Raw genomic sequence first — 72,089 nt, forward strand, 5'->3', positions numbered from 1 at the left:
TTGACCCTAATAAGAGCCCTGGGATTGATGGTTTCTCCTCTGGCTTTTTCAAAGCAGCTTGGCCTATTATTGAGGATGATTTCTGTAAAGCCATTGAGGATTTCTTTAGAACTGGGTTTATGCCAAAACAGGCCAATGTTACCTTAGTAACTATTATCCCTAAGAAGCAAACCCCTCAAACTGTCAAAGATTTCAGACCCATATCTTGTTGCTCTACCATTTACAAAACTGTTAGCAAGATTCTCACCAACAGGCTTAAAATAATAATGCCCCAATTGGTTGGACCTGAGCAGGCTGCTTTTGTAAGTGGCAGGAGTTTGTTTGAAAATGTCATGCTCACCCAAAATTTATTGAAAGGATACACTAGGAAATATCTAACCCCTCGGTGTATGCTGAAAATTGATGTTAGCAAGGCTTTTGACACCCTGCAATGGGAGTTTATTCAACAAATGCTTGAGGGTTTCAAATTTCCACCTATGTTCATAAAATGGATCATGGGGTGTGTCACTGGCTCATGGTTTACCCTGAAAATTAATGGATCTCATCATGGTTTTTTCAAGGGCAAGAGTGGAGTTAGGCAAGGAGACCCATTGTCTCCTTTCCTTTTTGTACTCAGTATGGAAGTCCTCTCCAGAAAACTCAGGAACATGTGCAATCTTCCGGGGGTCTCTTATCACCCAAAATGTTCTAGATTGAAGTTGACTCATCTAGTCTTTGCTGATGACCTAATGATTTTTACTCGAGGGGATTTGCCTTCTGTCCAACAGGCAGCTAGCATCTTAGACCTATTCTCCACCTGGTCAGGCCTCAAAGCTAATATGGACAAGACTGAGGCTTATTTTGGAGGTGTGACTAGCTCTGTCAAGCAACTTGTTTGTTCCACTGTTGGTCTCACTGAGGGGGGCTTCCCTTTCCGTTATTTAGGGATCCCAATTCACTCATCTAGGCTTACTCAGGATATGTATGATGGCTTGATTCTGAAAGTTCAAAGCATTGCTACAAAATTATCCACTAAGCATCTCTCTTATGCTGGAAGACTCCAAGTGCTGAATTCTGTTGTTTTTGGATTAACCAATTTCTGGTGTACCAGTCTGCTGATGCCCAGGCATATCTGTAAAAAAATTAATAGCATCAGTAAAAGTATTTTCTGGGGCCATGCTCTCACTGATAGGAAACATGTCTTCAAGAGTCAAGGCAAGTATCTCGCACCCTTGGGAGGAGGGTGGATTTAACATCAAGAGTTTCCAAGATTGGAATACTGCTGCTCTCCTCCAATGGTTATGGAAAATTGATCAAAATAAAGGAGCCATCTGGACAAAGTGGATTGAACAATATGTCACTAACTCCACATCCATTTGGGAAGTTGCTATCCAAGAGAAACATTCTGAGAGCATAAGAGGTGTCCTTCAGATTCGAGACAGATGCATTCAGACTATGGGAGGGCTCCAATCCTTTAAACTTTTGATCCGTAGCTTCACTAATAAACATAATTTTTCCATCAGGAAAGCTTATGACTGCATCAGGACTTGTGGTTCTCCTCTGCCAGTTTATAAAGCTATTCGTCATGGAACCATGGTTTCCAGGCACAGGATCCTCCTTATGCTCGCTGTGCAAGACAGATTAGCTACTGTGGCTAAGCTTATGACTAGAGGATTCTCTATGGCAAATAGATGCAGCTTATGCAAGCAGGCTACTGAAACTGCTGCACATCTCTTTTTTAGTTGCAGCTATACTGGTGAACTGCTCAACTGTGTAAAACAATGGACTAAAATTTCCTCCAGTAGCACTGAACTCTCCACCTTGCTTCTTTGGTATGCTCACAGCTTCAACAAGACTGATTGGAGAGGCAGATGGGTCAGCTGCAGTCTAGGTTGTCTGGTTTATGTCATTTGGCAGGAAAGGAATCTCAGAATTTTTGAGGGGAAGGAGAGAACTACCCAAGTTAATTTCAAGGAAATACAATTCATAGTTAGTACTTTGCTCCTCCATTCAGTCACAGATCGTGTATATTTGGATGTGATTGAGGCTCTCCATACATAGGCTTTCTTTTGTATAGATACTTTAGAGGATTTTTGACTTACATTGTATAGTGGATATTCTTTGTAAGAAACTCATGTAATCCTTTTGATTGGAATATATGAGCAATACCTTTCTTGCAAAAAAAAAAAAAAAAAAAAAAAAAAAAAATAATAATAATAATAATAATAATAATAATAATGCCGCTGGCCCTGCTTTTGATGATCCCGCGCAGGTGTTTACTGTGACTACAGGTTCTGATATATTAGGTCACCCTAGTGAAATTGCTGCCCCCAAACTTATGAAGAAATTGGCAGATATTTATTTCACGACGTTCTTCTTGCCGGCCCCGCTTTTGATGATGCCGCGGTGTTTACGTGACTACGGGTTCGATATATTAGGTCACCCTAGTGAAATTGTCCCCAAACTTATGAAGAAATTGGCGTATATTTATTTCACGACGGTTCTTTCTTCGCCTCGTAGTCATTTTCTCTTTGACACCAAGCCGCTTGCTTTATGGCGATCTCGGCGGGGCTCTCACTCCTCCGATTGGTTACGTGCGGTTCCTATCTCGGGTTGGGGCGGACTATGAACGGAGGACTTACCGTAGTGTCTTTGGGTATCGTCACAGGTGTTCCGTTATTCACGGTATCTAGGCCCCGTCCCGCTTGCTCTCGGGTTTTTTCTTTGGGATGTTTTTGGGGACCACGTTGTTTCTTGTCTCGGTACTATGGGCGTTAAACATCGGCATAACCTTGTCCGGGACACTCTTTTCGACATTTGCTATAGATCCGGTATTCTTTGCGGGGAGGAGGTTGATATCGGTTTGGTTGATGGGCATGGTGGCTCTCTTCGTCCTGCGGATTTATTGCTTTATTCTTGGGACATGGGTCGTGATGTGTGCGTCGACCTGACATGTTCTTCACCTTTGACTCAAACTGGGTTGGCAGATTTTGTGCCGGGCCGGGTTGTCGCCGATCTTTGCTCAAAAAGTGTGCTAAGTATGGGGATTTGTGCGCGGTGGCGGGTTATGGTTTCCTACCTTTCTCTTTCTCTTCACTTGGGAGCTGGGTTCGGATCTTTGTTCCCTTGCTCAAGCGGATCCAGAAATTCTCGGTATCTCAGGATGCGGGGGCTCGGGTAGCCGCTTACATTTTTACTAGACTTAGCTTTGCTATTGCTAAGGGTGTGGGGGCCCAGATTGTTTCTCGGCTCCCCACCAATTTCATGTAAACTTTTATTTTTATTTTTTTATTTTAATGAAAGCTGCGCGCATCCCTTTATAATAATAATAATAATAATAAATAATAATAATAATAATAATAATAATAATAGATTAGTGGGGAATAGCCGAATAGAGGCACTTTATTTGTCGTTAAAATGTGGGTCTTTGCAAAAGATACAAAAAAAAAATTAATCATGAATAACTCTTATTCTCCTCTATCATCAACCTAGTAAATTAATGGGATTTAAACATTTAATAGATTTTTTTTTTGAATGTATATAGTGAACGGATGACGTTGCTCATTATTCTGATGATTCATGATTTATGCTAACTCGTAAATTCAGTAATGATTTGCATTCTAAATTCATCATACTCAAACTAAATAGTCTAATTATATGTATATAGACATAGTTTGTTTATATAGAAATCAATGATTAATACTTATACATGGGTTATGTATTATGTAACTTCAAGATATTGGTGCTCCGGAGATTGAGAAGTTTCTTAACCGCCAATTTACCAAATGCGGTCAAGTTTTTCTCCTTCAATAGGTAAAAGAAAAATAGTCTAACAAAGTGAATGAAGTAAGACTAATATAGTAATTGAATACATTGAATACGTGTCTCTCCATTTCAAATTTATTTATCATTTGATGGTTTTTTTTTGTAAGATTTATCCGTCAATGTTGTTTCGATACTATTACTACAACTAAAAGGCCAAGAATAACGAATAGGCTAAAAACCTTAGCATAATTATTGGAACAAAAATAGATAGGTTAATATCAATTAAAATGATCGACGACATAAAAATACATCCTCAATATGGTGATTACTCAATTCAGGAGCTTCAGATTTGATCATCAATATGAACACATCCTCCAACATCAAATATTAACTGATATTGAACTAATATCTGAAATAAAAATATTGATAATTCTTAAATTGTGTTATGTACTCACTGATTGTCATGTATTAATAATTAAAATAGAAAAATCTCCCAAAAAAAAATTCCAAGAAAAAAATGAGAAACATCATGCCACCTCTTAAAAAATCCACCTACTTGTCGATTGTCATTTGCACTTATTGATCTCCAAGTATGTCATGTTGCTGAAAAATTCAATGAATTGTACAAATTAGTATTATGCCAAAATCAATTGTACACGAAATGCAAAATTCCATAAGATATACCGAGTATATGTAAAATATTGTGAAATGAGTTTTGTATTAATAATTAAAATATAAAAATCTCCCAAAAAAAAAGAAATTTCAAGAAAAAAAAAAGAGAAACATCATGCTACCTCTTAAAAAATCCACAAATCTCCCAAAAAAAAAGAAATTTCAAGAAAAAAAAATGAGAAACATCATGCTACCTCTTAAAAAATCCACATACTTGTCGATTGTCATTTGCACATATTGATCTCCAAGTATGTTATGCTCCTGAAAATTCAATCAATTGTACAAATTAGTATTATGCCAAAATTATTGTACATGAAATACAAAATTGCATAAGATATACCGAGTATATTTAAAATATTATCAAATAAGTTGGACCAATATAGTAAAATCTTATAGGATTAATTGATAGGAATACTCTGAACTATGAGTATGCTGCTCAAAATACTCCAAACTTTATTTTAACTACCAATATAACGAACTAATGCCCTTTTTCGCTTTGAATAGAATAGGTTGTTTCGTTAACTTATTGTAGCAGGTCATTCTTTTTTTGTACCCATTTTTTTTTCATTTATGAATCTTCATCTTCTTCCTTATGAGTCTTCATCTTCTTTCTTTACCCCTTATTTCCTCCTTCTCCATTCTTCATCTTCTTCCTTTACAAATTATATCTCTGTCTTCCTTTTTTTTTTTTTTTTTTGATAAAGAGTAAGTATTATATATATCTAAAATGGAAAATCGAACAATATACAATTTAATGTTGCCAGAATGAACCAACAATTTTAAAGTTAAATCACACATCAAACAAAAACCCCTTAAATCTCTCTCAGTAATCCATCTTTGGGCAATCTCTTGATTATTTTTGGGGTAATAGTCGATAATATCTTTAGGAAATCTCTTTGATTATAATCGATGAGTAGTTCAAACCCAGCATCACCTGGATCAGCTGATCCTTCTGCTACCCGCAGAAATTCCAAGCGTCCCAAATGTATTTCCCTTTTTTTCTTTTAATTTTACTTTTAATTTTTGCTCTTTCTATGCTATTATTTGTGTTATTCAGTTGTACGGAGTACTTGTTTTGAGATTTACCATCAATGATTTCGTTACTGCTTGATTGTCGTTGTTTGTGAACTGAATAATTATTGGCCTCCGACGATCTTCAATTTATTGTGACTTTGACGGTGTGTGTTGAATTGAGATGTAGTATGTTCATGATGAGATGCTATTTTGTTGTGGCGAGGTTGACTTGAAGTGGTACGGGGTGGAGAGAGGTCGTGGTGCGCGGGTTTGGATACCATTGATGAATCGGTTTTCGGTGAGAAGGATGATTGGCGGTTCTGACAATATGGGTTGGGTTAGGGTGGTAGAAAGTGGTGCAAGGCGGATTTAAATCAATAATGGAGTTGTGTGTGCTTGAGAAGAGGGTGAGCTTTAATGGTTTAGGTGAACACAGAAAGAAGAAGAGAAAGAGAAAGGGGGTTAGAGGAGTGTTAGAAATTTTTTCACCTACAAAGCAGGTAGCCGGTCACATATTATAATAAAAGCGAAGGAGAGCATTAGTTGGTTATATTGGTAGTTAAAATAGAGTTTGGAGTATTTTGAGCAGACCGCCCATAGTTCAGAGTATTCCTATCAATTAATCCAATCTTATATTGGAAAAGGGAACATGAGAAGAACGAATGAGTTGTAGGCTGGTAAAAAATTATAATAAAAATGCATGTCTATTATCTTGCTCATGGAATAGACATTAATCTTCTACAATTATAATAAAAGTTTATTGTCTTCTTTAATTTTTTTTAATATTATAATTATAAGAATAAATATTAGGGGACATAAAAGAAAATAATTATGATATGATGAGACTTGTAATATGGCTTCTTGAAATCATATGGTTATATCACATGTCATTTAAAAATATACTCAATGTTAACCTTTTTATACTATTATTATTATATAAATTTTAAATAAATAGATAAATGTATACTTTAATTTTATGAGTTGTATTAATATGAATAAATTTAACTGATTCACTAACATATATGTTCTCTTCCAAAAATTCCAATTAAAATGTGAAATATAAATGTAAATTATGAAACTTTTATGTGAATTTTGGTAAGTTACATCTTTTTTTGGTTTTTTTAGCTCATCAAATTTTTAATATATACATTTGATTTAAGAATATTAATGATGTCTTTTGATTTTCTTTATTTGTATGTTATACAATATGTAATGACATTTTTGTATGGACTTTTAGTAATCATTCATTTAAAAAAAAATCAAATAATCAATAATCTAATATTAATTAATAAATAATTAAATAATCAATAAAAATTAATAGAAATTAATGGGGTATAAAATATTAAATATTAATGCCATGTGAAATTAAATTAAATGGTATAAATAACTTTTTAACTATATAGTATAGATAGATGTCTACGTGGAGAACAATGGGGCAGACGTGTGTCAATTTTAACCAAGGTGACAATGTGAATGTCTATGTGGCTTTTCCACATCCCATGTGGCATTGTCTAGTTGGCCTTTTTAGGATGCCTTTTAATAATATTTATAGATGTAATCTTTTAACACTTAAATATTACAATTAATAATATAATATACACTGCACTTTTGAGTAGTATACTACCATTCTATCAAAATATAATGGGTCCCATAATTACTAGTTAGTTAAAATTATAACTTCTTGTAACTTTAAATAACTAATTACTTCTACCTCAAAACTTATATAATACCTCAACTAATTTAGTAATTTAACACTTAATTACTAAATTAAATCTTATTTAATCACATTACAATAAGACGCAAAATTGCACTCCCATAATTAAGGAATTAATTAACCTGTATCGCATACAATTAATTAAATATCTATTTGGGCCTCATCCTATAGGTGTGACCTAAAGGGATCAACTGACCACCACCGTCACACGACAGTAATGTCAAACTCTAGTTAGCCAATCATTACCGATTAATGACGGTCAGTCGACTGTATAAAGAATCATCCCTCACATATTCTTAGTATGAGATTTAATAATGATATTTAAATCATTTGATCGCACTATTGTTGAGGACACATTTCCCAACACAACGTTCGTAAGCACGGTGCAGGGTGGACCTCAAAAGAATAGTGGCAAGCTGTTCATGGTGGACAAACATGCAGCTGAGGAGGATGCGCAAGTCGTCACTGGTACTTTTCTCGTTAATAATACGTCGACCTTTGTTTTATTTGATTCGGGGGCTACACATTCTTTTGTATCTAGGGGACATGCTTTGACAATGGGTTTGGGGGAGTATGAGTCTGTAAAAGATAATGTTGTCATACCATCGGGAGAGTCGGCTTCTTGTGAGAGATTGTATAAAGAAGTGTCTATGGTTATTGGGGAAGTTAAACTTCCGGTTAATTTGTTTGAGTGTTCTATGAGAGGGTTTGAGGTCATCATCGGGATGGACTGGTTGGGTAAGTATAAAGGTAGTATAGATTGCCATCAGAAAAAGGTGACTTTGTGGGGTCCTAATGGAACTAGAGTATCTTATAGGGGGTTTGTGGTCAAGCCAAAATTCAAGGCTATTGCAGTTATAACCTTTAAATCTTACCTGAGGAAGGGGTCCCATGTTTCTTTGTCACATTCGGGATAGTCGATCGGAGGAACCTACAGTAACAGAGATACCGGTTTTTGTATCGCTTTGTATTGCAAAATGCCCCGAATTGGCTACTTTGGTTTGTTTTATCTTAATTGCAGAAATGGACCTGGAAGTAGCGGAATCGTCCCTTATTCGTCCCATTTAGCATGCATTGTAAGGAGACGGAGATCTTAGAGTAGAGGTCGTTAGGGGTGGGCACCGGTCCAAAACCGACCGACCGACCGAACCGTTTGGACCGAACCGAATCGACAAAATTCATGGACCGACCGGACCGATTACAAAAATTCCGGACCGGGACCGGACCGGAAAAATTCCGGTCCAAGACCGGACCGGACCGGTTGGACCGGAATTACCCACTTTTTCAAATTCCGGTCCAAAAATTCCGGTTCATTGGACCGGATCGGACCGGTTGGACCGGAATAAAAATACAATTTTAAGAAAAAAAATGCAAATAACAATAATTCCGGGCATTCCGGTCCAAACCGGTCCGGACCGGACCGGACCGGAAACCGGAATCTTGGAAAATGGTGGACCGGAGACCGGACCGGAATTTTTAATTCCGGTTCCGGTCCACTAGATTCCGGTCCGGACCGGTCCATTTTTCCGGTCCGGACCGGATTATGCCCACCCCTAGAGGTCGTACCTCGGGATGCGTGAAGGGAGGTCAATGGAAGCTGCCAAGACGAGTTGAAGGCTGTTCTCAGTGGAAAGCACTCGATCGAGAGGTTCTGGAAGTCGATCGAGTACTTTGGCAGATATTAGAGTTCGATCGAGTGGTTCTTTGTACTCGATCAAAATGCGCTTTATTGAAAGAGTTCGATCGAGAGCCCTTTCTATTCGATCGAACAGTTTGGCTGGGGAAGACCTCGATCGAGTAGTCTGAAAGTACTCGATCGAGTAGTTTGCTGTGTTACACGGGTTTTAGTAATCCGTGATAGGTTTAATTATGTTAATTTTCACTCCCCTATATAAGGGAGTCGTCATTAGGTTATAAAACATCTCTTAGCTACGCTTTACATACTTCTTAATCTCTGAACTTCTCTTAATCACTTCAGAACTTTTTCTCTTAATTACGGTGGATTGTTCTTTATGCCGGATTCATTTGGATTGTAATCTTTCCTTTCTCTTAATCTTAATCTTAATACTTTGCTTGTTTTTATTTCTTGTTCTCTTATTGTTATTCTTGTTCTTATGCTTATTTATTATTCTCTTGCTATGTCTCTAGTTAGTATGCTTATTGTTATTATTGTTGATTGCCTTAAGAACATGAGTAGCTAATCTCCATATGTTAGGATTAGGGGATCCATGGTAGGGATGAGACGATGTAGTAAATAGACTAGATACTTTACTTGTGAGAATCTGTCACCATAGCAATATAACTGTAACATATTTAGTTGAGTGCGCGCTTCTAAATAACATTAATTTGGTTAACTTTGTTCCTGGATCGGAAGATTGGAATAAACAGACCTGCTATGAACAGTAGACTACCCTAATGAGGACGGAAGTTAAGTTAGTGGAATTCTAGGGTGGATAGCAGACCGGAAGGACCTTTCCCTTGCCCTTCTCATAGTAAATTGTCTAGGCTATTTGCATTGAGTCGATAAACTGCCATGGTGAACCGAAATCCTGACATACCTCTTTTATCTGATCACTTATATCTCAATTTCTCACTTTATTGCTCTTGCTTTATTTCTCTTGACCTTTGATCCTTAGTAGTTTAGAAAACCAATTTAAAACCCCCCATTTGTGACTTAGATAGACGGACTTTCAGATAGATACCTTGCCTCCCTGTGGAGATCGACCCTACTTATCATTAGCTTCTGTTAGTTATATTTAGGTATTTATTTTTGGTACATAACGACCGTATCAAGTTCGTTGATGTTTTTCCAGATGAGATTCCAGGGTTACCACCAAAGAGGGACAACAATTTTAGTGTGGAGTTGAAGCCGAGAATGGGACCTATATCTAAGGCTCCGTACCAGACTATACTGAAAGAATTGGAAGAGTTGAAGAAACAACTGGATGATTTGTTAGAAAAGGGGTACATTCGACCTTGTGTATCACCGTGGAGAGCACCGGTGTTATTTGTAAAGAAGAAGGATGGTAGTATGAGGCTATGCATCGACTACATGGAATTGAACCATGTCACGGTGAAGAACAGGTATCCGTTGCCGTGAATTGATGACTTATTCGATCAGTTAAGTGGAGCTGGGATGTTTTCCAAGATCGATCTGAGGTCGGGGTACCATCAGTTGAGATCCGAGATGAGGATGTTCCTAAGACAGCTTTCAGATCACAGTATGGTCACTATGAGTACGTGGTGATGCCTTTTGGGTTGATTAATGCACCAGTTGCATTCATGGATATGCTGAATCGGATCTTCAGTCCTTTCTTGGACCAATTTGTGGTGGTCTTCATTGACGACTTTCTAGTATATTCCAAGACTAAAGAGGAGCATGCGAAGCATCTACGATTGGTATTGCAGAAACTACGCGATAACCAGTTGTATGCTAAGTTGTCCAAGTGCGAGTTTTGGTTGGAGAGGGTAGCTTTTCTGGGCCATGTGATTTCAAAGGATAGGGTGTCTGTGGATCCTAACAAGATTGCAGCAGTGTCAAATTGGGAAGCACCGAAAAATGTGGCTGAAATTCGGAGTTTCTTAGGCTTGGCTGGTTACTACAGGAGGTTCGTGAAAGACTTTTCTACTATTGCTAGGCCGATGACAGTTTTGATGAGGAAATTAAAGAGAACCGTTTTCGCTGGGATAAGAGTTGTGAAAAAGCGTTCCAAACTTTAAAAGATGGTTTAACTACAACTCCTGTCTTAGTACTACTTGACGGGAGTGAGAACTTTGAGGTTTATACTGACACTTCGAAGAATGGTCTGGGTTGTTTTTTAATACAAAATGAGAAGGTCATTGCTTATGCATCGAGACAACTGAAAACTTATGAGGAGAACTACCCTACTCATGACTTGGAGTTGGGAGCCGTTGTGTTTGCTCTAAAGATTTGGAGACACTACCTCTACGGGACAACTTTTTAGGTGTTCTTAGATCATAAGAGTTTGAAATACATTTTCACTCAAAAGGAGCTGAATATGCGACAGAGGAGATGGATTGAGCTGATAAGGGACTATGATATAGAGATAATCTACCATGAGGGAAAGGCTAATGTTGTAGCTAACGCGTTGAGTAGGAAGAGTGTGCATTCCTTATGCAATGCTTTGTCACTAATGCAGCTAAAAGATGAAGTGACTAAGATGGGTATACATATGATTCGCAAAGGGGACACCATCGGCGATTTGACAGTGGAACCACGGTTTTATGATAACTTGAGACAGACACAATTGCTTGATCCTAAAATTCAAGAATGGAGAGAAAGGATAGGCAACAACAATATTTTGAGATTCTCGCTTCACGAGGATGAGAGTGTTCGGTATGATGGTAGATGGTGAGTTCCTGAGGATGCGGAGATGAGAAGGGCGATCATGATTGAGGCTCATTGCACTCCTTATTCAGTGCATCCGGGTGGTGACAAATTGTACAAAGACTTAAAAAAGACCTTTTGGTGGCCCAGGTATGAAGAAAGATGTCACAGAGTTTTTAGCTAGATATTTGACTTGTCAGAGGGTCAAGGGTGAGCAACGAAGACCGCAAGGTAAGGTTTAGTCAGTTGAGGTACTAGAGTGGAAATGGGAATCTAATAATTTCAATGGATTTCATTGTGGGGCTACCGGGGACTCAGCAGGGCAACAACATGATTTGGGTAATTGTGGATCGACTGACCAAGTCATCTCACTTCATTCCAATGAAAGACACATGGAGCAAGCTACAACTGGCTACTGGTTACCGAAAGCATGTGCACTACTACAGAATTCATCAAGGACATCAGTGGATGGACATCGGATTTTTGAAAAAACAGATGTAATAAGTTTGCACATCGGATTTTTATAAAAGTCTGATGTAATTATATTATATGGACATCGGTTGTTATTTTCAACCCATGTCCATTATAATGGACATCGGATTAAATTACAACCCATGTCCATATAATCCTCAATTTGGGCGCAAAATAAAAACAATTCCCCCGCCCCAAATTATTTTCACTAGCATACTGAGACAAACCCAAACCCTTAGCTTATTACTCGATCATCCCTTTCTTCTCTATACATCCTTCATCCCTTAGCTTCTTCACTTCAAAACCCGATCAAAAACCCAAAATCCTAGCTACTGCTGCTGCTTCATCGTTCATCCCTTCTTCTCTCATCACCGGCGACATCATCCTTCTTCTCTTCACCGCGATATCATCGATCTTCGTTCTCATCACCTCGCGACATCAAACCCTAGCTGCTGCTTCTTCTGCTTCGTTCTTCGCTCTTTATTATTAGGTAATTAATCTTCCCCTATCATTTATATATTTATTCTCGATCATTTTATGGTTTATTTGAATATTTTACTGAAATGGTTTTTGATTTGTTTGTAATTTTGACTGAAGAATGAATTATAGGGTTATAATTTAATTGATAATCTAATTGGGGGTTTATTATTATACATTGCTATTATTGTATTACATGCATTTATATTCCTGGTTTATATATGAATGATACTCGTTGTTAGTTGAATTCTTTGTTTGTTTAAGTGATGAATTTGTGTATAAGCGGATGAGCATTGTATTAATTATTTTGGCACCTTTCTTTGCTTGAATTTTGCCATTTAGTTTTTTAATAATCATTCGAAAAGTTTCAAACTTGACTATTAGATTATCAAACTTATCATTCTAATGTTTAGTTGAATTGGGTCTCTTTTGATGTGGTTGTATGAGCGATTAGTTGGTAGTTACGTGAATGTATGGTCTGTGAAAGAATGTATGTGAATGTATGCTCAAATTGGGGGTTTCTATGGTCTGTGATTAGCATGTGTGAATGTGTAGTGAATGTATGGTCTGTGATTAGCATGTTTGAAAATCTGCTTACTATTTTTGATCAATACTGTTGTAGCATAAAAAGCATGTAAATAAACAAAGTAAGGAGTAAAAGTAAGGTAGAATGTTAATTAAGGAGTAGAGAGTTAAGTAATTAGGTGAAGTGATGAACTCTGAAAATAGTAAGCAGATTTTAACCCTCTTCCCTATTATTGCAGTAAATTTGGAGTATGGATATGGATCGCGAATGGATGTTTGTTGATCGTTTGGATTCAAGATATAGGGAAGGGGTGGAATATTTTGTTAGACATGCTATGAATAATGCAGAGAATGTGGAACAACTTTTCTGTCCATGTGTTAAATGTGGGAATAATGAGTATGTTGATGCGGTAGAATTGGAAAGTCACCTCCTAATTAATGGTATTGACAAGAGTTATACAAGGTGGATCTGGCATGGGGAGGATGTGCTGCCCACTTTGTGTAGTAATTTAGGGGATGATAGCGACTTTGAGGGAGAGGATTTTGATGAAAATGTTGATCGAGTAGACAATCTTATAAATGATTTGAAAAAATCCGCTGTAGACCCAAGTGAAATTGAGATGTTTGATAGGTCATTTTGGTGATGCAATAAAACCCTTGTACCCTGGTTCAACTTTCACACGCCTATAAGCAACTTTAAAATTGTATAGTTTAAAGGCTAAAAATGGATGGAGTGATAAAAGTTTCACAACTTTGCTTGAGTTTTTGGGTCAGATGTTACCGGAAGGCAATGAACTCCCTAGGCGTACGTATGATGCTAAGAAAATTTTGTGTCCAATGGGAGTTGATTATGTAAAAATACATGCATGTCGTAACGATTGCATTTTGTTTCGGAAAGATTATAAAGAATTAGACAAATGTCCAAAGTGTGGGAGTTCACGTTATAAGTTGCCGAAAAAGAATTCCACAAATAGTAAAGGTGTCCCAGTTAAAGTCTTGTGGTATCTTCCCATTATCCCAAGATTTAAAAGAATGTTTGCAAATTTAAAAGAGGCGAGAAACTTAATTTGGCATGCTGGTGGTGATGGTAGAATTTTAGATGACAAAATTCGTCATCCTGCCGATTCAACTCGGTGGAAAAGCATAGATCATTTGTTTCCCGAATTTGGGTCCGATGCTAGAAATTTAAGGCTTGGACTATGTACTGATGGTATGAATCCATTTGGTAATCTAAGTAGTCGATGGAGTACGTGGCTGTTTTTTGCTAACAATTTATAATTTGCCTCCTTGGTTATGCATGAAACGTAAATATCTTATGTTGTCACTACTAATTTCCGGGCCTAAGCAACCTGGAAATGACATAGATGTTTACTTGGAACCATTGATGGATGATTTAAAGTTATTATGGGATGAAGGGGTAGAGTTATATGATGCTTATCGTGGTGAGACTTTTAACCTACGTGCCATGATATTTTGCACCATTAATGACTTCCCGGCATATGGCAACCTATCTGGTTATCTTTGTGAAAGGGGCTAAAGCTTGCCCAATTTGTGAGGAGGATACAATTTCTGATCGTTTAGTTCATGGAGGAAAGAATGTGTACCTTTGTAGCAGAAGGTTGCTCCACCGCTCACACCCTTATAGGAAAAAAATGAAGCCATTTAATGGAAAACAAGAACTTAGAAACCCTCCAAAAATTTTAAGTGGGAAAGAGGTTTATGAGAAAGTGAAAAACATTGAAAATAATTTTGGAAAACCTTATAAGAGAAGTGATGGGACCTTATATAAAAAGAGGTCTATATTTTGGGATTTACCATATTGGAAACATTTGTCCGTGAGACATTGTATTGATGTCATGCACGTGGAGAAAAATGTGTGTGAGAGCCTTATTGGCACACTTCTCAACATCCCTGGTAAAACAAAGGATGGTGTCAAAGCAAGACAAGATATGGCTGCTCAAAATATACGACCAGAACTAGCACCACAAATTAGAGGGTCAAGGACCTATTTACCCCCACTTTGTTATACTTTGTCACGAAATGAAAAAAAAAGTGTGTGTGAATGTTTACATGGGGTGAAGCTTCCGCAACGCTATTCATCGAACATAAGAAATCTTGTGTCTATGAAAGACTTAAAACTGGTGGGTTTGAAATCACATGATTGTCACACTTTAATGCAACAATTACTACCCGTTGCGCTTCGTGGAGTTCTGCCTAATCATGTTCGGGGAGCTATTATTCGACTTTGCTATTTTTTCAATGCAATATTTAGCAAAGTTGTTGACTCAGATACGTTGAATACATTACAACGAGATGTTATTACTACTATGTGTGAACTTGAGATGTTTTTCCCTCCTTCCTTTTTCGATATAATGCAAAGACTTAGTAGTACATTTGGTGAGGGAAATTAAGATTTGTGGACCGTTATTTTTAAGAAATATGTATCCATTTGAGCGATATATGAAGCCTTTAGCCGCCTATGTAAGAAACCAAAACAGGCGAAAGGTTGTATGATTCAGGTTATATTGCGAGAAGAGGCCCTACAGTTTGTCAATGAGTACATGTCCAATGTTGAACCTATTGGGCTTCCGACATCTCGACATGAAGGAAGACTACAGGACAAGGTACTCTTGGGAAAAAGTAGTAATCGCTAATCCGAAAACCCTTGATCGGGCACACTTTTATATTCTCCAACACATGGTGGATGTGCATCCATATTTAGAGAAGCATCAAACCCTTCTAAGTGCTCAAAATCCTTCTAAAGGAGAAAGGTGGTTAGCAATGGAGCATAATCGGTTATTTCGTAAATGGTTCTCTGATGAAGTAGATAACGAGTACATTACTTGAGCGTGAGAAAGTCTCTGATGAGGTAAGGTGGTTAGCACATGGACCTAGTTTTCATGTGTTAACTTATCAAGGTTATGACGTCAATGGGTACTCCTTTTACACTAAGGATCAAGATGATAGAAGTACTATGCAAAATAGTGGAGTAGCTTTGATGGCTATGTCAATGAGTGTTGCTAGTGCTAAAGATACTAGACCTGCTTATGATGCTCAGCCATACTTTGGGGTCATCAAAGAAATTTGGGAGTTAGACTACGTTCAGTTTAGGATACCTGTTTTCCGTTGTATGTGGGTTGAGCATAATAAGGGCGTTCGAGTTGATAGGATGGGTTTCACGTTGGTAGATTTCTCACGTGAAGGATACAAATCAGAGCCGTTCATTATGGCTAATCAGGCAAGACAAATCTTTTATATTAAAGATCCAGAGGATGAGAAGTGGTCGATTGTCCTTCATGGTAAGAAGCAATTTGTGGGTAAAGAAGCAATGGATGAAGTGGATGACGAATTGCCTCCTTTTTCTTCTGGATTGCCGCCTACGACTACTGATGATGTAGATGACTTTTATCTACGAGATGACCATGAAGAAGGGTTATGGGTTGACCTAGAAAAAATCAGTAGCTAGTTTTTGTTTGCAACTTTATGGGTTGACTTTTATGTTAAGACAATTGCTCTCACTCATTTTTCTTTTGTTTGTTATGTTTTTATTTTAAGACAAAGATTTTCATTTTAATGTCTTTCCTATTTTTAGTTGTTTAAGTCACTTACTTATCATTTATCATTAGAGCGTATTTTTTGGAGTAATTTGATTTGGAGAGTCAATTCACCCTAAAAAGCATCCTGCAGAGCACGGGTCGTTATTTTAAGTAATAGTCGTCTCTCAATCTGTACTTATTTTCACCTGTTCCTTACTTTAACATCTGACCTAATGTCTTCCTTATGTTCAATTACTTATGATTTTTATATCTATGAGAGCAATTGCATACATCTAGCTAGGAGGTAATTAAGTTTACCTTGTTTCAGTAAATTAGTTTTCTTCTTTGTACATGTTCGCCGTATTTTGTCCATTTTCTCGATCTGTTTTAATTTATTTTGATGCAGGTCATCATGGCTTCATCAGTACCATGTAGTAGTACAACTCGTCCAAGAAAGATCAAAAGCGTGGTGCTTATGAAGGAGTTGACAGCATTACGTGATCAAGGTAAAAAGCTTAAAGTACCATTTGATTCTGATGGTGAGCCAATTGAGAAGATTGGTGCTAAGTATACGAGTTATGTTGGTCTACTTGGACGCTCGAAAGTGCCAATTACCATTCGTACATGGAAGCATGTGGGAGAGGAGCTTAAGCGGAAGATTTGGGATGAGGTTTTGGTAAGATACTAATTAATTTTCCCGCTTATTATTAATGACAAATTTTGGACATTCGAAATCACATATGATGTTTTGGCATTTGTAGACGCTTTTGACATTCCAAAGACAAAGTACCAAAGAAGTTATCAAAATTGCAAATACCACGTGGACAAACTTTAAGTCAAAATTGACTGCAGTGTATGTTTATCGAAAACCCCCTAAAGGTCGAAAGTTGCCTGTTGAGACTGATCCGGTAAAGAAGTATCCTTACATCAAATCTGAAGTATGGAAGGAGTTTAAAGAGTCTCGACTGTCAGAAGAATTTAAAGTAAGTACTTAGATCCAGATTCGTTTATATTTTAGTATCATGCTGGTAGTAATAAATAAGTTCGTATTCTGCTAATAAGTCGCTCTCTTTTATTTTTGCAGGCTATAAGTAAGGTTGCTGCAGAGAGGCGAGTAAGAACAAGTACCCTCACGAATGTCTCGTGGAGGATATCGAAAAGCCAAGCGAAAATTGGAAGAAAAATTGAAAGCAAAATTGAAGATCAAAGAACAAGAAAAAGAGAAAGGAACGGGGATAGACGACTCAGCAGAAGAAAGTAGTCAAACCCCAACTATCATAAAACGAGGTGACTTATGGATAGAGGGAAGAGTAGGCAATGACGGAGCATGTATAAATTCGTAGACCGAAAAATAGTTGAAGAGCTGGTGAGTACTCCATTTCTGTTTATCACTACTCAAGAAAAATCATATATAATACTCCATGCCATGTGCTACAATTTAATGAAAATAATTGCAAACAAGAAGTGTTGAAGGAAAAGGTCAAGAAAGGAGAATTTGTACCTAGCGGAAAAGTTGATGAATTGACAAAAGCGCTTGGAACTGCTGAGCATTATGGTCGTGTTAGAGGTGTTGGGGGTCGAGTCGGGCATAAGCGAGACTTTGGCGGATGCAAACGAACTCGAGATGAGAGTACTACTGTCATTTCACCGAGTTTTTAGAGAAGCTTACAAAGCGATCACGAACAAGTGAGGTCAGAGGTTTATAAAGACTTTGAAAAAATGATGGGGGAGAAACAGACAAATGGGAATGTTAGTTATTCCGTTCACAATGAGAAAGACGCAGGTGAGGTCGAGATGAATTGCAACATGGGGGAATGTTAGTGATCATATTTCCGATCCATTTGATGCCATACCTGAGAAGGTAATTAAATCTAGCAACAATTGACTATGTTAGTGATCATATATATATTTACGAATTGATAATAAACATTTTACTTATGTTGCTGGTTGCTTGCTTGTCCATCGCTCCGCAGGATTTGAATGTGAGCTAGTCAAAAGATACTAATGACTTCACTAAGGTGGCACTTGGACGAGTATTCAAGACCACAAGTCGCATCGCTTGTCACGGTACAAAAATTGGAGCGAAAACGTTAAGGGTATGCATTTACGTTCTCATGTAAGGTAAGGATGACACACCATTACCTATACCAACCGAGGAATTTGCTATCTTGTTGGTGATGCCCTTGGTTCCTTTGAACTTTGGCCGAAAAATGGAATCACTTTACGCTACGTAAAGGTATGAAAGCCATACGATTAACCGTCTTTTTTAGTTCTTGCCACTCGAAAGCAAGCTCTAATAATTATAGGTGTAATTCTTTTTCCCAAGAATGTCGGAAAACCTGGAATCGAGAGAGGGGAGAAGACAGGGGGAGAGAAGATGGGGGAAAAGACGGGAAAAGATTACGGAAAAGACTCGCAACGACACACCTAAACCCAAAAGACGGAAGACATCTGGAACTTCTAATTCCCAAAAAGTAGAAAGTGGTAAAAGTAAGATAAGTGGTGGTGGATCAGTGACAAGATCAAACAACCAGTTGAAAGCGCTTTTGGACCAAAATTACGATTGTAGACGATTACTGGCAAGGGTAGTTAGTATGATGCGCGATAATCAAGTGACCGATGTTAATTTGATCGAGAATGTCCTAGGATCCAAGAAAAGGTTGCGCCTCGCCAAGGAAGACATAGCTTCATTGTTGAACATGAATAAGATCTCCCTTGGAGTCATTGACACTTTTCTTGGGTATGTATACTACAATTATTGCATCTCATTATTTAGTTTTGCATTGGTTATTCAATCAAAAACATCTACTTGTATTGGTTATTCAAACGCAACATCTACCGCCACCACGTCGAGTAGGTTTGCGAAGCTACTCGTTACGCTCGTTCCTTTAACTTTTAATCTGCTTCCATGGAAAAGGTTGATTATTTACCGTAAATGTTGGTTATACTTATACGTATATTGTTATAGGTACTTGGATAGCATCTCGTGACCAAAGAAATGTACGGGTTCTTATGTCCGAAATTATTTCACAAATAGGCTATGACTCGATAAAGCAAGAACCATACTTTCTAAAAGGATGAAAGACTTGAAAAGGAAATTTTACATCGCTCCATATTACGATGAGTAAGTGTTGATCAACCTTGCCTTTTAAATAAACAAAACTGTCACCATTTATTATTGATTATCATGTAAATAAGTTACAAATTATTTACAAAGTGATCATTGGATGCTCGTTGACTAGCGTTGCTGATCATAATCAAGTGCATTGGTTCGACTCACTAGGAAAGTCGGTCCGTCAAAGTTGAGATCTTTAATTAATGCGTAAGTTCATCTTAATAGTTCATTTATTGATATGCACATAAATAAATGTTCAACTGATTAGAACATTAAAAATGGCAACTATTATTGGCTGACAATCATTTATTTGAAACCATGTTTATATTTAGATCGGTAAGAGTATACGGCTACAATGGTGGGGAAAGAATGCGTTCTCAAGCACCGCAATGGCTGCAACATAATGTAAGTTGTTGCTTATTATGACGACAAATTCAATGTCTGATCATCAATCACTTTTAATTGACAAAGTCATGTTATTGGTTTAATTCTTGTCGAGTTGTTGTTTTAGTGTGCTCGTCAACAAGGTGTTGTAGAATGCGGATACTACGTCATGAGGTACATGCTGGAAATCATCACGCGTTCTAATCCAACAAAAGCTATCAATGAGGTCAGTTTCGACATTATAGCAAAACTCGGTATTTTTTCAAGTAATTATCCTACTTTGACCTGCTGCCTATACGCATTGTGGGCGAACCTCTTTGCGCAATTCAATGAGCTAGCTGCTGCACCCTCTTCCCTTAATTATTAGCTTATATGAAGCTGCCCTTGTGAGGCCATGTCCGACGCCCCATTGTCATTAATATGCATTACAGGTTTTTCAAGACACCACGCCATATTCACAAGAAGAATTAGATGAGGTTCGGGACTTGTGGGCGAACTATTTTCTCAATATCTAGTCGTAGATAGCTAGCTAGCGTAGTAATGTATTAGGTAGTTGCATTTTGAAAAACTGATTACATGATCTGCAAGACCATATGTTATGTTGGCTGGGATTTGTTATGCCCTTTGTTGTTGTTCGTTAGTTGTTGAATTCGGATGACGGAGACGGTTGCGTTGTATGTTGATTGGGATCGGTTTTTATTAATTGAAATCGATCATTTTGGTTGAATGGCAGTTGGCATGTTTTGTATTAATGTTTTGGCATTCAAATTGGTGTAATGCAATATGAATTGGCCTGCTCTTTTCAAATTTTTAAAAAAAAAAAAACAATATAAAGGACAGCGGATTTATAAAAGTTCGATGTAATTCTAGCTTCAAAGGACATGGGCTTTCTATAAAAATCTGATGTACATTACACATATGGACATCGGATTAATGTTAAAATCTGATGTTCATTACTCATATGGACATCGGATATATTTAAAAATCCGATGTGCATATATTAATGGACATCGGTTTAAAGTCCCATGTCCATTACACCCCATATGGACGGGACTGAACTCTACATCGGCCTATAATCCGATGTCCATGTGTCTAGAAGTCCGATGTCCTTCATGATTTCTGTAGTAGTGGTGGTAAGGTTGTATGGGGTACCTAAAGACATAGTGTCAGATAGGGATGCAAGATTCATATCGCGATTTTGGCAAGAATTGCAGGAGTTGATGGCTACTACTTTGAAGATGAGTACAACATTCCATCCCGCGATGGACGGATAAACCGAGCGAATTATAAAGACCTTGGAGGACATGTTGATGGCTTGTGTGATGGAATTTGAATTGGTGGTAGCTGGGAAGATAGGTTGGATTTGATCGAGTTCTCATATAATATCAGCTATCATACTAGTATTGGAATGACACCTTTTGAGGCTTTATATGGACGGATGTTTAGGAGTCTCATTTGTTGGGATGACAGTGCGGAGGCCATGGTTCTAGAACCAGAAATGGTACAGGAGATGGTTGAACAAGTGAAGTTGATTCGGCAAAAGATGAAGGCGACCCAGGAACGACAAAAAGAGTTATGCAGATTTACATCGCCGAGCGGTGGAGTTTCAGGTGGGTGACAAGGTCCTTTTAAAAGTGTCGCCTGTGAAGGGTGTCATGTGATTCGTTAAGAAAGGAAAGTTGAGTCAGAAGTACATTGGACCGTATGAGATTCTAGACCGTGTAGGCGAGGTGGCCTATCGATTGGCCTTACCACCGGCGCTTGATCGGGTGCCACTACTACAAAACTCGCTATGGACATCAGTCGATGGACATCGGATTATCTGGAAAACCGATGTACATAACATGCACATCGGTTGTTTGCAAAAACCCGATGTGCATATAATTATATGTACATCGGTTGCGTTAAAAAACGCATGTCCATTATTTTTTATTTTAAAGGACATGTGATATTTAATAAAACTCATGTCTATATAAAAATCATGGACATGAAACATTACATTTAACCGATGTGCATCTAAAGTAAAAATTATAGGCGGCAAAAATTATAGGCTGCTTATATTCTAAAACACATACATACCCCCACCCCACCCCACCCCCGATAACTCATACTCCGTATGTTATTTCTTAAAAATATACCCACAACTCCTCGTTTCTCTCTCGAACAACACTACAACGCCCATTTTCGCCGCCACCTGCAACACGACTCCGCCACTTGCAAACGACGTCGCCAGCTGCATTACCGACCACGCAAAGTCTTCTCCGGCACGACAGTAAGTCGCCACCATAACCACTGCTATACTAAAGTTCTGGACAATCAATCAGAAGGTATTTTTACGGGCAATCATTTCCTTCATATATTTATTTAATTTTTGCTTAATTTGCTTTAGGGTAAGGTTTTTCTGGGCAATTAATTGTTTTTCTGGGCAATCAATTGTGTTTGTTTCTGAGCAATCAATTTATTTAGGGTTAGGTTTAATTGTCTTGGCATATGCAATCGACTTGTTGTTAATTATGGAGTAGATTATAGTTGTGTTAAGTATTGACATATGCATCCACTTTTAACAATGAAATGAAACACAAGTATTTGCATAGTTCATTCATTCTCTAACTTCTACACTTTCTGCTGGGATTTTGTTGTTGATTAGGGGTATTTGGATCCGATTGACACGATACTATCTTTGTGTAGAACCGTCTTGCACAAAACCACGTGAGTGAGGAGTGAAATTAATGTTCTTTCGATCTAGTATGAAGTAGGATAAATTGGTTAATGTATAGCAAAATTGTTGCAGGGTTATGCTCCAAATTTGTGTAGTTAGTGGGATAGTTAGGGTGCAATTAACATGTTTTATTACTTGAAGGTTGACATTTAGTTATTTTAATGGTTATATAAAAGTCTTAGTTATATGGAAATTCATCAAGCCTTTCTCCCTATTCGTATTAGTTATGCGTGTAGTTCAGTCAAGACGTTATTTAGGTTTGTGTCGATGATAGAAATGTAATTTACTGGAGCACCACTGTTTGTTACTTTAGCAGTTTCAAAGGCATTTTTCTGATGTTTGAGAAGCTATCTTGTATAAAAATAGTTTCAAAGGCATTTTTGTTCTATATTTCGTAGTTGGCTTGTCTTGTGGCTTGTACTGACAAGTATAATTTTGTTAAGCGTTAAGCTTGTTGATCTTTGAGAACCGATAGTTTGTTGATACATTTGTTGGAATATGTTCCAAAATTTACTGCCTAGTGCCAATATTCTCAGAATATACATTTTGTTGGATTATGTTCCAACTTGTTGATCTTTGAGAACTGATTGCTGGACTATTGAGGGCTGTTAATAGGCTGCTGCAATATACTTTCTGAATTTTTGTTTTCCTGCAGCTAATAATCCAGTTCAGAGCATTTTCTTTGTCCATAACTTTCAATATCTTGAATAATACAGGCACTATAGTTACACACATGAAGTGAAGTACTGAATTTTGTATGTTGTATTGATGATTTGGTGTTTGCCATTAATTAATTCATTTGTAAATTTGGTGATTGAATGAAGTTGTTACTTGTTATCTGCCCTGCTCATAAATCTTAATTCAAGTTGGTTAATTGTGTTAGTAAACCATTTACTCATTTGCAGAACTCCCACGCAAAAGACGGGATAGAAGGCGAAGAAGAAATGTCAAAGTCGTATCTTGTAAGTTGTATGTTCATTGCTTTTTCCCAAGTTCTTATACTCCTTAATTACTATTTATCTAGATCTCAGTGAGTACAGTGATCTACAACTAGGAATTAGCATAAAATTTCAGCGGATTAACTGTTATGTGCATTATGGACACTACTTTTCAAGAGGGTAACCTATGTCTTGTCTCCTACAGTTGGTTTGAGGTTTGGCATCTTGAGTTGATTGCAGGTTTGTTTGTGCTAATATCTGTATCCAGATACACCTTACTAAACACCTGGCCAGATTTTGCCGAATCAAGTGAATCAACCAACATGCAGGTACTCCCAATTCTCTCTAGAGAAAAAGGACTATTTTCCCCTACAACATTGTCTCGTTACACCTTAATGGCTCCTAAAAATGATTGTATATTACTATAGCTCGAGTAACAGATGGAATATATGAAGGTACTTCAGTTAAACACGACGTTGTTAATTTCTCTCCTTCTCACATGGTTGTTCTTCCAACTTTCATTTTAATGATCTTCTGAAACTTTTCAGGAATCGCCATCGGAGGAGATGTCTTTCCTGGTTCAACTCTCTCAGATGACGTATTAAGGTTCAACATTATCCCACAGGTAACTAGGTTCCTACTCGCATAATCATTTTTCACCTGTTCTATGGGTAGACTTGAAGCTGTTGAAGCTGCGGAAGGAATTCTAATTACCTTCATAATTTGGACAGGTTAAGGCAGTAAGGCTTATGGAAGGGCTATGACGATTTATTGCTAATGAATATCTATTATGCAAAATTAGTAGTACTAATTGCCGCCATTTGGCCGAGGAGCTATGTTTTATATCGAGTTATGTTACAACTTGGTTTCTATTTTTGTTGATAGGTTAGTTGTCTTAATATATTTGTATCTTTTTGTAATTGACTTTAGATAATCGATTGATTGTATAAACATATTTGTTGGTTATTGAATCATCTTTTGCATTTGTGATCATGTGTAGTAATAATGTATTGGGTAATAATATAGTAATATATATATATATATATATATATATATATATTTTTTTTTTTTTATAAAAATTAATAATTATAAACATCGGATTTTTATAAAAAACCGATGTCTATATTTTACAATAGACATCAGACTATTTAGATATCTGATGCCTATGGCAAAGAATGGACATCAGACTTCCAAAAAGGCTGATGTCTATATGTCATATGGACATCAGATATATAGAGAAATCCGTTGTGCAAATTTTAATGGACATCGATTTAAAATCCGATGTGCATTACTCTATAATGGACATGACCAAACTCTACATCGGGTGTGTATCTGATGTCCATATACAAAAAAGTCCGATGTGCATAACAGGTTTTGTAGTAGTGTGCATAATGTTTTTTATGTTTCTCAACTCCGGAAGTATGTGACTGACCCATCTCACGTACTTGAGGTTGAACATATTGAATTGGATGAACACTCACTTATGTTGAAACACCGAAAGAGATCTTGGATCGAAAAGTGCGCAAGACAAGGAAGGGCGAAACTGTTTTACTTAAGGAGTTGTAGTCTAATCATAACGTTGAAGAGGCTACATGGGCAGCGGAGGAAGCTATAGGAGAGCGCTATCCTCATCTTTTTTATCAGGTATGGTTGGTTACGAGGTCATAACCGGTTTCTTTTAAGGGGGGTTAGGGATAGTTTTGGGATGTTTATAGATGTTTAATAAGTTTCGAGTCAGTTATAGGTTGTTTTTGAGTCGCTTTAGATTGTTTGGTCCTGTAGTTTTGCGTTGTGTCGGACTTGGGTGAACTTGCGTTGGACTTGGTTGAACTTTAGGGACGAAGTTCGTTTTTAAGGAGGGAAAACTGTAATACCACAAGTTTCTGATCATGGGTAACTCGGTCAAGTAGGGCTTACTCGGCCAAGTTGGCTGTCGGGGGTGTTAAGGTTGGGTTCTGGAATGCAGAACTCGATCGAGTATGTTTGTACTCGGTCAAGTTGGGCCTACTCGATCGAGTACGTTCTGTAATCAGTCGAGTTGTCGGTCTGACGGGGTTTTATCTGCGGTTTTGATTATAATAATTGGGGAAGTATATAAAGACGTCTTATCAGTTCTTAATCATTTTCTAATCATTCTTTTAAAACCTAAACAACGTACAACTTCTCTAATCATTCTAATCATTGCTAAAGCCGGATTTAAGGGGGTTTTACATCATTCTTTTGCGTCAATTCATCGGTAAGCATCATACTTTTGTCTTTATGGTTATAGTGTTATTATTGTTAAACCCTAATCAGATTTATTGGGGGTTTAGGATAGATTTTGATTGTATGATATGTGTATAGGTGACAAGTTCATAGAGGAGCCTTTCTGATTTGTCGCTGTGATTGTTTGGATTGCAAATAAGGTAGGGTTTCCTACTCAGTTGGCTGTATAATTTAATTGATTGTTTATGATTGATTATTGGCATATTATTGTTGTTGGAATTGATGGAGATTGGTTGGTTGGTATTGTTGGTTGGATGGTTGTTGTGGAACTATGTCGGGAGATGGTTCCATACACATGTTTACCCCTTGTGACTCCCGTCACAAGGGGGATGTGCACATTAAGGAGTTGGGATCGCTCGTTCCGATGAGAGGGGATTTGGTGGGGAAGGCTGCGGTCCCCCACTGGCGGTGTGGGTTACCTGGCAGAGCTACACGTACACTTTAGTGTGTAGTCAGTGGTTGATGATTGTTGGAGTTGGAGATCGGTTGTTGTTATATTGTTTCCGCTGCGTATATTGATTTGGTTATACAGTTGACTGACCCCTTTTTATGTTTTCAAAACTGTGGTGATCCATTCGGAGATGGTGAGCAGTTGGCTTAGCAGGTGATGATTGTTGATGATTGATGGGATAGCGCGCGGGGCATAAATGGGCGTTGTCATCACCGAGTTGTCATGTTGTTTTAGCCGACATTAGATCACCTTATGACTTTTGTTTCAGTTGTTCTTTTGGAGTTGTTTTTGAGACTTGTAAACTTCATCACATTCTTTTATTTAAGTTTGTTTTTTTATTGTTACTATGATGCGTACTAACTCGGGCAACCGAGATGTTAGCACCCTTATATGCTAAGGTGATCCTTGGTAAGACACTTTGGTATATGGGGGTGTTACAATATAATAATACTCCCTCCTATTCAAAATAACTGTCTCATTTGCCATTTCCGTCTATTCACATAATTGTCCTATTTGCCATATTTGGACATGTTTTTTGACTTTCCTACCCTTGACTCTTTTCTTTATTTACCACTCCAATCACCCCTAAACCATCATATTCAATACTTTTCATTATTTAACTCTTATATTCTTACCCCTATACAATACTTTTCATTATTTTAACTTCATTCCTTAATTTTCGTGCCATTGTCCAAATGGGACAGTTATTCCGAATAGGAGGGAGTATATAGTTTCTTTTTTATACTCATCATCTCTTTATTTTCACGTATAAACATAGAGTTGTTGGATGACGCCAAAATACAAACTAAACGTTTAAAGAAAATGGACTACATATTTCTTTTTAATTTGTCTCATTGAAGACGGGCACTATCCGTCACAAGCTGAAGACGGATAGTGCCCCTCTCACAATATCACAAGTGGAGGGTAAGTGGGGTGCTCCATTTAATTCCCACTTGATTTGACACTTGTATATTGTGGGAGGGACACTATTCGTCTTCAACTTGTGACGAATAGTGTTCGTCTTCAGTGAGAATTTGTGATTTCTTTTAGGAAATGGAGATAATTTTAGCACGATTTATTGTTAGATTACTTATATAGAATATGATCATGGTTAGATTACTTATATATAGAATATAATCCTCCTCAAATAACAACTAAGCATGATGGTACAACAACACAATAATTGACTATACCTTACACTCATAATTGCTTTCACAACATATATATATATTCTTATACTCCCTACTTGACATATTTGAAAGGGAAGTTCCAATCTGGCATTAGACTAATTACACAAAACTAATCCCCCTAGTTACTGCTCAACAACTATCATCACATGTTATAAACACTTAAATACATTTGTCTTAAGCAACTAATCACTATTTAAATTCTTCCTAATATTTTTTTTTTTAATTCCATCTCCATTTATTATTTTTTGTAGTTGCTTGCTTGTTCTCATCTACATTTCCCCCATCAAAGAAAACCCAGAAGATCTGTAGTCAATCACAAAATGGATGAACCAACGTCTCCAGGTAAGGATTTTTAGCCATTTCTTTCGTTAATTCATACTCCCTCTGTCTTAATCATTTGTTTACGTTAAATAAAGGTGAATAGATGATCAGGACGGAGTCACGGAAGGATAGCAATTATATATATCGAGGAATTATTGTTCTGAGTTTATAGCTATTTATCTTGTTATGTTTGACTTTTTGTTGATTAATTTTGTCATGGTATTAAAATGAGAAATAGTTGCCAGATGGTTTAATATTCAAAGAACTACGAAATTTTTAGAAATTTGAATATTGGATAATGTACGTGTTCACGTAGACTGAGATCTCAAAGTATTTACTTACCATCCAAAAAATTTACAACCGATTATTCCAGCGATAGTTTAATTATACTCATAGGTCCTATCAGACTATATGAGTTTTTCTGTGATGCACCCTACTCCCTCCCATTCATCATAATCTTCCCATTTTGTTTTGGCACAATACTTTAGGAAAAGTATTAAAATAGGAGTAAAAGAGTTGTGTGGGGTTGTTGATAGGAGAGAGGGATGAATTATTAGTAGTTAAATAAAGAATTGTGGATCCAAAACATAAAGGAAAGTAATAAAATAGGAGTAAAAGAGTTGGGTGAGGTTTGATGATAGGAGAGAGGAATGAATAAAATAAGAGTAAAAGTTTCTAAAAATAGAAAGGGGAACATTAGTTGAATAATCCGTTTCGGGAAAGAGGGAACATTATAATGACTGGGAGGGAGTATTATTTATTCGAATTCTATGATATACGGAGTACTTTCTATTGTTCTTAAGATTATGAAGTTTGACTTTTCTAATTTCTCCTAAAAAGTGAAATGTACGTGCATACTCAAATTCAAAGTGTGATAATTGATTGTACCTAATCCACTATGTTTTAATCACAAATACTATTTGGAGTACAACGACGTAAAAAGATGTAACGTTCATACAAAATTATAGGTAGCCCGTCACGGGAAGGCTCCATGAAAAAGAGTTCAAATCCTCTTAGCAAGCTTCTCTTCCGTCGCAAGGGTTCCAACTCGAGTTTGAGTCCGAGTTCAAGTAATTACTTTCTCCTTTGTTATCGTTTTTTTTTTTTTACAATCATTGTTCAAAGTACAATTATTTGCCTTTTCTATTCTTTCTAATTTAGTGTATTTGGTTAATAACAATTATTTGTTTCCTTATATAATTATATTTATTAGTTTTAAGCGAGCCATAAGCAATTAAGGAGACGGAATTAGAGTTATAACATTGATCATATCTACAGTTCTACTTATGAACTTATGAATGTATGATCATTAAAAATGATATGACTGCTAAAGATATCAACTAATACTAGTTTGTAAAGTTATTAAGAGTCGTGCTCATGACCAGTGGCGTATCCAAGATTTGAGTAAAGGGGGGGCACAGTAAGAAAAAAAAAATTACGGACAACATTTATTCATTAAAATTCAAATATCGTCTTTTTTTTAAAATTTTTTTTTTTTTCTTTTTTTTTTGTTGTCGCGTGAGGCACGCGTCCTCACTTTCCCTCCCCCCCCAAATCCGCCCCTGCTCATGACCTGGGTTCAAATTCCGTCAACTTTAAAACCGCCTTTGTGACACCTTTTAAAAAATTGATATGATGCTAAATTCTAAGCATCTACCCCTTCATATAATGTCAAATTGATATTTTTTTTCAAACATATACAAATATATAATGTCAGATCTGTGACGTTTGATTTATAAAAACAACTTTTTATTTTTATCTAAAGCTTATAATGAAAATAAATATTGGTTAGAATTGACTAACAGAATTTGTGGTTACCCCTTCATATAATGTCAAATTGATATTTTTTTTCAAACATATACAAATATATAATGTCAGATCTGTGACGTTTGATTTATAAAAACAACTTTTTATTTTTATCTAAAGCTTATAATGAAAATAAATATTGGTTAGAATTGACTAACAGAATTTGTGGTTAAACAAAGACAATACTACATAAATATGAAGGATTAACTATGAATTTTCATTTCATACATCTTTTTTATTCTAAAATAAATCATTAAAAGTTAAACAAAACATACTATTAGAGAAGTATTTTTCACTAAAAATTTAATTACTATTGTTTTTAGTAATAATACAAAAAAATTGGTTAGTTTTATCAGCTCAATAAATGAAAGTTATTCTAAAGTACTTCCGTATTATTTAAAGGTACTAAAATTTTAAAATACCTTTGGAAGTCAACATTACATAAACTTTATTTTATTACCGTTTGTTATTTTAGTAATTATCTTTAAAAGGCACACATCACGTTCTTTGATGTCACTAATTTATTTGGTAGAGTTAAGAGCGGGTTTTATAAAAACGATATTGTATAATTGCTTAGTAAAAGACCTTTATACAATGACTTAGGCCATGTTCTTTTGGACTGAAATTGTCTGAATTGAACGAAACTGAACTTAATGGGATGAATCAATCAATCGAACTTAATGGAGCGAATGAATCGTATCGTAATCGTATCGTAGCGATCGAATGCGAATGCAAATGTAATGTAATGTAATCAATCAATCAATCAATCAATCAATCAATCAATCAATCAATCGATAATAAAAAGATTATACTAATAATAATAACAATAATACCAGAACTGAACTGAACTGAAATAATAATAAAAAGATTATACTAATAATAATAACAATAATACCAATAATAATAATAATAAAATTATAATAACAATAATACCAATAATAATAATAAATATTATTATTATAATATTATTCATTAATAATAATAATAATATATTAATATAATCTAATAATAATAATCTAATAAGATATATAAAAAAATAAAATAGTAATATAGTAATAAATATAGTAATAATAATATATTAATTTAAATGATAACAATATTAAGAATAATAACCAATAATAAATAATATAATAATAATAATATTAATAATAATGAATATATTAATAAAATAATAAATATAATATAGTAACTTATTAATATAATAACATTAAATATAATAATAATAATCAATATGTTATGAATGATATTAATAATAATCAATATGTTATGAATGATATTAATAATAATGAATATATTATTAAAATAATAAATATAAAATAATAATAATATTCTCATTTATCATAATAATATAATAATAAATAAATATTTTAAATATAAATATAATAATATAAACAATACGAATTAATTAATAATAAATATAATAATAATATAATAATAATAATAATAATAATAATAACAATAGTAATAAATAATAATAATAATAATAATAATAATAATAATAATAATAATAATAATAATAATGATGATATCAATAAAAATATAAAATAAGAATAATAATATTAATGTTGAATTGAATTGATCTGAACCGAACTGAATTGAACTGAACTGGACTGAATGGAGCTGAATTGAACTGAACTTAATATAGCTGAACTGAACTGAACTTATTAGAACTTAAATTAAGTCGAAAAGAACAGAGCCTTAGCTAGCTAAATGATACTCCTTCTATTTCGATCAATAATTATCTATTTTTTAAGAACAAAGATTAAAGAAAGCAATAAGGGTGAGACTACACAAAATACATACCCCACGTCCACATCCAAGATCACAAAAAGTTATCAAATATAAAAATAGATAACTTTGAATAATACACCCCAATATAGAAATAGATAACATCTCATCGATACAGCTTGAGTACGCAATGAAAGAATTTAAGCATCTCCTATCCCCTATCTACTCAGAGATTAAGAAAGCAGTAAATTTTTCCATCTAACACGCTCTAAATTAAAAGTTGGGATTAATTCCTTAATCCTATGGCTACTCTAGACGTTTGCTGAACGTAAAATATGATTCTTATGTATGTATCACCTAGGTAGCACCAAAACGGACACGGACACGACACGGACACGTGATACGGCATCCCATGAAATTTAGGACACGAGACACGCTATTTAAATTTAATAAAAAAAACATATTTTATGGTTATAAATAACGTATGATTTTATTTTTGTGATGTATTTGATACTAAATTTAGGTAACTGAAGATAAAATTTGACCTTAACTATAACTAATTCTAATTTAGCACCCAAACTAATCTTCTAATCAATCTCTTTTGAGAATTTATTCCTCGTGTAAACTATAACATGATTAGGCGTGTGTCCGACGAGTGTCGGGTGTCCGTGTGTCCGACACGGTGTCGGACACGGGACGGCTAGTTAGGAAGAGTGTCCGTGCTACCTAGTGTATCACAGTATCTTCTCAAACATCAGAAATTCCGTACTTAGGTGTAATATATTTTACAAATACTAGTATTGGTGTCCGGCTTTGTGCGGGCTACCTCTACGGCTCTACTTACCATTAATTTTTTTTTTTCATTAAATAAAATTACTTAAAGTTACATGACCCATAAATTTATCATTAATATATTTTTCTATGACATATCCTAAAATTACGATGAAATTAATTTTGAGACAAATTCACGACTCCCGTTATTAATATTTTACTCTTATTAATGAAACAATAGTAATAACATTTCACTACTTGCCCGTAATCATTGTTACTTTCACTACTCCCGCCGTAATTATTGTTACCGTCACTACTGCCGCATTAATATTGATAATTTCACTACTTCCGCCGTAATTATTGTTACTTTCACTATTGCCGCATTAATATTGATTATTTCACTACTCCCGTTATTGTTTCTATCATTTTCACTAATCTCGCTGATAATATTGTTACTTTTACTATTCAAATGAGTTATTACTATCATATAACTATATCCAATGTTACTACAATTCTTTTCTTTACTGAAGAAATTATTTTTAGGAAAAATTACAAATAACCACCTCGTATTTGCGCATTTTTACAAATAACCACCATGTATTTGCATTTTTACAAATAACCCCCAAACTTTCATCTAAACTCCCCAATCACCACCGTATATTTTCCCCGACACTTGTTTTTCTTATTTCCCGACTCGTTAAATAACATTTTACGTAAAATGCTCATAATACCCTTCCCTCTATTACTCCCAAACATACCAATGTCTTTGTAAAAATCATCAGCATACTCCCAAACTTATAAACCCTAAATCCCCAAATTGATAATCCCTAATTAATTCACAAAGATCCATCAATCATTAGCTAAAATCCAATTGATTTAACCAACAATTCAACGATAAAACCTAATAATCTAAGCTGCTCATCATCAATTTCTCCCTCTCCATTTGATTCTAAACTTAGCTCTTCCGTTGTAAAAACAGATGTATTCGCAATGCACTCAAAACATCATCTATTGTTGATGCTTTGATTAAAGCTAATATGCCCAAATCCAAGGATTTTTCGTTGATTTTGTGTTTAATTCATGAAAAGGTAAACACTTTGTATCTATTAACAAAGTGCGGGAGACTCTTGTTGTTCTTACCAAGTGTCTACATAAAAGTTTACTCTACCCTTTGTTTATACTTCAGTCTTCATATGTCCAATTCCAAGGAGTTTTCCGTTGATAATCCGCAAATTATCGTCTTTGTCGCCTGATTGATTGATGGATTCTATGAATTAATTAGGGATTAACAATTTGGAAATTTATGGTTCATAAGTTGGAGAGTATGCTGATGATTTTTAGAAAGACAAGGGTATGTTTGGGAGAAATGGAGGGAAGGGTATTATGGGTATTTTATGTAAAATGTTACTTAACGAGTCGGGAAATTAGAAAAATAAGAGTCGGGGCAAATATACGGTGGTAATTGGGGAGTTTAGATGAAAGTTTGGGGGTTATTTGTAAAAGTGCAAATACATGGTGGTTATTTGTAAAAATACGCAAATACGGGGTGGTTATTTGTAATTTTTCCTTATTTTTACTACATAGGCATGCAATTTTAAGAGGATTATATATTTATATTGTTCCGGGTGTAATTCCGGAGCAGTGATTAGTTACCACCCGTGGCTTGTAGAATAATGTCTTGAGTTGAATCCTTCTTGCTTCTATCGTCCCTCGCGGCCTCCCCTGCAACAATGAACGAACTGAGGGCCTGGCTGTGTGCCAAGCGTACTCACTCCGACGCTCAAGTCAGTAAACTTAAAGGATCAAGCTGTGTAACTTGGCTAGGTATATATTGTAGAGAGATAAGGGAGATATTACCAGATGAATAGTGTATTTAGGTTATAATTGTGGGATCCTTTCCTCAATGAAGGTTGAGGAGTATTTATAGACTTTCACCTTTTGTCACGTAGTGGCCAAGTGGCCAAGTGGCTAGCGGTGTGGAAAGATCGATCTACCCCTCGGCGAGGGACCTATGGCGGCCGGACAATGTTGACTCGCCGCCGAGGGGTCTTGGATATGAGTACGCGGATGTGTGTCCCGGTGGCGGGTTGTCACGCCGAGACCCGTGGCAGCCGATGGGATGCATCGGCTAGGCTATCTAAGTCGTTGACTTGTCAGGGATGTCTCGACCTTGCTCAGTGTGTTGACTTGGTCAGCGGTGCAGAATATGCCCCATCAATTTGCCCCCAGCGTAGTCTATGCCGTGGTATGGGCTCCGATGTACGTTGAGCATGTATTCTGCACAAGTAATTTTTAGAAATTTTCTGCATCGGCTTCTTCTTGTGCATCGGCGTGGCTCTTGCTAGGCCGTGCCGTATACCATATCCTAGGCCGTGCCGTATACCATATCCCCCCTCCACATGGATGCGTAAAGGGCACTCGATGTGGAAAAGAATATGACGCTGGCCGTGACCAAGGTGAGAGTGCTTGGTTGATTTTGATTGCCCCGTACGCCTGCTTCCTAGCTTGGTTGATCGGGTGGCGGAGACCGGATACCTAGGAATTTGTTGAGGAAGATGTATAGTTGAAGGGATGTGAACGGGCGTGTTGAAGACGCTTGGTCACTGTTGCATTGATTGACGTTTAACTGTTGCGACGATTGACATTCCGTGGTTGCATGCTCGACACGTGTTTGCTCGTTGATTGGCCGTTGCTTCATGGGTCAGTGCTCGATTGGCCCTTCATTGTGGGCTTTTTCCCTATAAATAGGGCGGTTTTTCCGTGATTTTGGTCACTAATTTCATTTTCTCAAATTTTCTTCAAAATTTTCGTCTTGCTAAATCGAAGGGCTTCTTTTTCTTCCAATCTTCAGAGTTTTTGATCCGGCTAGCACTTTTTCCTTTGAAGGTAAACAAACGAATTTTTCTTTTCTTTGCTAGTAATTTGTTGTGAACATGTCTCTGCTCGATGCCGGGGCTAGCACTTCCGCGCCGGGGGGTTCCCCGTCGCGTCTTGACGAGGAGGAGATTTTAGAGGCCATCCCGCTAAGGTTAGGGGTCCTAGGCCTCCTTCTCCCGTAGATGACCCGCCCCTCCCGGGGAGTTGGAGGATGAGGATGATGTTGATGTTGATCACGGTGATGGGGCTCCCGTCGATGGTGGGAGGATGACTGCCTTCGAGTCATGGCGAGGCCTCGCACGACCGGCCTCGACCGTGTTTGGACGAATAAATTCGCTAGTAGTTCCGGAGGGACCCTGTTCGGAGATCATTTCTTCTTCGGTGAGGGATATAAAATTGTTATCCCGGAGGAGGGTTGAGTGGTCTGTTGCCCTCCCCCGGGCCATATCGGCGTGTACCTTAAGCATTTGGAGTACGGGCTCCGGTTTCCTTTAAACGAGCATGTTGTGGCCATCATCAGAGCCATGAACCTTGCCGTGGCCCAACTACATCCGTTGGCCATGAGGACGATAATCGGCTTTGTGTGGCTCTGCCTTTTTAAAGGGGAGGTCCCTACGGTCAACTTATTCCGCCGACTTCATAGTCTTCGGCCGTCGATCTCCCGAAAGGTGGGGTGGTACAGCGTCCAGACGGAGCCTGGATATGTCTCCGTAAATAAACTTACTTCCTGCAAAGATTGGCAGGGGCGATGGGTGTACGTCCAGGTGCCGGAGGACTTCCCGTTGCCGAGGTCTTTCCAGGGCCCCGTTCATTTGCGGTGTGAGACCCGGGAAGAGTATGAGAAACACGTCTCCCGGGGTAGCAAGGTTAAGATGGACGCTTCTTTTGTCCCCCTTACGGCGGATGAGAAGCGGGCAATGCAAAATATTTGATGCTTTGAGGAGGGATGGTCGCCCCCGGCTCGGTTATTCTTCGGGACGAGATGCTCTGCCGCGTCGGCCTCATACCGGCCCTCAGCCGTGGTGAGTAGGGTCGGTGTGAGGCCCACCTTTACTTGTTATGTTCCTGTTTGGAGCTTTCTTACTTCTTTCATATAACTCTTGTCTGATTCCTTGCAGATCGGTTCGGTCAGGATCTGTCAGAGAAGGACTTGGAGAGGCTGGGGCTTGATAAGGACGGAAAGGTTCTCATCCGTCACCCTACGGCTGAAGGACGTGATCGCCGGCTGTCCCCTAACGAAGTCATGGAAAGACAGACAAAGGCGTTGGATCCGGAGACGGCTCAAGCGCGGGTTCTCGGCAACGTGCTGAGAAGATCAAAGAAGGCGGCGTCCAAGTCGGCGGCTGCATCAGTGGCAACTCCCTCTCCGACCCCCGTGGTCGCAAAGGACCGTGTGGAGGTGATCAACATTTCTGAGGGAGAGGTGACCGTTGCTAAGATCCCTTCTCCGAAGAAGAGGAAAGATCCACCGTCTGCTTCCACCGTTGCCGTGGAAGGGCCTGCTTCCACCAGCCCTTCAGCTAAGAGGGTTCGAACTGGTACGGATTTAACTTGTGGTTCGGATTTAGCCGGCTCGTTGGGCGTTCCTGACGATAGGCTTTCTGACGTGGCAATGCACGGTGACATGGATGCTCTCTGTAATTTTTTTGCAGTTCCATCGTCGGAGGCCGCCGTCCTCACTGAACGGCAAGCAGGGAAGCAGCCTGAGAAGGCGATCGAGAAAGTGGGTGACCGAAATGTCATCGTGGACTCCTCACCCCGGAAGGTTACCCCCACCGAACTCGTGGCGGAGGGTGAGGAAATATATAGGAGGTTGGGGAGATGGAGCCGTCAAGCCGCCTCCCTCATCGTGGAGCAAGAAAAGGCCACGGCCGAATCTGGGCCGTTGATTACAAGGCTCAAGCTTGATCTCTCTGCCGCGAGGGGGAAGCCGGAAGGCTAAGCGGATCTTCTTCTTTGCAAGGGGCGTGCGAGAGAAGCCGAGAAGTTCTTGAGGGCCGAAAGGGCCAAAGTTGAGAGGCGATGGCGCCACGGCCAAGATGATGGAGGAGCGAGATAGGTATAAAGGTGCTGCGACGCCGTGGTTGCCAAGAGGGACGAGTGGGAGGATCGGTTCCGAAGCGGCGGAGGTGCTCGGGGACACGCAGCTATCCTTGCTCGAAAGAGAAGGATATTGAGATGCTTCAGGATGATCTCCTCCCTAAAATGTGCGTCCAGTTTAGGGACCAGGCCGAGAAGGCGACCAGGGAGGCGATAAGAAGACTCGTCCCCCGAGGGCTCTTTCCGTGGGATAAATTTGATACACTTTTGGACGAAATGGTGATCTTTGAGGAGGCGGCTCTCGAGAAGGCCAAGGCGGCTGTGATGCGAAAGTGAAGGAGGATGAGAGGTCAAGTCGCTCAAGATGCTCGGCCTTCCACAAAGCCGCCACCGATGATGCTTTGTCGGCTGACGGAGGGGAGCATCAGGCATAGGGAGACGGGCGGTCGTCACCGGACTCACCCGCGTCTCGGATAGCTTTAGGGTTGTCGGGGGCCAATTATTGAGCCTTCTCTCCCTGCCATTCTTTTGGCGCTTCAAATTTCAAGTCTGTACCCTTTTGTTTTTCTGTTTCCTTGCTTTCTGTAAAGCCGTGGTAGGTAGAGTTTAGGCAATCCTCGTGGGGACGGCCGTCGTTTGTACTCTTCTCGCAATCGTTTTCAATAAAGTTTTGTCTATTTGGTCCTTGGCTTGGCCGGGACTCCGATCACGATCCTTTACTTTCCTTGTGTCATCGACTAAGTGCCTTCGTTTTTACATTTGTAACTGTGTAGGCATATTGACCGCTAGATTGGCGTCTCAATTGCACTGAGTATACGTCTCTTTTTAGCGTACCGGCCGACGTGTTCCCCGTCGCTCTCGGTTTTGGCCGAGGTAATCGGGGTTGCGGCATCGATAGCGTTAAATAATCGTGTAGGCATATTGACCGCTAGATTGGCGTCTCAATTGCACCGAGTATCGTCTCTTTTTAGCGTGCGGCCGACGTGTTCCCGTCGCTCTCGGTTTTGGCCGAGGTAATCGGGGTTGCGGCATCGATAGCGTTAAATGAATCGTGTAGGCATATTGACCGCTAGATTGGCGTCTCAATGCCCGAGTATACGTCTCTTTTTAGCGTACCGGCCGACGTGTTCCCCGTCGCTCTCGGTTTTGGCCGAGGTAATCGGGGTTGCGGCATCGATAGCGTTTCTCCCCTTCGAGTTTCCGTCTAATGGCAAATCGTTGAGGGGACAGACACTTTGATGGAGAACTTGGGTGATTCATTTGCTTGTCGTGATCGTGCGTTGGGGTGTCCACAATGTGTTTGGACACCTCCGCCGCTATACAAAGTATTTTCTCAAGTTATCGGTGTTCCAATGGCTCATCAGGGGCACACCTCCCATGTCTGTCGGCCCGTATGTACCCTACCTCATCTCTTCTACCACTTTGTAGGGGCCCTCCCGATTGGCGTCGTTTGCCATGAATATTTCCTTTGTTGGTGGCAGCCGACTTCCTTAGGACTAGGTCTCCTATTGTCAAGTCCCTTTTGTGGACCCTTCGGTTGTAGGCTCTCTTCATCCGGTTCTGATATACGGCCAAGTTAAGGCGTGCCGTGTCTCGGCTCTCTTCGACAAAGTCTAGGGAAGCCCTTAGGCCCTCCTCGTTTTCAAGCCGGGTCAAAGGTGGCCGTTACGAAGGTCGGACTCGCCCGATCGGCAAGACCGCCGGAGCCGTGAGAGACTAGATGGAAGGGGTGTATCCTGTTGCTTCTTTCTCTCGTGGTTCGAAGGGACCACGGACGCCGGTAGCTCATCGGCCCACCTTCCCTTAAGATCTTCAACCGTCTTTTTCAAACCGTTGAGGATGGTTTTGTTGGCGCCTCCGCCGCTGCCGTTACTCTGCGGTGGCGGACGGAGGAATACGCAAACTTGATGCCAAGCTCCTCTAACCATTCATTATCGAGTCGCTCCAAAACTCGCGTGGTCGAATACCATAACTTGGGGTAATCCGGCGGGTTATAACGTTTTCCCATTTACCTTTCGACGGCTACCGTGGTCTTGGCCCCGAAATGCATCGCTACGGCCTCAACCCATTTGGTGAAGTAGTCAACGGCGACGATTAAGAACTTCCTTCCCCCGGAGGCCGTTGGGAATGGCCCTAGCATGTCCATCCCCCATTGTGCGAAGGGAAGGGGACTAAGCACCGGTTGTAGGTCCCTGGAGGGAGCGTGTATCACCGGGCGTGCATTTGACGATTCGTGCACTTCTTGGTCTTCGTTCGGAATCTTGAAGCATGGTGGGCGAGAAGTAGCCGGCTCGGAGAGCTTTGTGGGCTAGTGTTCTTGCCCCCATGTGATGTCCACAGATGCCTTCGTGGATTTACGTCGATGATCGGCTCTCTGCGTCGGCGGACCGACACACTTCAAGAGTGGTCTTATTACGGATCTTCATGCGCTTCTCCTTCGAACAACGGTACCGCGGCGATCCTTTTATTTTGGCCGAGGGATTGCGGCCCTCCGGCAACTCACCTGTAAGTTTGTATCTCATTATCGGAGTCATCCACGTTGTCTCGGTCTCTATGTTACCCACCATGCCGACGGTCTCAGTGATGCTTTTCGCGTTCCTGATGTCTACCAGCACGGTTCGGCTGACATTCTTGATAGTTGAGCTGGCCAGTTTGGAGAGCGCGTCGGCCCGGTTGTTCTCGGATCTGGGGACACACTGGATCTGGAAGGATTTTAATTTTGCTACGTCGGCTTTTACCCTCTCTAGGTACCTTACCATTCCGTCGTCCCGAGCCTCATACTCTCCTCTGATTTGGTTGGTGACCAATAGCGAGTCAGTTTTTAACACAATGTGTTACGCTCGTGACCCTAGCTAGCTCGACTCCGGTTATCACCGCCTCGTATTCGGACTCATTGTTCGAGGCCGAGAAGGTGAATTTCAAGGCGTACTCAAACTCATCCCGTTTGGGTGATGATAAGGATGCGGCTCCCGAGCTATTCGCCGTGGAGGAGCCGTCGGTGTAGACCTCCCATACGCCTGGGTTTGGCTCTTCCTGATACGTGCATTCGGCCAGGAAGTCTGCAAGTGCTTGCCCCTTTATCGAAGGCCTTGGTTTGTACTGAATGCCGAAACCGGAGAGTTCCACTGCCCATTTGATGAGCCTGCCGGATTGTTCGAATTTTTCCAAGGATTTCTCCAATGGCTGATCGGTTAGGACCGTCACGGGGTGTGCGTCGAAGTAGGGTTTTAACTTCCTTGTGGCGACGACGACGGCGAAGGCTGCTTTTTCGATTAGTGGATAATTCCTTTCGGGCGCGGTGTGTGGTGACAAAGTAGATTGGGTGTTCTTGTTTGTCTTCTTCCCGATGATCACAAAGACCGACCGTGGCCGAGGTTATTCTTGCTATGTATAGGTATAGCGTCTCCCCGATGTCGGCTGGATAGTGTTGGGAGAGTCGAAGATGAGCTTTCGATTGCTCGAAAGCCGTGCTCTGTTCCTCCCCCACCAAGTCTTTATTCCCTTTCAAAGACTTTGAAGAATGGGGTGCTCTTGTCGGCTGACCGGGAGATGAAACGGGCGAGAGCCGCCATTCTCCCGGTCAGTATCATAACCTCTTTCCGATTCCTTGGTTCCGGCAGGTCTAGGATTGCTTGGATTTTGTCTGGATTGGCATCTATGCCTCTGGCGCTGACAAGTACTCCTAGAAATTTTCCTGCCCGGACACCGAAGTTGCATTTCATTGGGTTGAGCTTCATCTTGTATTTCCTTAGTGAACAAAATGTTTCGTGTAAATCGGCCAGATGCTCGCTGTCGGACTTGCTTTTTACAATAGCATCGTCGACGTATGCCTCAATGTTTCGCCCTTTTTGGTTTTGAAACACTTTGTCTACTAGCCTCGTGTACGTTGCTCCGGCGTTCTTCAAACCAAACGGCATCATTTTGTACATGTATGTGCCGTTGGCGGTGATAAATGCGCATTTAGGCATGTCTTCCTCGGCCATAAACACTTGGTGATACCCGAGAAGGCGTCCAAAGAGTCGGCGATGGTGTAGCTGCCGTGGCGTCGATTAAACTATCTATCCGAGGCAAGGGATAACAATCTTTGGGGCATGCTTTATTAAGGTTGGTAAAGTCTACACATTCTCCATGCCCGATGACTTCTTTACCATTACAACATTGGCCCCACTCGGGGTAAGTACAAGGCATGATGAAACCTGCCGCTAGTAATTTATCTACTTCGGCTTTGATGGCCTCGTCCTTCTCGACCGAGGAGTTCCTCATTCTCTCGCTTGACGGGGCGGCGGTGGGGAGCACGTTCGGCTTGTGAACAATCACCTCTCGATTCACGCCGACATCTCGGCCGCCGAGTATGCGAAAACGTCTTTGTTCTTTCTCGGCGGGTCCGGGAGGTTGGCTCGACTCTGTTCCCGAGGTTGACACCGATGGTTACGTGCGGCCGGATCGATCTCTACCTCCTCGGTTTACGCTCCTTCGACCATGCCGATGGTCCCATTCGTTCCCTTGATCCGGGGGTGTACCGTATTCGAACGATTCTAGTTACGGCGACGGCTCTCACCCTTACTAGATACCTTATTGTCTTGTAGTCCTGGGCTTTGCACTCTCCTCTAACCTGGTTGGTCACGAGGAGCGAATCGGTCCTTATCATGATGCGCTGCTTGCCCGGCGCTTTGGCTAGCTCAATTCCGGTTATCACCGCCTCGTACTTGGATTCCCCGGGGGTCACCGAGGTAAGCTTCAAGGCGTGCTCGGATACGTCCCGTTTGGGGCGATGATGACGATGTCGGCCCTCGAACCATTTGTCGCGGAGAGGCCGTTAGCGTGAATCTCCCACAAACCGGGATCTTCCTCTTTTTTTCGAGATGAGCTTATGTGCCTCCCCGGTCCGAGACATACATCAATGTCGGGGCCGGATGGATATTACAGCGTCGATCTCGCTCAAAGTGATCCGGCCTATGAGTACGTCGTGGCGGTGTGTCTGTCGATGACTACGAACTTAGACATAACGTTCTTGGCCGCACCTCCCTCGCCGAACCTCACCGTGAACCGATTGACCCCAAGGGTACCAGTGCCGCCCAGAAAAGTCAGATAACGGTTGGTGCGGGGGCTCAAATTTTCAATCCTCAGACCGAGGCCGAGAAAGCATTCTCTGTTCATAACATTCGTGTGGCGCTGTGTCATTAGGCACCCCTTCACCGGGTGGTTGGCTATGTCAGGCGGACCGTAAGGGGGTCGCTATGAAGGGCGGCGACTCCCTCGTAGTCGCTTTGTCCGATGGTCATGTCTGGGATCTTTGGGAGCGGGGGTGCTGTGTTGGGCACAAAGTTGATGGCGGATAAGGTTCATCCTGGGCGTTTGTGCTCATTAGCGGATCCACGCCGCTCGTTGTCCCCGATGACGACATTGACTACTCTATCCGCTCGGGCGGACTTGCTTTTTCGATCCGCCGTCGATTTTTGGCCCCCGGCAACATACTTGCCGAGGTTTCCGTCCGGATTAGTTCTTCAATGGCATCCTTCGGTGTCGGCAATCGTTGGTTAAGTGTCCCAGGTGGCGTGGTACTTACGATGGCTCGTGTCACCGTCACTCCTCGGCCTAGGGGGTCTTTCCCATTTCTGGCCCTCGTTCTTGCTCAAAGCGAAGACCTCGGCGGCCGACACGACTAGGGGGTGTGATCATCGTACCGTTTTTTGTAGCACGTCCCCCGCTCCTCCCGGCATCCGCCGAGCTTTGTTTTCTCGGACTTTTAAGCCGTGGCTGTTACTCTCACGGCGTCTTTCATCGACCGTGACCCGTTGTTGTCACGGCGTTTTTCATTCGGGTTAACCTCCGGCGGTTCTTCCTTTCGATTGCTCGGCCTCGTTGGGGCCTACCCAGGTCTTGTGGTAGTCTTCTACCTTGATGGCTTGGTCGGCCAATTTTCTGCGCGTCCAAACCTAGGCCTCCGCACTTGATGAGCTCATTTTTAAATCTCCCTTCGGAGGCCTTTCATCGCGCGAAGGCCGCCGATTCGGATTGATTTCTCGAATCTGCTGGACCTTTCCGTCGAACCTTTTCACATAGTTCCGCGAGACTCGTCTCCCTCTGTTTGATAGTTAGGAGGTCCGACGTCTCCACGCCCTTCTCTTATTGCAAGAGTCTTTGGGCTAGAAAGGCGTTCCTTAGGTCGGCGAAGTAGTACACCGAGCCGTCGGGAAGCCCTTTGTACCGACTCTCCGAGCCATCCCATGCAAAGTTGTTGGGAAGACTCGGCACCAGACCTCATCGGGCTGCTCCCATACCGACATGTAAGACTCGAAAGCCTCAGCGTGGTCGGAAGGATCACTATCTCCTTTATATGAAATCGGTGGCAACTTGAGCTTGGGTGGCACCGGGACTTCTAGGACGTAGGCGTTGAGGGGCTGCCTAACCACGTGTCGAACGACACGCGGCGACCGGCTCCTCGCATACCTAACCTGGCTCCTTCCCCTGCAGCGGGAGGGGCTCCTTCGATTTGGACTTCTCCAACTCTGCTGAGTCGGACTCCTCTGGCTCCTTCGGGGTGAGCCTCGTTCGTGTGGCGGGGACGCTGTCCTCCCATGAGTGTGGGAAGGACTTAGGTCTACCGCGCCCACTTTGGGCTCCCCCGGCGTCTTGACTTGGTCGGCTTCTCCCAGTGCTCCGTTCAAATTTCTTGGAGTCACGTTTTGGGCCCTAGCCTCCTGGACAGTTTCCGCCGCTCTTGTCGGCGTGACAGTGTGAGCGGGCGTATTACTGATTAGGTCCAGGAGCATCTTGACTTTGCTACGTCAACCACCGTCCCGTGATGGTGACTGGTTGGTGACACCGGTGTGTCGGGTATCATTGGCATCCCGACTCGGTTGAGTTACCCCGCCGTGGGAGGGCCGCTCGACTCAGTTGTGGACGACATCATCGTGGTAAAATTCGGTTTCGTCCGTCACGAATACCTCTTGTTGTTTCGACATTTTCTTAGCTTTTCGGGTGGGTTTCTATTTTGAGTTTTGTTTTTGTTTGGGAATGAATGTGACTAGCTTCTAGTGTCTTCCCCACAGACGGCGCCAATTGTTCCGGGTGTAATTCCGGAGCAGTGATTAGTTACCACCCGTGGCTTGTAGAATAATGTCTTGAGTTGAATCCTTCTTGCTTCTATCGTCCCTCGCGGCCTCCCCTGCAACAATGAACGAACTGAGGGCCTGGCTGTGTGCCAAGCGTACTCACTCCGACGCTCAAGTCGGTAAACTTAAAGGATCAAGTTTGTGTAACTTGGCTAGGTATATATTGTAGAGAGATAAGGAGATATTACTGGATGAATAGTGTATTTAGGTTATAATTGTGGGATCCTTTCCTCAATGAAGGTTGAGGAGTATTTATAGACTTTCACCTTTTGTCACGTAGTGGCCAAGTGGCCAAGTGGCTAGCAGGTGGAAAGACTGATCTACCCCTCGGCCGAGGGACCTATGGCAGGCCGGCGGACAATGTTGACTCGCCGCCGAGGGGTCTTGGATATGCGTACGCGGATGTGTGTCCCTACCGGTTTGTCACGCCGAGACCAGTGGCGGCCGATGGGATGCATCGGCTAGGCTATCTAAGTCGTTGACTTGCTGTGGATGTCTCTGACCTTGCTCAGTGTGTTGACTTGGTCAGCGGTGCAGAATATGCCCCATCATATATAAATATATTACATATATAAATTAAATCAAATAAAAAGAATTGTACAATATTATATATTACGGAATCTAACTTGAATTATTTATAACCTACTTATTATATTTTTGTATGTTAAATAATTAACATTTCTATGCATCTAATAAACTATAAAGTTTAATAAAATTGCATAGATTTTAATTAATATATAATTTTATGATGATAATAATTAATACCATAAGTGTGCATGTTTATACTAATTAATTATTTTATTTTAAGGAAATTGACCATCTTCTTGTCTTCTATAAATATTTAGGAAAATTACGAAGCATCTTCTTTCTTTTAATCTCCTTGAAATTGACCATCTTAATTACTTATTTTATTTTAAGGAAATTGATCATGCTTTAGTCTCTTACAAATGTTTAGGAAAATTACCAAGCTTCTATATAATTTAATTTTAACCCAAACTATATAATATTTGCATTGAAGTCCCTTAATCGGGTCCATCACACGGTGTTATTGATTTAAAACTATATAGTATAATTAATGTATTACTTTCTTTAATTACATTGAAGTCCCTTGGTTTCTGGATTTAATATATAGTATTGATTAGGAAAAATTACAAATAACCACCTCGTATTTGCTATGTTTTACAAATTACCACCCCGTATTTGCGTTTTTACAAATAACCCCCAAACTTTAACGTATATTCCCCGATCACCCCCGTATTTTACCCCGAGCATCATTTTTCTTATTTTCGACTTGTTAAGTGACGATTTATGTAAAATACCAAAATTACCCTTATTAAATTTGCACTAACATACACCCTCCCCAAACAAGACAACATTTCCCCAATTCCAATTAAGGAATTAAGGAACCCTAAATCCCCAAATTTAAATAATAATCCCCAATTCATTTGCTTTTCACCCCCTTGATTATCTGCTTTTTTCCTTTTGTGTTTTCAAGTCTATCTCACTCCCTCACTTTCGCCCATGTATGTTACTATGTTAAATCTTTTTTCATTTGTTCAATCAATTCATCATCTACTTTAAGGTTTGTATAGTCAATGAATGCAATTAATTCCGTCCCAGATTTTCTTGAAATAGTCAAATTTTCTTTCCAGATTGTTAAATTTTGTCCATTTGTAGGATTAGTATCTGAAAATATATGTAATTCCGTCCCAGATTTTTATTTCCGTCCCAGTTTTGCGTGAAATAGCAGTGGTCACTTAGTTGTGGACATTTCAAATGGATTGAAGAACATGAAACACAATGGCAAAAGGATGCAATTTGAATTTGGAAATTTAGGGTTCCTTAATTGAATTGGGGAAATGTTGTGGTGTAAATTTAATGAGGGTAGTTTTGATATTTTACGTAAATCGTCACTTAACAAGTCGGGAAATAATAAAAATGATGCTCGGGATAAAAATACGGGGGTGATTGGGGCATATACGTTAAAGTTTGGGGGTTATTTGTAAAAACGCAAATACATGGTGGTAATTTGTAAAAAATCGCAAATACAAGGTGGTTATTTGTAATTTTTCCGATTGATTATTATCACATTTTCCCTACATATCTTAAACATTATACGTACTCAATTATTATTAAACTATATTGTAAAAAAAAAAATACTGAAAGGCTTTATATATGGACAAAAAATATTCATAAGTGGTGTAAGTTAAATTGACCGAATGACATTCTTATTTTTTTAATAACTTTTTGACAATTGTAGTTCCGGTTAATTAAGCTATTAATTTTCAAAATTTCTCATTTCAACTTAATAATCCGTACTACACTAACAATTGTAGATTCTAAAATTAAATTCAAAGTATAATTATAATAAATACAACAGAGTATTAGTTTAAATGTTGAAGTTCTATATGCACTACAATAGTACAAATTTAAAGAATAAGAGTTAGTTCAAGGTTGAAAAGCTCTCTTACTCCAAGTCTCCAACCATGAATTTGGTGGTTTGATTCTACCTGTAATATAGTACGCTCATTTGAACGAAAAAAATAGTGTACTCACACGGGATTAAAACTAATCTTTATCTGATCTTTATTATCTCAATTAACTAGTGTATGTAACTATGTATCTAAATACTGAAGCAAATGTTAAATATGGTAGGAAGAGAAGATAACGGAGAGGAGGCAAGTGGTCCTGAAGTAGTTGATGGTGGGCTCAATGAAGAAGAGAAAGATCCAAGTTTGGTTGAGGAAGTGAAAGAAGTTGTTGAGAATCTTGAGCATTCCATCCACGATTTATTTCATCATCACAAAAAAGAAAATTCTGCTGAACAATCGTAAGATCATTTATTTACCTTATTTATTCATTACTTCCTCCGTTCCATATGATAGTTTACGTTTGCTTTCTGCACGTATGCCAATGCTTATTTTCTTTTGTTCATATCTTTAGTTATATATCATTGAAAATTATAAAAATTTAATATTCATAATGCACTCGGTAAGACAATTTAAACAAGATCTCACATGACTATCTTTTATGTTATACATTAGAAGTTATATTGAAGATTCTTCTCACTTATGAATAGTGCCCAAAAAGCAAACGTAAACAATTCAATGGAACGGAGGAAGTATTATATTGTGAGAGGTATTGTATATCAAAGGTAAACAAACAAATGATGGGTACAGAGGGGTTATAACGGTTTTATTTGAGTATTATTTATACCAACAATTAGTAAAGGGAGTACTATTTATTTAAATACTAACGGGTTGGGCTGTCACTTTGTGGCCCAGGCCCAACACTAAAAATGGGTCGGGCTGGGCTGTGCCGGGCTTGGCTCCATAATGTCCGGCCCGAGGCCGGCCCATATAGTGTTTTTTAGTGTTTTTTGCAAGCCAAATCGAGTTGGGCCGGAAATTTGGGGCACTGGCCCAGGTAGAGAGGCGGGCTGGGCTAGAAAAAACCGGCCCACTGATGCGGGTTGGGCCGAGCTGGGCCCACCGTTGAACAACTCTAGCTAGCATGAGTGCTCGCCCCGCCGACATTTGAAAATTTCGTAATTTTTAGTTAAAATTTTTGAGCCCCCTTATAATATTATCTTTTCGTCCGTGCTGAAAATTTTCGTCTCCGCTAACTTAAAGTCATGGCTCCGCTGCTGTTTGAGAGTTATCTATTGAACAAACAATACTGTTACCTGTTGGCGCTCCTTTCTAAGAATTTTTGGTTTTTTTAGCTTAAGTAAATCTAGTTGTAAGAACTCACAATTGTAAGAAATTTAGTGCAACGTGAAATTCAAAGAAAATACTCCAATATATTTATAGAATTATTATTAACGACATTTCGCCCTAGCTAGCTCAATTGCAATTTTCTTGTGGTGATTGTATTTCAGGATTGATGCAGCTTCATCAATTGATTCTAGAGACTCGTCTTTCAACTCAGGTATTAGCTAAGTTATTGAGAAATCATGTTTCTGTACCTCATTATGTGTTTTTTTCATAATCCTTTTATTACTGATAGTGACTCGAATTATTTGTAAAAAAACGCTTTTAAAAAACTAATTGGAAATGATTGGATATTGCAGAAAGTAATAAGGGGCACAGACGTCACCGTTTTCTTAACAAAGTCAGGCATGGATTAGATAAAGCAAAGGAAGAATATGGCAAAGCTAAGGATGAACTGAAAGCAATTGTAGGCAAAGACAAGTCACAACATGGTTATGATCAACCTCATGTGAAATACTCGGATTCAGACTCTGACTCTAGTAATGAAGAGAAGTCACTATCCGTTGATGATGAAGTTAAAGCACCAACCTTAGCTCAAAAACTACAAGAAGAAGAAGCCCTTGAAATACCAAACATAGTTCAGAGCATACAAGAAGAAGTTGTTGAGGCACCAAACATTATCGCTCAAAGCGTACAAGAAGAAGCACCAAAAATAGCTCAGAGCGTACAAGAAGAAGTTGCTAAAGCACCAAAAATAGCTCAAAGCGTACAAGAAGAAATTGTTAAAGCACCAAGCATAGCTCAAAGAATACAAGAGGAAGTTGTTGCTGTTATTAGCACAATCGATGAGGCGAAGAAGAGCAAAACTTCTGCAGAGCCGAGCAAAGACGTCGTCCAAGTGGAAAACAAAGAAGATAACTGTATAACATCTTTGGCTCAAGGGTTACAAAACTTGTGTTCATGGGGCTCAAAGAAAGAGGACTAATGTGTTTTGGACACTAGGTCAATAAATCTATGACCTAAAATTTGTCGGGGTCAAGCTTCGAACCTTCAACCTGATTGTGGATGTACGTAATTCTATCGTTTGAGTGATGCATGGGTGAATTTGGATTTTTATTTTCTTATTGTCACAAAGTTTAAAGTTTATATTGTTGTTATTTATTGGCCTTGGAAGCGTTGGATTATTATTGGTTATAGACAAGATAAAAAAAAGTTGTTTTATGATTTGAGAATAACTATCTACCTTCTCTTCTACCTTCTCCTCTCACAACCGATTAAAATACCCATATATTTTGCTCCCTCTACTTTCCTTCCGACCCCACACGATATATACTGAAGAGTTTATGGATTCTAAGTACCTAAGAGGGGGAAGGGGTGAATTAAGTACTGTTTTAAAATTTTAACTAAACTTAATTGATTTAAGTTAGTCAAATGAAATGATATCTCAAGTATCTAACAAACACCCCTTTTAAATGAAAGTTAAAAGGCGTATTATTGAACTGACTAGAGCAACAGTGAGACAGACTGTTACTAGTTGGCTTTGCAAATGTTGTAAGTAACAGACCAAACCGACAGTATCGCAGACTGTTGTGCTTAAGAACAATAAATGAGTTCAACTGAAAATTTCAACTTAATCTTTATTGTTTTAAAGTAAGTTGATTGACAATATGAATGTTAAATGAATACATCAAATAAATTGAATGATTAAGAGTGTATCACGATTGCCAAAGTAAGTTGTTGAAATCGAGTTTAGCGGTTGTTCTGATCACACTTGTTTGTCTTAGCAAGTGAAATAAAAGCTACGACTTTAAGTAACAAAGATATTCAGGATCATTTGCTAGCTAAAACGTAAATGAAGAACTAATAAAATAAATTGCAGCGGAATTAAAAGCGAAGAGACAAACAACACAACGACTTTGAATTGGTTCGGCCGACACTCTAAAGGCCTACGTCCAATCTTCTTTTATTGATAAGTGACGTAATCTACTCCGACCACTTTAAAACACTAACAATAAAAGGACCAACAACCTACTCCGGTTGCGACACGAGTTCTAAGACTACTCCGTCTATGAACTCTATACTCTAACTAGAATGTTTACAAACCAAGTTTCCTTAGACTGATTCTTTAAAAAGAATTGAGAAGGACAACTTATTTGTACAAACGATTTCTAGATGAGAGAGTACAATACTTTGAAGTAACAGTACATGTGATTTCGACTGACACACTTGAAGACTTAGAAGATTTTTTTTGCAAAGAAAATTTCGAGTTCTTTAAAAACTGATTTTGCAAAAACACTTTGATTTCTCTGGAAAAGTCTTGCTTTCAAAGTGAAGAGAAGGGTTCCTTTTATAGAGGAAGAACACAAGAGGAGGCAAGCTAGGGTTTGTGAGTCAAAGCATTTGAAAAGAAACAAAGACTTTAAATTTCCCATGTTTGCACTAGGGGCGAGCAAAACCGTGTACCCGATACGGTTTTGAAAACCGTATCGAGTATACGGTTTTAAAAATCGCAAAAATCATTATACGGATCCGATACGGTTTAACCGTATATACGGTTTTCGGGTACCCGGAAAAACCGTGTATACGGAATCCGTATATACGGATACGGTTTGGAGACAAATGCCCAATTAAACATTGTAATTATTCAAAAGCTAATAATTAGCTCTAACATGACCACCTCTTATAAAGGGCTGAGGGCTGATTTTTGTTTATTGACATAAATTAGTAAAAATAGTCGTAAAAAACATTAAAAAAGTGGAGTTGAGAGATGAACTTTGCATTTTTTAATTTTTTTTTATACAAAAACTTCAAACCGTGTCAGAAACCGTATATACGGTTTCGTTTTTGCCCGACCCGGATACGGTACGGTTTTTATAAAACCGTATCGTATATACGGATTTTCGTATCGTATATACGGAAATCCGTATAACTCAAACCGTATATCGTATCGTATCCGTATTATAAAACCGTATCGTATATTTTTGCTCACCCCTAGTTTGCACCAAATGGGTAATCCTTTAAAAAGTGAAATAAGAAAAGAAGGTTTGTGAGGCACCCAAAAAAGGTTTGTTTTCAGAATATTAACATGTGAACAAAGCAAAAGAGGACAACCCTTGAAAGACCATTTTGGCAAGAAATAAGTTTTCCTTTCATAAAGCAAGGGAAAGTCTTTTTACTATTTTGGAGAAAGCCTTTTAGGATATTCAAATGACATATTCTTTTCAAAGACCACCCTTCAAATATTTCAAACTTAAAACTCTATTTTAAATCTGATGAATAAAAGCCCATTTTAATAAGAGTGAAATATTCAAGATGAAAGACTTGCTTCAAGTGTGACGGGTCAAACGTGACAGTCAGGCACACTGTTGCCCGTGATGAGTAACGGTATGCTTGACTGTTACCATTACATGTATTCTACCCTTTAATCTTTACATAGGTTGACAAAACGACTCTAAATCATGGGTAGCAAATATCAACCATTCTTGACTTTGACATTGATTAATTCTTGCTTGAGGAGGTTGTATTATTCCTGAAATGGTACACTTAGAAACACGATTAAATTGGGCATGTCATCATCAACAAATATGTCCTAACAAATTCCCCCTTTGATGATGACAAGCCCCATAAAATTAATGTTCCCATTGAGTTCCCCCTTAAGTGGTCAGTCCAAGATAAATCATGAGGGTATAAATAAGAGCAACGTAGACTTAAGAAACACACGAAGCCTAGAACAAGATTACTAACATATATAGTCCACCACATAGCAAGAGTTTAATCAATAAGCAAGTAGAAAGAACATGAATTTTCCCTTTTCCCCCTCTTGACATCATCAAAAGATAAGAGGCTACCCCCGGACACAGAATAATCATGCATGAGACGTCACATGAAAGACAACCATGGTTACATCATAATAACAAGGTCAACACAAAGCAAAGGTTTAAACATGAGTTCAAACACAAAGTTCAACAAGGCTAAACCATAGTTTAATGAGTACACCACCGAATGATAATGAGAGAGGGACAAGAGGTGTAAGGCAAAAGACAAGTTTGATTATGGGCAAATTCAGGGTGCGGAAGTTTGGTCATCGTTTTTGAGGATAATGAAGAGGATTGAAAAATGGTTGAGGTTTGACAATGAAGGTCTGAGTCACAGTCATCTCTACTGTTGCATTGGACTTTGTACATATTTGAAACCACCAAGATATGCACCGATATAAGTTCTCAACATGTGATGAAGGAACATCAACTTCTCATATTTTCCTTAGTACACAACATGTTATGAGGGAACATCAACTTCTTATATGTTGCTCTCATTTCATAGAAATTCTTGGCAAATTTGATCTTGACTTTTGAGCATAGCAACAGTTGCATACACTGTTGCTTACCTTTCTACTTTGACTTTTGAGCATAGCAACAGTCGCATACATTGTTGCTTTCCTTTCTACTTCCCCCAATTTTTCGCCTTACTACTTTCTTCAAGAAATTCACCTTCAATGCTTCTATATGTTTTCCAATAATTACAATAAATACTTTGACATTCCTCATTTTTATTTTTTTTTCATTCTCCATTTTTCCAACCAACATCTCAATCATCTCTTGATGCATATGTAGAACATGTAGTTATTTGGTTCTTTGTTTCACATAGACCTTTGCAACATAAGTGAATTGAATGTAAATGGGTGAGGTCTTTGGGTATTGAAAATGAAGGACGTTGAGCAATTTGAAGAGTATAAGAGAAATCCATTTGAAGGTGGTTGAAAGGGTTCATATTCGGATTGATTTGAGATGGGAGGTGTCCTCATTCAATAGGGTATGTACCATTAAACACAAGACTAGACATGCGGTTGAGTGATTATTAAGCACACACACGGTTTATCGATTATGGACATAACATGGAATGAATAAACTAGAATAAAAGATAGCAAACCCGTTCTAGTCAATCATATGAGGGATTAGTTAAATTCTGTAGATACCTCATTTCTGCACCTCCCGCAAACCACCCGGTGATGATTGGGCCGCATGTTTGATTCGCGGAACGATTTGTGACAGTTCGTAAGATTATCGTCAAGTGATTGCTCAAATATTAATGTCGACCTCTTAGTTGTCATCTACGTCCTGATACGGTCGTTTTGGCAGTAATTAGAGTACATTCGGAGTCCGGGTCAAAAACCGTCTCCATTTTCTGATAACTGTTAAATCCCGAGTCGGAATGTTCTGGAATGTTCCGGATATTCCTATTCCATATTTCACAAATTTTATCTTTTGGCAAATAATATCCCGTAATATTCATATTAAATATTAAGGAAGATCGAATTATTTCCGTCCTACCATAACTCAAACGCGGAAATCTTTCTTCAGCAGGAGGAAACCTCCTGGGAATAGACGCAAAGAGTCTTTGCGCCTCTTCCAAGAGACGCAGTGGCTGCTGCGCCTCTTCCCAGGCCCTTTTCTGCATGTTCCACGTATCTTTTTCATATCTTTCCGAGATTCACTTCCAAAGAGTCTCCGAAACCCTAATTCCGTCGTGTGATTAGTATAAATAGGAGCCTTCGCTCCTCATATTTCTCACGCGAGTGTCCGCCCTTCTCTTCTCCCTTTGCATTCTAGACTTTGTTCTTACTAATTGGCGCCTACGTGCTTGAACATTCGACCACGTAAGCTCGGATCCTTCCGGATACCAGCCTCTCCGTTGCATGACCGACCAATTTGACCAACTACACAATAATCAATCAATCTAATCAATCAACTTAATCGTTTTCCTCTTACGAGGGCACTCTTTCATTGCATTCGCGTCGAGCATCACTAAATCGATATCTTAGTCCTTCTCGTTTTGTCAACATGTAAGTCTGAGGGTGTATAATCCTTATTTATTTATTTATTGTATTTATTTATCGTATCATTATTGTAAGGTTTACGTCGAAAATACCTCATTAAAACCGATTTCTAAAACCGACTTTAAAACCTCTTTTTTACGGATTTTCAGAAGACTGACAGTCGAGAAAAGACGCAAGAATCGCGCCTCTTGAAGGAGCGCAGTTCTGCTGCGCCTCTTCGTGAGGGCCGCCGCAGCTTCTCGCTTCTTTTTTCTTCCTTCGTCCTCTGTAATTCGTCTTTGATTATTTGTTTTCACTTGTTTTCTTTAATTCTTCGGTACAATAGTTTAATAATCACATGTATATAATTCATCATTCATTCACATGTTTAATTCATCATAAATCCGACCTTAAATCCCAAGTAATTCATATTTGCGGGTTTTCGTCATTAAATTCAATTCCGGGTTGTAGAGATTCAATTTGTTCATATTGAGTTTCTGGGATTCGTCTTTGATATAGCTTTCATCTGTTTATTCGCATATTCGTCATATATCATCATATTTAAGCTAGTTAATTGATTTCAATAGAGGACTCATTAATACCTTTCGCTAATTAATCATTCATTCATGTAATTAATTCGTTTGCATCCGTCTAATTTATGTTTTACTGTTTTTATGACCCAATCATATGTTAAATAACATGCTAATCACTTTCATCCGAGTAAACATTATCAATCAACCATTAAAATCATCAATCGACATTAACGGCTTGCAAATACGGCTTCACGGCCAATCGAATCGAAGAACAGACGCAAATACCGTCACGCGCCTATTCAAAAGGACGCAGCGACTCTGCTTGCTACTGCTCGGTTGAATTCTGTCTCTGAATTCCGTTGTTGCTTGACTTAGTTATTTAGATTACGTATTAATTAACTACTAACCGTATTATCGCCCCATAATCTGTTTCGTCATTTATTCTTTTATTCTTTTATTTCTTTTCTTAAATTATCCGTTTTAAAGGTATTTTCGACATAAATCACCTAATCCATTGTAATTATTGTAATTTTCATTATTGTAATTTATAATTATTGTATTTCTTTTATTGCTTGAATGTTTTCACATGTAATTGAACATTAAATCCAACTTTGACATTAATTGTATGCCTAATTAATTGTTAACCGACTTAGCCTAATTCTCACATGTTAGGATTAATCAATGGATGTTGCATTGCATGCATACAATCGACGATATATCAAGTACGAATAAATTCCCTAATCATTAGTAGAGGCCGCTATCGAGGCGGGCGGGATTAGGTGTTCGATCAAAAGAGCTTCCTAATACGTACCCTCACCCCTTACTCCAGATCTCCGTGAGCACCCGTGTTCATTGGCATCCACGAGAGTCATTCTAGACATAGAATGCTAAGGGTAACGATTGCTTAGTGTTCATGTCACTACTTTATGTCTTGACATGACATGAGGTATTCGAACGGTTCCAATTTCCCATAAAAATTGGTGGCGACTCCATACAAAATGCAAACACTTGTTTCGTTTCTCACCAAGCGCCCCCGTGGGCGGCCCGCTGTCCACAGTTTGGCGACTCCGCTGGGGATAATACACTTACGTGTAGCTAAGGGTGAAACTCGAACAAGGTTAGGGAATAATTTGTACAAGACAATTGTCGGTTCTCATAACTCGGTCTTCCTAGACCGTTTAATTCGGCCTTCCTAGGCCCAACCCAACCCATTCGACCAATCGTCCCGTCTAAACGGTCCTAATTCTTATTTGGGCCTAAGGATGGATAGCGATTGACGTCATCCATACCATGATGCTTACTCATGTTTGTATCAAGGGCCTTCACTACTTGGGGAAATGGACTAGGAATCGGCCTTACTCTTGTTTGGCACGAGCCTCTCCACAGACTTCGGGTTTGATGGTTCGGTATGGCAACCTACCCTTTAAACCAAAACCCTTCTAAATGCACTCAGCATCCCGTTATAATGCTTGTATAAATGTGTAAACCTTACGTGATCACCATTTCTAAACAAAACCATGACGAATTTTCAAAAATCAAAACCCAATTTCAAAACAAGAATTTCGAAATAGGGCTTCTAATTAGCGCAAAATCCGGTCAAAAGTCTGTCCGTTTGTCGTGCCAAAATTCGGGCCGCAAGCCCATTTCAAAACTTCACTTCGAGTCCACTCCTACAACTACACTACAGTTGACTAGGACACACATTTTCAAAGACCTTGTCTTTCTTCAAAACTCACTCAACACAAGTGGCACACACCCACTTCGCGAGTCAAAGCTTTTCCTCTTTTAGCAAGTGTGATAGAATGGTCGATCATGTTTTGATTCGTCGCCGATCTCTTATCCAGTTTTCAAGATACCTGGATCCAGTGATGAAACAGACCTCCGCCAAATTCAAGATGGTAATGATCGAATCCTAGCCGCGCTAACCCAAATGCAAATTACCCAAAACCAAACCTATGACCGCCTTGAACTCATCGAAGGCCGTATCTTTGATGTAGAGGGAAGGTTGCCTCCCCTTAAAAGTGAAGTACTACGTTACTCCGATGACGAGTCTAGGGATGAGAATCCTATCATAGGAACGACTGCAGCTGAGAAAAGACTCCAATACCTAGAGGAGCAATTGATGTACCTTAAGGGGGATGACATTTATAGGGAAAACAATCGCAAGTATGAAGCCGTCAATTCCAAATTGCCAACTAACTTTAACATGACGGATATCCCTAAGTTCAAGGGACACGAGAACCCTTTGAACCACATCCGTGCCTTCAAGGATTACATGTCTATCAAAGGCATCAAACCCGAGATGTTCTTAAGGATCTTTCCTTCATCTCTTGACACCATCCCGAAGAAATGGTTCTACACTTTAGATCACAAGAAGGTCGCTACTTGGGAAGACGCCGCAATCGAGTTCTCTAAACAATATGCGGATAATGCCGAGATCCAAGTCAACATGCGTACTCTAGAGGTTCTTACCCAAAATGACAAAGAAGGATTCACCGACTTTCTAAGTAGGTGGAGGAAGACTAGCACCCAACTAGTTGAACGCCCGGATGAGGCTACTCTTGTGGAAAAGTTTGTGGATAATCTCAAACCCATCTATGCCAATCATTTGAGATACCAAAACATCAAGACTTTCAAGGACTTAACCGTATTAGGGACACGAATTGAAGATGACATCCGTAAAGGACTCTTGTCCAAAATGATAGGTAGAGGATATCAAGGGTCCACAAGTCGTTCATACGGCTCTACTAGCAAGACCGATGAGGTTAACCTTCTCGAGCCATCCAAGAAAACTACCCCACCAAGGAAATTCACAAACCTTGGGGATAATTACTCCAACGCTCTAAAGAGGCTAATGAAGCAAGGTAAACTCCAACCCATTGGACCTACTCCCGAACCCGAAAGGAAGTCCAAGTTCTGGGACGAAAATTCCTACTGTGAATACCATAGAGGCAAGGGGCATGACACAGAAAAATGCTACAAGTTGAAACACGTGCTTCAAGATATGATTGAAGATGGTCGACTCCCAATACCACCAGGAGGTAAACCCAACAACACTCAGAATCCTCTTGGAGTTCTAGTGATTACAAGTGATGAATCTACCTTAGATTGTTCACACCTCATTTCTCCCACCGAAAGTGAAATTCATGCAATTGAAGAAGAGGGATTCTACTCTACTATCTCCCCTACCATTTCCGACTTCATCACATGGGCAAGGAGTGTAGATAGACAAGTTTGGGAACTAGAGAGCATGGTAACAACCTTACGCAATCCCAACACAATACCCGAAGAACATGCGCCACTAATCTTCTCTTAAAATGCCACTATGCAAGAAGTAGTCACCGTGGTTGATAAACTAGTCGATCAAATCATACGACTAGAAAGTGATATCATGAGAATGAGGGAATTAGCTGCAATCAATGGGGTTTGGGCCGATGATGATGAGGACGAGTATCTCATCGAAAAATCCGTAGTCAAGGAAATAGTCCAAAATGGTGAAGACCAAGATGTGGATCACCTAACTCGTTCGGGTCGCCCATATCAAAACGCTACTCAAAACGGTCCAACCAACGTCATCACACCAAACGACAGCGAAGATGACCCCACCGATCATTTGCTCAAGCAATTACAGAAAACAAAGGCTGATCTTTCAGTCTGGCAATTAATAGCAAGCTCATTCCCACACCGCCAAGCTTTACTGCAAGTTTTGGCCAAGCTAAATGTAGCACATAACTCCACTCCTGAAGATGTAGTCAACTTGGTCGCCTAAGCTAAGTAATCCTATTACTTTCTCAGACGAAGATTTGCCACCTTTTGGCGCTAGTCACAACCTTGCTCTATACATCACTGTCATTTGTCTAAAGAAGAATGTGCCAATGACCTTGGTAGATGATGGCTCCGCGGTCAACGTCATACCCCTCAAAACGGCATACAAGCTAGGCATGAAAGAGTCGGACTGGACTCCCACCAATCAAGGTGTACGCGCATATGACGGTACACGACGAAAAGTGGTTGGACTTGCTAGCCTAACCATAGCCACAGGGCCAATTGAGCGAAAGGTTAACTTTCAAATAGTGGACATCGAAGCTTCATTCAACATACTTCTGTGGGGTAATATCCGTATAATACCCTTTAATTGTAGGATTATAACGCAAATTTTGTATGTAATTTATAGTCATAAAATGAAAATAACAAGGAAACGATAAAGATTAGAAATAACCTTCGGTCCTAGTGCAAAATGGCAATGAGAGATCAAGGTAGATCTCCTCCTAATTGTTGCACCCAAGATTGTCCGAGAAATGCCCTTGTGCTAGAAGGAATCCTCTAATTGCCTTGCAATATTGAGAGGATTGTTTTTGTGAGTTTTGTTGGATGTGAGATCCGAATTCCGAGAGGCACAATTCTCAAAACCCTAAAATATTTTAGCAAATGAATTAGGTTACAAGTGAAGGAGAAAGCTCTCCTTATGACTCCCCTAATTCGGCCAAAACCGAGTGGACAAGGGGAAATGGGCTTCCATTTTCTCCTTGTTTTTAACTCGTGGTCCGAGGCTCAAATGTATACAACGCGGTGTTTATTATATACTGTCATCGGTTATCGGATATTAAATCATCAACTAATAACACGTATTAGTTGAATTATTAATACATGTCCGACAAAGACAATATTGTATAATTATATTCAATATACATTTAATTAAATATAAAACGCTTATATTCAATTTTACGAATTAACCGCTTAATTCGTCTTAGCCATTATTATTTAATCCGTATTAAATAAAATATCTCAACATCACATTTTGACTAAATATTAGTCAAATAACTCAGACTAACTGGTTAGTCAAATTTGGCATCTACATGACTGTATTTTCATACTGTCACGTCTCTCAAACGTATCCTATAGGTGTGACTTTTAGGGACCAGTTGATCACCGCCATCTGTATGACAATAACGTCAAACTTATCTAGCAAGCCAATCGTTATTGATAAACGTGGATCAACTGATAATAATACCAAAAGTATGCCCTTTGATCCTTTTAGAGATTTATAAGTCCTTGCACTAACTGTTAAGGACACCAGCCCCAACAAGCTCCCACTTGTCCGTACAAGTGTATGTGCAATGACGTTATCCGCACTAACTGGAGGACACAAGCTCCAACAAACTCCCACTTGTCCGTACAAGTGTATGTGCGATAACCGATTCTCATATTCATTTAAAATTTCTCCCACTCAATGTAAAACAATTTGCGGATCCGGATCCGCAAAGGTCGTATTTTACAATCGATCAGTATCTAGAGTGGTTTCCCCGACTAGAGAGTAACTTAACCGATAAAACGAATCCGTATCCGAGCATGGCCATGCATTTCGATTCTGACTCCTCGAGTGGCCCTGAGAAATATCGAGTACCTGATAAAGGCTGAATATTTCCTTCAACTCGAACTCCTTCCGATCTAAGCACAGTATGAAATGACCCAGAAAAAATCTACTTGGCCCCTTGTTACGGATGACCGTGAGAAAGAAACCAAAGTCACCCAAAATCTGCCTTAGTCTCAAGAGACAGTCGATAGTCAAAAGAATCGACTCTTAGGATCACCATGGAAGTCCTATCCACGACCGGGCAACGAATGTTATAAAACATTTAGGACTCCACGTCGATGTCACAATTGTGTCCTACGAAATATCCGTATAAATCGCCTCTGTGATTGGTCAGTCAACCGGTTGACTTATGGCTCGTTGAACCCACCATCAACCAACGTCACAAAATAATTGCCAGAGTTATCAGCTCATGTGGGCAATTAAGGACTGAAAAATATAATGTTCGTTCAGTTCACTTTGTGGTGTTCAAAAATTATCGCACAATTCCACATGAAAAACAAAATATATAAATATCAAAACGATGATGTCGTATAGAGTACAAAAGGGAATGGATCTAATCCATAAAAGAGTACTACAACTTAGGAACACGTTTAATTCCCATGGAATTGACGTGCCCTTCATGCTTATCTTGTCGTAATGGTTTAGTGAGAGGATCTGCTATGTTATCATCTGTAGCAATCTTTTCTATCACTACTTCCTTTTGCTCCACGTAATCTCGGATTAGATGAGCTTTCCGTTGTACATGTCTAGACTTGTTGCTAGACTTTGGCTCCTTAGCTTGGAAGATGGCACCACTATTGTCGCAATAGATGGTGATCGGGTCATTCGAACTAGGCACTACGGATAATCCATGTAAGAATTGACGCATCCATATCGCTTCCTTTGTAGCTTCAGACGCGGCATAGTACTCGGACTCATTCGTAGAATCTGCTTTGAATCGTTTGCTTGGAACTCTTCCACCGATCACAGCGCGCCATTAAGAGTAAAAACGAATCCAGACTGAGATTTCGAGTCATCACGATCCGTTTGGAAGCTAGCATCTGCGTAACCGGTTGCGCATAGCTTTTGAGGGCCTCCATAAGTCAATGCCCAATCTTTAGTCCTCCGTAGGTACTTAAGAATGTTCTTGACAAATGAGCCAATGTGATTCACTTGGATGCCGTTGGAATCGACGTCATACTCAATGCATATGCCACGTCGGGACGTGTGCATATCATGGCATACATGATTGATCCTATAGCCGAAGCATAAGGGATCCGTGCCATGCGCTCTTTCTCTTCCGGTGTCTCTGGTGCCTGAGACTTGCTCAAATGCACCCCTGGAGCCATAGGAAGAAAACCCTTCTTGGAGTTAGTCATGCTGAATCTCTCTAGGACTTTGTCTATGTAAGACTCCTGACTGAGAGATAACATCCGACGTGATCTATCTCGATAGATACGGATGCCCAGAATTCTTTGTGCCTCACCCAGATCTTTCATCTGGAAATGGTTTTTCAACCATACTTTCACCGAAGTTAAGAGAGGTATGTCATTCCCAATCAGGAGTATGTCGTCAACATACAATATTAGGAAAACAATCTTGCTCCCACTCGACTTGATATATAGACATGGTTCCTCGACCGATCGAGTGAATCCATTTTCTTTTATCACTTGGTCGAAGCGATGATTCCAACTCCTTGATGCTTGCATAAGTCCATAAATGGAACGCTTAAGCTTACACACTTTCTTAGGATGTTCTGGATCGATGAAACCTTCGGGTTGTACCATGTACAACTCTTCCTCCAAAAAGCCGTTTAAGAAGGCGGTTTTCACGTCCATTTGCCAAATTTCATAGTCATGAAAAGCGGCAATCGCTAAGATAATCCGAATGGAACGCAGCATGACTACGGGTGCAAAAATCTCATCGTAGTGCAAACCTGGCACTTGGGTGAAACCTTTAGCAACTAGTCGTGCTTTGTAGATATCTTGTTGACCTTCCACAGAATGCTTTATCTTGTAAAGCCATTTGCATTGAAGGGGACGAACCTTAGCAGGTAAGTCAACAAGATCCCACACGTTGTTCTCATACATGGAGTCCATCTCGGATTGCATGGCCTCAAGCCATAGCTTTGAGTCAGAACTGGTCATGGCACCTTTATAGGTTGCGGGTTCACTACTTGTTAAGAGTAGAACGTCATATATGTCATGTTCCTCGACCATACCAATGTATCTGTCCGGAGGAATAGAGACTCTTCCCGACCTCCTAGGTTCCTCAGGAATGTTAACCGCAGCCGGGATTGAAGGAATAGGTTCCTCCAATAGTTGCTCGGTACTTGGTTCTGGAATCTCCGATAGTTCGAAGGTTCTATCACTCTTTGCATTCTCGAGAAATTCCTTCTCTAAGAATGTCGCACTAGCCGCAACAAAAACACGTTGTTCGGTTGGCGAATAGAAGTAATGACCAAGGGTTCCTTTAGGATAACCTATAAAGTATGTCTTGACCGATCGCGGGCCGAGCTTATCCTCGTGTCTCCACTTGACATAAGCCTCGCAGCCCCAAACCCGTATAAAGGACAAGTTGGGGACCGTTCCCTTCCATAGTTCATATGGAGTCTTGTCAACAGCTTTAGACGGACTTGGTTAAGTATTAGAGCGGTGACAAAGAGCATAACCCCATAATGAATCAGGTAAAACCGTGTGACTCATCATGGATCGAACCATATCAAGTAGTGTTCGATTTCTATGTTCGGACACACCATTCAATTGAGGTGTTCCAGGTGGAGTTAACTGTAAGGCAATCCCACAGTCTTTGAGGTGCTGATCAAACTCGTGAGAAAGATACTCGCCACCACGATCTGAACGTAGTGTTTTAATCTTTCTACCCAATAGGTTCTGTACCCTATTCTGGTATTCTTTGAATTTCTCAAAGGATTCACTTTTATGCTTCATTAAGTAGACATAGCCATATCTGCTTAAATCGTCCGTGAAAGTGATGAAATACCTATAGCCTTCTCGTGCGGTGATTGACATAGGTCCACATACATCCGTGTGTATGGGTCCTAATAGGTCGCAGCCGCGCATTCCAACACCTTTGAAGGAAATCCGAGTCATCTTACCGATGAGACATGATTCACACGTGCCAAATGATTGAAAATCAAAGGCCGAGATAGCTCCATTTTTGATGAGCCGTTTTACGCGTTTCTCATTAATGTGTCCCATACAGCGGTGCCATAGATACGTTTGATCTTTGTCACCAACCTTTAACTTTTTATTCATTACGTGTAATATTTCGGTGGTCCGATCTAAAACATAAATTCCGTTCATGGAGACTCGCCTTGTCAGTAAATCATATCGTGTAATGAGAAAATGCAAGTATTATTTTCTATTACAAATGAAAACCAAGTTTATCAAGTGCGGCCCCGAAATAATGTTTTTCGAAAGACTAGGTACATAATAGCAGTCATATAATGACAACTCAAATCCGCTAGGAAGCTGGATCACATATGTCCCCTTTGAGATGGCAGCTACTCTTGCTCCATTCCCAACACGCAGGTCCACCTCACCCTTTACGAGGGGTTCGATGTTTCGGAGCCCCTGCACATGATTACACAGATGAGAACCACAACCAGTATCAAGCACCCAAGTTCCGTAACTTGCGTGGTTAATCTCAATCATATGAATAAAAGTAGAAGAAGAAGACATACCAACAGGTTTAACACGACCTGCCTTTAAGTCCTCATGATAAACAGGGCATGTACGCCTCCAATGCCCAGTCTTGTGGCAATGATGGCATTCCATGTTTTCATTCTTGCTCTTTGTCATGCCTGATGAGTTGCTCGACTCACCAGGACCACTCTTACCTGAAACCCGACTTCTTGAACTTCGCCTTACCTACTCATTAGGTTTGCACGAGCTTTGCCCTTACCTTTCCTTTTGTTTGTCACAACGAGAACATCCTGTTTTGAGCTCCCACTGAACTTCATGTCCTTCTCGGTCTGTACGAGAAGGGAGTGCAGTTCATGTGGGGTTTTCTTCAAATCATTCATATAGTAATTCGCTCTAAATTGCGAAAAACCATCGTGGAGTGAATGAAGCATGCGGTCGATAACAATGTTCTCGCTGATGTTACAATCAAAGGTCTCCAGCTTCTCGACATTCTCAATCATGCTGAGAATGTGTGGGCTAACCGGTTGGCCCTTCTGGAGTCTCGCATCAAAGAAGCGAGTGGTATGCTCATAGGTCACGATTCTCGGTGCTTTCGAGAATTCCTTAGTGAGCGTGGTGAAAATCTTGTTTGCACCATGGGCTATGAAGCGTTTCTGCAAATTGGATTCCATTGCAAAAATGAGCACGTTTTTAATCGCACCTTCCCATACGAAAATCATTGAACTTGGTGATTTCAAAGCACTCTAGCCGTGGGACCTGGGTTTGCGGGAGGGGCTCTAATAGATATTTGAGCTTCCGTCGGCGGCGGCGAGATTCCGTAATGCCGCCTCCCGATCCGCGAAGTTTGATCCATCATTCTTGATCGAGTAGACCGATTCATCCGATTCATGAAGATCCGAAGCCGGGACTCACGGTCCAATGTGGCACTTGGCATTGGGTTATCGAGAACCACCATTTGTTATTAGCGAGTTTAAAAGTTCGTGATCTACACCGAAAAAGAAAGAAAAACAAAAACGAAATAAGCAACTCATCGAGGTGATTTAAGTCTATTAAAATTCATTTTAATCGTGTAGACTCATTGCACTTGTATTATTGATCTCCCTCAAGAATGACACAAGTGATCCCAAGACTCAATTTCTGTAAATTGATAAGCCAACTGTTTAGCTAATTCTTCCGTAAGAACTCTTGGTCGATAGATTTACAAATCCTATCTATAGTCCACCATAGTCACAAGATCGTGCATTTAGTGACCATAGTGTTGAGATAAAATAGGTCAATCGGTTCCAACTTACCCGACGTAGAAGGGGTCATATTATGCCTACCGACGAAGAAGGGACTCATTGGAGTTTGACCTATAAAGACCGTTCTCAATTTTTGTTTATACGAGGAAGATCCCATCAACTAAATTATAATTCATATTAAGTGAACGAATAACTAGCGTCTGCGTGAATGAATTTATTTGGGTGATGGCCTAAAAATCGCGTGACATGAGAATGTCAATGAAAACTAACTCGTGACCTCTATATGTGTCAGTTTTCATGCAATAATTAGGTGGTTTGGTTTTTAGGCGGAATATGATGCATATTATCGTTACGAAAATAAATAAAAATGAATGTAATACGTAAATAAAAATTCCTAGTGTGGCCTATCCTAATAAAAAGAACATAAAACAACTTTGGAATCCACCGTTGGACCCGAGAAGCTTGTCTTGATGTTCCATCTTGATCCAAGTAGCGGGAGTGAGCATCCGGTCTCCATTTTTGGTCTTCTCAAAAATTACAATTAAAATTTACAAATATAAACCTATTTACATTCTAAATAAAAACTAGAATTAAAAGAAATAAAAATGGAGATACGAGATCTCAAAATACAACCAAGACCGTGTTCCATCATTACGGTAACACGTTCTACTAAGGCCACACTAAGTTACAACCGTTTGCAAAATAAATAAATACGTAATTAAAGGCATTCAAAACAATTAACAATAACGATAAATAAAATGCATCAACTAAAATTTAAATTTATTCGTGACATAATTCCGTAATTATGTTAAATTTTTATCCAAACCACCAAAGATAATTAAAATTACATGACAAAACCGCTTTAGTCAAGTTAATTTTAATCCGAGATAATCCGTTACAATAAATCGTTTTAAAGTAACTTTATTTTATGTGGGTGAACCGTTTCACTAACAAGCGAGAGCATAAAAACGTTTTATGCATAAATGGCCGAAAAAAAACAAAAAAAATCTTTTTTTTTTTCTTCTGTACTGCTGTACGTGAACAGTACCAGAAACCTTTTTTTTTTTTTTTTTTTTTTTTTTTCAAATCTTAGCTTAAATGCCGAGAGCTAACAAAACAGCCCAAAAAAAAATAAACGGCTCAAACACCCGAGATCTCTAAAAGATCAAAAACAAAACGATTTGTAAAAACCCAATTGCAATTTAATCTAATCCGTATAGAATTAAAATTACAATGGATACATCTTTAACATGTTGCAATAATTATCGATTAAAATTGCAACATGTAAAGAACGATTGAAAACAAGAGATCAAACGATCTAACAAAATGTGTGACACGCAAATCAATGCAAAACAGAAAACAGGCCGTGACTTGAGGCCACACGGTTTTCAAGAATTTTTCGAGACAAAAATTTGTGTCACACGAAATTTTATGCAATCATTTTGATGGATCTTTTACACATTGCAATGAATATCGATTACAATACAATATGCGAAGATCAAAATGAAAACAAAGAACAATCGACAACCATCACCATGTAATCATTACACGGATCCCAAGGCAAAAATAAATTGCAACAAAAAAAAAACGCAGCAATTAAAGAATTGCCGAGGGCAAAAAAAAATTTTGTGCCGAATGAAAAAAAAATTCAGCCGCACCATTTTTTTTTAAACAAAATTCATCGATTCAAAATCGTTTAATGAAAATCACATAGAAAAATTTACGTGGCCTCGCTCTGATACCACTTGTGGGGTAATATCCGTATAATACCCTTTAATTGTAGGATTATAACGCAAATTTTGTATGTAATTTATAGTCATAAAACGAAAATAACAAGGAAACGATAAAGATTAGAAATAACCTTCGGTCCTAGTGCAAAATGGCAATGAGAGATCAAGGTAGATCTCCTCCTAATTGTTGCACCCAAGATTGTCCGAGAAATGCCCTTGTGCTAGAAGGAATCCTCTAATTGCCTTGCAATATTGAGAGGATTGTTTTTGTGAGTTTTGTTGGATGTGAGATCCGAATTCCGAGAGGCACAATTCTCAAAACCCTAAAAAATTTTAGCAAATGAATTAGGTTACAAGTGAAGGAGAAAGCTCTCCTTATGACTCCCCTAATTCGGCCAAAACCGAGTGGACAAGGGGAAATGGGCTTCCATTTTCTCCTTGTTTTTAACTCGTGGTCCGAGGCTCAAATGTATACAACGCGGTGTTTATTATATACTGTCATCGGTTATCGGATATTAAATCATCAACTAATAACACGTATTAGTTGAATTATTAATACATGTCCGACAAAGACAATATTGTATAATTATATTCAATATACATTTAATTAAATATAAAACGCTTATATTCAATTTTACGAATTAACCGCTTAATTCGTCTTAGCCATTATTATTTAATCCGTATTAAATAAAATATCTCAACATCACATTTTGACTAAATATTAGTCAAATAACTCAGACTAACTGGTTAGTCAAATTTGGCATCTACATGACTGTATTTTCATACTGTCACGTCTCTCAAACGTATCCTATAGGTGTGACTTTTAGGGACCAGTTGATCACCGCCATCTGTATGACAATAACGTCAAACTTATCTAGCAAGCCAATCGTTATTGATAAACGTGGATCAACTGATAATAATACCAAAAGTATGCCCTTTGATCCTTTTAGAGATTTATAAGTCCTTGCACTAACTGTTAAGGACACCAGCCCCAACAACTTTTGGGAAGGCCTTGGATCCACGCTTCCAAAGTGGTAACATCCACCCTTCATCAAAAGATCAAGATCCCACTAAATGGCAAAGTAGTGACGATCACTTCGTCACCCATCAAGGCAATAATCGAAAAGCAATCAAACAATCAAGTCCTTGCGGATCCCGTATACGAACTCGGGGGCTTCCAAAGTATAAATGTCATAGAAAGTGAGTTGGCACCCCTATACTATAATCCCTACTCCAACTTGGTGGTCAACCACATACTCAAGTCCCAGGGATACTTCCCTGGAATGCCTTTGAACCCTATTCGGAAGAATACCTTCGCACCACACAAGGAAGGCAACTCGACAAGGATACCACTTGGACTAGGGTACAAACCTACAAAAGAGGAAGTCCTCGAAATGCTGGCCCAAGTCCAAAACCGCAAGCACGTGGGAGTCCAAATGAGGCCATATCTCCCTACTCTAAATGGGTACTTTGTTCAAGAAGGAAGTTCAGAGCTCTTCCATGGGTTTCCCGAACCTTGGCATTATCTTGAGAGGAAGTTAGCCGGAATCGAGATCTTTCACGATTGCTACTTCATTCCTCCAGAAACGGTTCCTACCGTCAAAACCCGTCAAGCACGTTGCTTAGACGAACAAGCTGTTAGCCTATTGTTTGGGGAAGATCGATTCATTAGGGCCGCGCAGGATAAGATCATTACCATGATACTTCAAGACGACCGCTTCAACCCCACCGCGTTGATCACAGAAACCGACACAAAGCAGCAGAAAGGATGGAGAAAATCAATCAAATGGACCAATAACCAAGGAAGACTCTTCAAGCTCACCACTGGAGAAGGAGAGATGTTCAAAGGAGAACCAGAAGACGATGAGTTCGAGTCGGAGTCGGAGTCAGAGTCAGAGTCTAGAGAAGTCATTAGAGAGTCTACTCCTGTTGTCATCCCCACTCCCTTTGTTTCTCCTAGCTTAGCCTCGAGTAGTCACAGTAGTTTGGGAAATGCCCCAACCACTGTCCCTTTGCCGCTACTGACCATGGATCAGTTGGCTTCTTTGTTTCAACTTTACTCAAATTTTAATATGAATAAATCAGGTTCTGCTTACTCTTTGTGTTCTTTCGAGTGCAATTCTGTTTATGATGATACTGAGGATGACCAAGACCCAGACTTGACCGAAATACCTCCCTACGTAGCCAAAGAAATATTACAGGAAGGGGAAGGGGGACCAGTAATAGAGGACACCGAACCCATCAACGTAGGAACCGAACTAGAACCCCAAGAACTTAGGATAGGGACTACCTTGAGCTCTACCGAAAGGGCCGATTTCATAGACCTCCTAAATGAATTCAAAGACGTTTTCGCTTGGTCCTACAAAGACATGCCAGGAATCGACAGGGATATTGCCGAACATAGGATCCCGATTAAGCCAGGTTTCAAACCTGTGAAACAGAAGCTTCGACGAATGAGAACAGAATGGGCTCTAAAGATTAAGGAAGAAGTTGATAAGCAATTCAAAGCTGGGTTCATCAAAGTTTCCGAGTATTCTGACTGGGTGGCTAACATAGTACCCGTACCCAAAAAGGATGGGAGAATCCGTGTTTGTGTTGACTTTAGGGACTTGAACAAAGCGAGTCCAAAAGATGACTTTCCTCTACCTCACATTGACATATTAGTGGACAATACTGCAGACCACGCATTACTATCCTTCATGGATGGATATGCGGGTTATAACCAAATCAAGATGGCCATGGAAGATATGCATAAGACCGCATTCGTCACCCAATGGGGAACCTATTGCTATACAGTAATGCCGTTTGGATTGATCAACGCCGGAGCTACATATCAACGCACCGCAACTACACTCCTACATGACATGATGCACAAAGAAGTTGAGGTATACGTAGATGACATGATCGTCAAATCCAAAGAAAGAGAGGAACATATTGAAAACCTTCGCAAGTTCTTCGCAAGGCTACGAAAGTACAACATGAGACTCAATCCTCAGAAATGCACATTTGGGGTGACATCTGGCAAAATCCTGGGATACGTGGTTAGTCAAAGAGGAATAGAAATAGATCCTTCTAAAATCAAAGCTCTGATCGAAATGCCACAACCCCAAACAGAAAAAGAAGTCAGAGGATTCCTGGGAAAAGTACAATACATAAGTCGATTCATATCGAAACTTACGATGATTTGCGAGCCTATCTTCAAGAAACTCAAGAAAACAGACCACACCATGTGGGATGATGATTGTCAAAAGGCATTCGATCGAATCAAGGAGATATTGGCTAAACCACCAGTGCTCATGCCGCCGCAACAAGATCAACCTCTTGGTTTATATCTCACAAGAATCGAAATGTAACTTGACCATGGGTGCTATCTTTGGCTCAAATCAGGAAGTGAAGAAAGAGCTATTTACTATCTAAGTAAGAAGTTCTTGGAATATGAGTGCAAATATTCACAGCTCGAAAAGACATGCCTCGCTCTTGTGTGGGCAACGAAGAAGCTACGTCATTATATGCTTAGCTACTCCGTCAAGATATACTCCAAAATGGATCCAGTCAAATACCTCTTCGAGAAACCCGTCCTCAACGGACGTCTGGCAAGATGGACTCTGATGCTCTCAGAATTCGACCTTAAATATGTGCCACTGAAAGTCATAAAAGGTCGCGCCGTCGCCGAATTCTTCGCAGAAAATCCTATCAACGACGCACAAACCATAGATACTTGGTCATTTCCCGACGAGGATATACTTCAAACAGATGTAGACTCTTGGGATCTATACTTTGATGGAGCATCAAACTTAAGAGGATTCGGAATAGGAGTGTTGCTCATTTCTCCTGAAGGTGAGCATACACCGATTGCTGTCAAACTCGACTTCGAGGTGACAAACAACGCTGCAGAGTATGAAGCTTGTCTCATTGGACTACAAGCGGTAGTAAGCTTAGGCATCAAAAACTGCCGAGTACATGGGGATTCATCACTAATCATCAACCAAGTCACAGGATCTTGGAAAATCCGAAGTGAAAGCCTCGCACCCTATCAGGCTAGGATAGACCAAGTCGCTTAATTCTTTGATCACGTAACATACCTACACCTACCTCGGGAGGAAAATCAATTTGCAGACGCTCTCGCGAAGCTTGCATCTCTGATAAATATGCCAGATCACATGATGGAAATGCCTTTGTGCATCGAACGACGGTCAGAGCCGGCTTATGTCCACCAAATCACCGACGAAGAGGAAATTGCGCAGGAACCCTGGTTCCAAGCGATCTTGAATTTTAAGCTTAATGGTACCTATCCACCGGATATGGACAAGAGGGGACAACGTGCTATACGCCTATTAGCTTCCCAATACATTCTGGTGCAAGGAGAATTATACAAAAGAACACCTCTTGGTGTAGTCCTACGTTGCCTTGATCATTCACAGGCGCGAAAGGTGATGGAAGAAGTCCACGACGGAGAATGCGGTCCCCACATGAGTGGGCCTATGATGGCAAAGAAAATCACACGTTTGGGATATTATTGGACTACAATGGAATCCGATTGCATCAAATACGTAAGACATTGCCATAACTGTCAAATCTTCGGGAATGTGCAACATGTCCCTCCTTCATTGCTCTATACGATGACATCTCCTTGGCCATTTTCTGCATGGGGAATTGACATAATCGGAAAGATAACCCCGACCGGAACAGGAGGTCACTGTTTCATTCTAGTAGCAATTGACTATTTCACCAAATGGGTAGAAGCGGCTTCCTACACTGGTCTTACGGCTAAAAATGTGGCAAAATTCATACAAAACAACATCATCTGTCGATATGGTTGCCCACATGAGATCATTAGCGATAACGGGTCACACTTCCAAGCTGAAACCGAGCAACTGCTAGCCAAGTACAAGATTAAGCATCACCACTCTTCGCCCTATAGACCACAGACTAACGGTGCGGTAGAGGCGGCGAATAAGAATGTTGTCACAATTCTCAGGAAAATGACCGACGACTACATAGATTGGCCAAGCAAAATACCCTTTGCCTTATGGGGATACCGTACATCTGTCAGGACACCCACTGGGGCTACTCCTTTCTATTTGACCTACGGCATGGAAGCCGTACAACCAGTCGAGCTAGAAATACCATCCCTGCGTATTCTACTAGAAAGTCAAATCCCGGAAGCCGATTGGAAAAGGGATAGATACGAAGAACTCATCCTCCTGGATGAACGTAGGCTGCGCGCCTTGCATAATGTCCAAACATATCAAGCACATATCAAACGGGCTTTCAACAAAAGGGTTAGGCCAAGAAACATCAAAGAAGGAGACTTAGTACTCAAATCGGTTAGAGCTCTCTTACCTGTCGACCCAAGAGGAAAATTCAAACCTAATTGGGCCGGACCATTTCTAGTCAAATCCATACTCCCAGGGGGTGCGGTTAGAATCACAGACCTAGATGGGAATGAGTTTTCCAACCCCACAAACCTTGACCAATTGAAACGATACTATGCCTAGAATAGGACCAAACACGCGCCACGCGTAAACCCATGTGTCGCTCTTGTGGCACTAAATGAACGGCCCCCGTCCAAGCTAAAATAAGCTAAGTGTCACTATGCTCTTGCATTTTGACAAGATTGCCATCCTCATATCATCAAATAAACTAAATTCGCACCTTGAGAACAAGCAAACGCTCATGCTTATTTTCTATGTTCATTAAAAGCTCTTGCTTCGAACAATTATTCTTTTACATTTACTCGAACTACGCGCAAGGGTTTGATTTCGCTTTTTTTAAAAGTGAATACGTAGGCAATCCTTCACAGGATTCAACCCATTATATC

At 39.7% G+C, this 72,089-nt stretch overlaps 2 protein-coding genes and 2 long non-coding RNA genes across 5 annotated transcripts; all 4 read left to right on the forward strand.

Moving 5' to 3' along the window:
• The first annotated feature begins 13,222 nt into the window (after nt 1-13,222).
• LOC141595463 (uncharacterized) lies at nt 13,223-14,243 on the forward strand. The gene is made up of 2 exons (XM_074415430.1): nt 13,223-13,587; nt 13,676-14,243. Exons 1-2 carry the CDS (start codon nt 13,223-13,225, stop codon nt 14,241-14,243), a joined length of 933 nt encoding a protein of 310 aa, XP_074271531.1.
• Nucleotides 14,244-19,793: 5,550 nt separating this feature from the next.
• Nucleotides 19,794-20,725, forward strand: LOC141594452 (uncharacterized). Its single transcript, XR_012522211.1, has 4 exons — nt 19,794-19,823; nt 19,949-20,021; nt 20,128-20,226; nt 20,432-20,725. It is a non-coding gene; the product is annotated as an uncharacterized LOC141594452 (long non-coding RNA).
• A 2,598-nt stretch (nt 20,726-23,323) lies between these two features.
• LOC141594453 (uncharacterized) lies at nt 23,324-24,475 on the forward strand. 2 transcript variants are annotated; one of them, XR_012522213.1, is made up of 4 exons: nt 23,324-23,688; nt 23,898-23,986; nt 24,206-24,282; nt 24,389-24,475. It is a non-coding gene; the product is annotated as an uncharacterized LOC141594453 (long non-coding RNA). The 2 variants fall into 2 exon arrangements; XR_012522212.1 differs by having other exon boundaries at nt 23,324-23,681.
• Nucleotides 24,476-27,529: 3,054 nt separating this feature from the next.
• LOC141594454 (uncharacterized) lies at nt 27,530-49,189 on the forward strand. Its single transcript, XM_074414474.1, has 5 exons — nt 27,530-27,905; nt 28,853-28,954; nt 46,877-47,051; nt 48,102-48,151; nt 48,294-49,189. The coding sequence occupies exons 1-5, from the start codon at nt 27,884-27,886 to the stop codon at nt 48,917-48,919; spliced, it is 975 nt and encodes a 324-aa protein (XP_074270575.1). The 5' UTR covers nt 27,530-27,883; the 3' UTR covers nt 48,920-49,189.
• The last annotated feature ends 22,900 nt before the right edge of the window (nt 49,190-72,089 follow it).

This window comes from Silene latifolia, chromosome 8 (assembly GCF_048544455.1).
Source record: "Silene latifolia isolate original U9 population chromosome 8, ASM4854445v1, whole genome shotgun sequence".
In the NCBI taxonomy this organism is placed as follows: domain Eukaryota; kingdom Viridiplantae; phylum Streptophyta; class Magnoliopsida; order Caryophyllales; family Caryophyllaceae; genus Silene; species Silene latifolia.

Bases quoted from the DNA above. Each gene is read 5' to 3' on its own strand.
- LOC141595463 (XM_074415430.1), top strand. From the start codon at position 13,223: ATGGATCGCGAATGGATGTTTGTTGATCGTTTGGATTCAAGATATAGG. The intron at 13,588-13,675 runs GTTTGATAGGTC...AAAATTGTATAG, and splicing joins GACCCAAGTGAAATTGAGAT to TTTAAAGGCTAAAAATGGAT.
- LOC141594454 (XM_074414474.1), top strand. From the start codon at position 27,884: ATGGATGAACCAACGTCTCCAG. The intron at 28,955-46,876 runs GTAATTACTTTC...TAAATATGGTAG, and splicing joins GAGTTTGAGTCCGAGTTCAA to GAAGAGAAGATAACGGAGAG. The intron at 48,152-48,293 runs GTATTAGCTAAG...TGGATATTGCAG, and splicing joins AGACTCGTCTTTCAACTCAG to AAAGTAATAAGGGGCACAGA.